This window comes from Amblyomma mixtum, chromosome 6 (assembly GCF_055824585.1).
Source record: "Amblyomma mixtum isolate Tamu chromosome 6, ASM5582458v1, whole genome shotgun sequence".
In the NCBI taxonomy this organism is placed as follows: domain Eukaryota; kingdom Metazoa; phylum Arthropoda; class Arachnida; order Ixodida; family Ixodidae; genus Amblyomma; species Amblyomma mixtum.
Window position 1 is genome coordinate 19,229,757 of NC_143017.1, and position 71,812 is coordinate 19,301,568.

Below are 71,812 nucleotides of genomic sequence, written 5' to 3' on the forward strand. Positions count from 1 at the left end.
CCAGGAGAGGTATGAGGGCTCCCAGGGATCGATTAATGTAGAAACGGACCAATGCTGGATATAAGAGAATTAACCCATTGCGCTATCGCGTCATACCCTGAAGGCGGAGACTAAGTGTCCCGTCCAATTTTTTTTCCATGCTTGCATAGGAGCTGATCGCACTGTATGTCTCAGCAAGGAGGGCGGAGGGAAAAAGTTGGAGGGGACCCTTCAGCTCCGCCTAGTGCATGACGCGATAGCGTGGTGGGTTAATTCCCATGTATACAGAAGGTCATCGCGGTGGCTCAGTGGTCGTGGTTCTCGGCTGCTGACCCGAAAGGCGTGGTTCTATCCCTGCCGCGGAGGCCGAATTTCGATGGAGGCGAAATTCTAGAGGCCCGTGTGCTGTGCGATGTCAGTGCACGTTAGAGAACCCCAGGTGGTCGAAACTTCCGGAGTCCTCCGCTACGGCGTCTCTCATAGCCTTAGTCGCTTCTGGACGCTAAACCTCATAGACCAAACCAAACCAGAAGGCCATTCTCTAAATTACATTAATAGCCACCTCGTTCCACATACCCCTCCTGGCGCAATGGTGCAGCGCTAAGGGATGCGGCACTGCCATGCGATGACAGAGTCTCCCAGCGGTGGGCCTTGTGCGGCCCAGGTTGCTCTTTCATTAACTGCCACCTGACACGGTGGGCAGTTTGCTCACCATTCGTTGGGCAGTTTCAGATGACGTCGCAAAGTCAGTGACCTCGTGATTTTTTGCTCACAACGCCGGCAACGCCGACACCGGATTTTCTATGTAACTCAGTCTTCAACTCTGTTGCGTTAAAGTGTTACCCCTTGACTGCTTGCTGGTCGTTCCTAAATAGCGTGGCGCTAACGAAAGCATGACGTAGGGAGTTTCAGTACCGCATGTATGATACTCGCCACTGATTCCGCCCAGCCTCGGTCACGACGTCTAGCGAGACCGACTGGGAGACGACCGCAAGTCCTTCTGGGGTGCGACGTGTGGCCAACAAAGCGGCCCCACGTCCGTCCAAACCGCGACTGGCTGCGGCGGCCCCGCCACCAGACGACCGCGAGGAGGAGGGCGATGACCGGCCGGAGCAGACGCTTCAGGTATGGTGCCCCTAAAAGTGCCACTGCAAACTCGGATGAAGAAAATCAATAAGCGGCCAGGGTGGATGAAACACTTGACTAAAGAAGTAAATATTTTCAGTGTCCATATTTCAGCTGCATTGCGGCTACAAATCAAAGCTCTATATGCTTCTCAAAACCTTTGCAGTTGAAAAAAGAAGCAGCTGCGCAGTTTTTCTTTAGCTGTCAAACTTGTAATAACATTGTATAACACCAATGAGTTAATTACTCTTTATTTTAAGTACTTTACATCTTGTAGGCTCCCCTTCAATACCTTTGACTAACCCAATCACTAATGTTCTTCACTAATGTGAGTGACCGGTGAGTGATAATTTATGCGGTAGGCAGAGTTGGGAACATCACGCGGCCATCGCACACCTTCACTCTACTTGAGAGGAGGCGTCGCTCGCGAATTCGCCAAATGTCTTTACCACATCCTGATTTAGGCTCTGTTTTCGGTGCTAGCAGGACAGTCTGGTGACATCCTGGTCGACACCACTGTTACAATCACGCCAATTCCAAATTTAGAGAGTGCACGTTGATAACGTGTCTAGGACACGTCTGCCACTGATAATGTTTTTTTTTTGCTATAAATGGGCTCATATCATTACATCCCTTACATTCCGTAAGACAGAAGTAGCAGTTGGACGACCTTGCTGCACCATCGTCATCAATCTGCCTACTCCCACTGCAAAACAAAGGCATCCTATCCCATGTCCTGCACCGGCTGCAGCCATCTTATGCCGGAAATACTTCAAAATCTCATGAGCCCCCCTTGTGTTCGGTGTGCGTTAACTCGTAATGTATTCTTGGTATTAATCTACTTCGTGATTACTACTGTCCAGCAGCCTTTCTGAAACCGACCCAGCTCCATTGGTTGATTGGAGTTTTAACGTTGCTCAGATTTTTTGGGTGATTGGTGGTATAGCGCTCGTGGTGTTCGTCTCTCGTCTCTTGTGTCCTCGTCTTTTGCTGTGCTACAGTGTACTGGAACTATGTACCAACAAGCCCAAAAAGTCACGCTACTGGATTACCTTAGTAAATACTTTATGCGAAGCGGACAGTAAGCTAATCGGTCTGTCATTTTACAGGTCTTCGCCTTACCTTCCTAATTAGATAATGGTACCGTCCTTTCTAGCTACCAGTAAGCTCCAGATCGCAAGGCACCGCGAACACAGGCTGGCAAGTTTTTCCAGCGTAATGTCGCCACCATGGTTAAAAAGATGTGCCGTTACGTCTTTCGCACTTGCCTGTTTTCTCCTTTGCATTTCTTGCAAAGGCTTTCTTTTGTTATTCCTTAGTTACCGCCGGGATGTTCATTTCCTCGACACTATGTCCTCTGTCATTGATAGATATTTCGCCCCTGCAGAAATCTTCTGGGCCCTCCACAATGTCGCCTGCCTTTCAAACACCCTCACATCTTAGGAAAAAATCCTTGCTTGCCGCGCAAAGCACTCTTTTCTTTGCAAATGCGCATCTGCCCGAGCGAAAAGGATCAAGCTTCCGCTGCCCACTCCTTGGCTTCAATTGCGTGTCCACGGCGTGTCTAAATTTATTACAACGAAAGCTGTTATGTGACTGGTTTAACTATATAGCCCTGAATTATATCGTAAAACCTGTTGCCTCAGCTGTATGATCCTTAATACTGAATGAATTATTTATTTTAACTCAATGATTACACTCTAATTTATTTACAAAACTAAATTTAACTCGCCGAATGCGACTTGCCAACCGGGACGGGCCGGAAATTTAATTCACTTGAAGCTAATTCAAGTTTATGGCCTCTATTTGCCGGCCGTGGCAGGTGGCGAAGTAGAGAAAAAGAGAAATGCCCCTGTGTACATTTAAGAGAAGGAGGGAAAAGAGAGATGGTGAGATTAGCCTAAATTGCTAAACCAAAGCTATTGCAGCTCTCGCTAGTTGAACATGTTCGTCATTCATTCAACTTTAAAGAGACTTAGTTACACAAGGGAGAGAGGAAACATCCATAACATATTACAGTGGTCAATAGTATAAAGCGGCAAACACAAATACAAGAAGAAAGACAAATGAGCTCAAGATATTCAAGAAATGAAAAGAGGAAATGTCAGCATAATGTGCACTGGGCATGGAAAGAACTAACAACAAAAGCGAGAAAAATAAAACGACTCACTCCAGAACAATTTCAGAACAAGTCCAGAACAATTTCGGGGGGGGGGGGGGGAGGTTGCACAGCCCCCCAGCTGCCCTCCCTCCTCCCCCCCCCCCCCAAATAAAAAAAAAGAAATGCGAACACTCACAAACGCGGGGCAACAACTTGGACTAGGGACGGACGGAAACATAGTTTCTAGTTCTTTAAGTGCGCTGTTAGTAACTGCCCGACTTAAGCAGGTGTCCAAGTTACTAAATAATTAGGCGCCTGATTCTGTAATGAAATGGTTCCGGATATAATTAATTCATTAAATGTGTTTGTGAAACTGTGTTGGCGTTGCAGACACAAAGTTAAAAAGCTGGCGTCAAGTGCGAAGCGGCGGATTCAAGAGACAGTTTCTTAGCTGTGGACAGTTATAACATAATTTACGAAGCAATCAAATTTATCAAATTCTGCAACGATGTGCCAGGGGCTAGAGGTCGAGGGATGGGGCAGAAACGTGGAGGCTAACGGAATGAGTTCCGCTTAAATTAAGGACAACGCAGCGAGCTATGGAAACGTAAACGGGCGGAGATCGGAAACAGACGGAGTTGGTGAGAGAACAAACGCGCGTTGATGATATCCTAGTTGAAATCAAAAGGAAGAAATGGGCTTGGGCAGGGAATGTAATGGGAAGGCAAGATAACGCTAGTTCGATTCTCAGCCTCGACACAGTTTTTTTTATGTAGAAACGCTGAAACGGTTGCTATGGCAACGGCGCTCCATCTGTTTGACCTCGCTGCGGCTGAAGGTCAACCGTGGCCACCGCCGGGAGCTACGCGACGGCCCGAAACCTGGCGCAGTATTGCTTACGCAATAAAAAGAAAAGTAGAGATCACTACGGGTACTCGCATTAGAGGAATCCGAAAGCATTGACACCTACTCGGCACTAGTCGCCCCTCTTTGATTTTCTTTGCCTCTGACGTCACTGTGGCCACATCCCATGGAGGAAGGAAATTTTTTTTTCTTCCTCCAAGCCACATCCCAAGAAGGCGTGCATGACATCTTTCGTCTGCATAGCAACTACATTGGCGCGGCGGCTCACCAAGACACCGCAGCGGGCGTACTCCTCTGGCGTCACAGTGACGTCACCAGATGTCATGGTAACCGCGTTGATCAATCATCGACAAATTTATTAATTATAGATGAATTGATTAATTATCAATCAATTAATTATGGACCAGTTGGTTATTTATCAATTCGTTAATTATCGATTTTTTCAACCTTGTCGGTAGATGACTGGTTACCCATTTCGTTGTTCAAATTCGACGCCGTAATTGCTTTTCCGTCCACTTATTATATACCCGTCCAAACCACTCAACCCTCCACTTCTTCGGTTTCTAATTAATGAATTACTACAAATCAATGTAGTGTTTTAATTAGTTACTTTGGATTTCATACACCAAACGAGTTTCAGTCTATTTCGTACATTTATTTTTCACTCATTTTGTACCATTCCCTCGCTATTTCGACATTTTGACTCTAATTATTGGCTGTGATTAACCCCAGGTGGTCGAAATTTCCGGAGCCCTTCACTACGGCGTCTCTCATAGCCTTAGTCGCTTTGGGACGTTAATCCCCATAAACCAAACCAACCAAACCTAATTATCTAATCATCTACATGACAATTTTTTTTGCGCGTCATCCTCGTACCGTCCTCTATCGACCACAACCATTCGTTTGTTGTTACCTCTTCTGAGAACGTCAGAACTGCTGCGGACACGTTTTGCGGACACGTTTTGGTGACACGACCCCGCCGATAAGAACAAAAATGTCATCTACGGAGCTCATCTTCCAGGAGCACGATACGTACTGAGAATGCACACAGAGCATGACACTAACTAAAGTCTGAGTCTAGCTAACTGAGTCTAACTGACTGAGTCTAACTAAATATGGCTGCCAGCGCGGCGCTTCACTTCCCGGGTGGTGGTGGAGGTCAAAAACATTAATCTTCTATTAATTTTAGAGCGCAGCTCATAGGCGCCCGTTTCTGCGTTTCGCAGCGTCGCCGTTGTAGCCAAGAGAGGGTAAAAGCGCAACATCCTACCTTGCTTAAGAAAGAAACAAACAAAAAAAACAGCGCCGCGCGGGTGGCTCTCGCCGGCGCGCGTCGTAAAACGGGGGAGAAGGAACCCCGGAGAGCGACTAGCCTTATTTGTGGCTGCTCCCTCTCCCGCCGCTCGCCGACGCGGCGCGCCGAGGGATTGCCGTCGACTGTTCTAGACTGTCCGAGTCGTTTCTACGCGATGTTGACGGAGAGGGCGTAGCCTTGCGTGGGCTAAGGGATGCCCTCCACCTCTTCACTGGAGCGATAACGGCGGCGCCACGTCTGAAAGTTCCAGGTGCTCCTCGAAGTCACTCCCGGCCTTTGACCAATGAGGACGCGCGCAGAGCGCGAGAAGGAGACTGCACAGCTGACACTGTGTGTATGTGCACGCCTGCCTTGGCGCAAAGAACAGACAGACGACCGCCCAAGCCGCCGTTTAAGCTTCAGTAAAAAAAATTGTGTTTTATTGTTTGTTTGCCTCTCTCTCTTGTGGTAGTGGACTTTAAGGAATATGCCTGAAAAATAAAAAGTTCTGTAATTGTACAGGGTCTGGAATATTTGGGGGCCGAGTTTTAAAAAATTCCTATGCAAAATCTGCTACCCCATTCGAGCTGAAATAACGTTCACAAAGTATCAAAATGTGGTCTACGTTACCTGATAAGTGATTCAACATCGGTACTTGCCTAGATTTTCCGGAATGGGCGGAAAACTGCTCTCGGCGGCGTGCACAATTTTCGCAGAAGCGAGTCGAGAAGCTGCGTTGACATGGTGCGCCATCTGTCGAGCGGCAAGGCAACCGCCATCTCCGGCAAGGCCGTTGGCGCGCTTGCTTCGAAGGTGCAGATCGTCTGCTCGTTGAAAATAATGCCACAAAGAAGAGTCACCGCTTCTCTTACTAAAGACTGTAGTGGAAATGCTACATCAGCAGCATTAGAAACAATAATAAATGTTAACTCGTCGCTTGCTCTTCCGCTATGATTCCGGTACCGTCAATTTCTGGTCCAGTCTGGTTGATCATTTTCTGTGGTTCAGCGTCCGCAAGCTGCTCATGGGCTACGAAAGAGATCGTAGTGGAAACACCCGAGACTGTAACACTCACTTACATCGAACAGTACTCAGGCTTTGATGTCGAAGTGCTTGCTGTGATTTACATCTTTGCAATCTTTCTTCATATTCTTTGAAGACAGATGCCCTCATGCGCTCCGTGATTTCTGCACAAGCAGCCTCGATTCGCTGCTTCAGCTCAGAACAACTGTGAAGTCGGCCTCGGCTGTACACACGACTTTTTGGATAGCCCCATAAAAAAAAAATCGCATGGAGTTAGGTCAGGTGAACGGGGCGGCCATGGCATGTTGGACGAGCCTCGACCCATCCGCGGGAATGTTGCATTCAGCCTGTTGCGGACACTTCTGGCGTAATGAGCAGGAGCTTCGTCCTGCTGAATGAAATATGCAGATCTCCTTCTGCATATGTATTTCTTCCAGCTCTGGCAGAATCTTCTGCTGCAGCATTTCCAAATATGATTCGGCAGCGACGGTGTCCTCAAAATAAAAAGGCCCAACGAGCCCCTCGAGCCACAATCCACACCAAAGCATGATATGTGGGGTGTTGCCGTTCGTGGAAAAGAAACGAGGATTGTTTTTTGCCCAAAACCGTGTGTTCTGTTCGTTGATTTTTCCATCCAGGTGAAAAATGGCTTCATCAGTGAATAATAAAAAGTTCAGATCTCCCCGGTCTTGAGTTATTCTTTGCTGTGCCGAGTGGCAGAATTCGAGCCGACGATCTCTGTCGTCTTCTGAGAGCGCTTGCACAGTTTGCATTTTGTACGGACACTCCCTTAATTGCCTTTCATCGCGCGGCTTACCGTAGACAGGCTCACTCCGACAACAGCGCAGCGCACGTACAGGACATCTGTGGGTCCGACGAAAATGCACCCTCAAGGGCATCTACAATGCTGCGGTGTGTTCCTCCTTTCTTTCTTTTTTTTTTTTTGAGGCAGTCTCTTTCTTCGAACGTTTCTTCCATTTTAGCAGCGACCTTTCAGAGGGAAGGCGATGGCGAAATTTTACCCTGAATTTCGTGCGCACGCAGCGAGCTGACCCGGATTCAACAAGCCACGACACAGCTGCCGCCTTTTCTATCACTGAAAATGAACGCATATCTGCAGTACACAATGAAAAAAGTTCGATCTTCCCTCGGGATGAGAACAGAACAAGAGTCGAAAGCAGACGGCACCGGAATCATAGCGAAAGAGCAAGCGACGAGTTAACATTTATTATTGTTTCTAATGCTGGTGATGTAGCATTTCCCCTACGGTTTTTCCTTGTGGCATTATTTTCAACGACTAGACGATCTGCTAGTGATACAAAACTATCGATAGTACTATCGATAATATATCAATAGTTCATTCACTATCGAACTATCGACGATAAAAAAGACCATCGATAGTACTATCGATAGTGCGCTATCGATAGTACTATCGATAGTTAGTACTTTCGATAGTAGTATTGATAGTATATAGTATCGATAGTACTATCGATAGTACTTTCGATAGTTCTATTGATAGTACAATCGATAGCCGTATCGATACTTGGTATATATAGTTCTATCGATTCTATAAAATCAATTACGCGTACCCACTGCATCCTAAACTTGGTTTCCCGAGTGTGTGGTATGGAGGTGAAGGTATGAGTATCTGCCAGGACTCGCCGGTTTTCGCGGCCTACGCGTCAGCGAGCTCTGCAGACGTTCCCTACGTAAAGTTGCAGGATAAAATGTTAGCCTGCGAATGTCCTAGTTGCGAAGCATGTATGCGAAAAACATTTCTGCATGGGTTACGTCAGCAAGACAACGTCTGCTGTGCACGATGGTGTCGTGTAAGCCAGCACAACTTGTGCTGTTTGTTCTTTCATCGGATGCAGTTCCAGGCATTTTTCCGAACTGTCCCTGTGCATGTTAAAGAACCACAACTGGTCGAAATTTAACTGGAGACCTCCACTACAGCATCCCTCATAGCTTGAGTCTCTTAGGAACGTTCTCATGAGACCGTGAAACCAATCAGGTAGCGCAAATGTTTTGTTTATATCGCTGGCCAACAAATGCATAATATCAATATTGTTACTATAGGTAGTGTTACTAGCGATAGTGCCGCTATCGATAGCAAGACTATCGATAGCGGTAGTACCGCGAGTAATTATCGATAGCAACATTATCGATAGTAATACAATCGATTCTACTATCGATAGTACTATCGATAGTGAGCAAGGGAGCAGCTGCAAGATGCAGACGCATCTAAACTGGCTCATCTTTTTTGTGCAGGCTTTTGCTACATGCGGCGGTCCCTTCTACGAAGATGTTGCTCCACCGGAATCACCGTGTACCTGCCCCCCCAGTTCGCGTGCACCTGTCTTGACCATCATCACACGTCACAGTTCAGCGTTGAATTCGAGCGATGCGAACTTATCGGAACTTTTCCGTGCGCCTCATGGACAAGGCAGAGTGACATCGACATCGTTGGATGCGTCCGGAAACGCCCCTCAGGCGTTCTTCGTCAGTGAGCAAGGGAGCAGCTGCAAGATGCAGACGCATCTAAACTGGCTCATCTTTTTTGTGCAGGCTTTTGCTACATGCGGCGGTCCCTTCTACGAAGATGTTGCTCCACCGGAATCACCGTGTACCTGCCCCCCCAGTTCGCGTGCACCTGTCTTGACCATCATCACACGTCACAGTTCAGCGTTGAATTCGAGCGATGCGAACTTATCGGAACTTTTCCGTGCGCCTCATGGACAAGGCAGAGTGACATCGACATCGTTGGATGCGTCCGGAAACGCCCCTCAGGCGTTCTTCGTCAGTGAGCAAGGGAGCAGCTGCAAGATGCAGACGCATCTAAACTGGCTCATCTTTTTTGTGCAGGTCAGTAACAAGCAACACCCTGAATTTAAAAGTGATTCTTTATGTTTGGTCGTGCTCCCTTGCTCAGAAGTGCTATGTGAGTGTGTTGCGGGTTGCTTTGACTCATTTTGCCTACTGGTGCTCTTGTTGAGTGGCGATGTTGAAACCAATCCAGGCCCCACCTTGTCAATGTCTGATCAGTTGGAAACCATCATTGAAAATCAGAAAGTGTCTGCAACTGAGCTGAAATCTATCAGGGAGAAGTTGGATGGTCATATATCAGAATCAAACCGAAGGCTGGCTTCAATTGAAGGGAAAATAGAATCTATCACGCAGACATTAAAGAAGGTAGAGGAATGCGAGAGTTCAGTTCTGGAGCTACGAGAACAGATTGCTTCACTGAGTAGCAAGGTTGATGACCTAGAGTACCGCTCTCGGCGTAATAACTTGATTATCTTTGGGGTCAAAGAAGATAGCACGGAAACTCCGAGGAGCCTGAGGGATGCTGTGTTAACAGAAGTGTTTGAAAAAAAACTAGGTATTACGGTGGGGAGCGTTGAACGCATACACCGCTTTGGCAGGCAAGTAGAAGAAAAGAATCGACCAGTGATAATGCGGTTCTTCGATTTTAATGAAAAAATGAACCTTCTTAGGAATGCGAAGAAGCTGAAAGGTTCAGGAATGTCATTATCTGAGGACTACCCGCTTAGAATTCAAAGAGTGCGGAAACTGCTGTGGTCCACTGTTAAAGATAATTGCAAACCTGAGGATAAGGTATACCTAAAGTTTGATAAGCTAGTTTTCAACGGTGAAACATACATCTGGGACGAAGAAAGGAATGAAAGACGGAAACTTGTCGTTTTAAATGAGCGCAAAGATGATTCCGAAGGCGAAGATTCTGCCAGTGCGAATGCTGCCACATCACCGACTCGTGTTGTCACACGGAATCAGAAGCGAAAGACTTATAAATGACCAGCTGATAATGTCAGACCGTTGCGACTCGTTTGCTTCAACGCTCAAAGCATCGGAAATAAGACAGCCGAATTCGAAGGACTTCTTTACGACCTGGACCCGCACATTACGTTTCTGACAGAAACATGGCTTCATTCTGAAATCCCTGATAGCTTAATTGTTCCCCCCGCCTACAGAATATTGCGATGCGACAGACCGACACGTGGCGGAGGAGTCGCGATAGTACTTAAGGAAAGTATATCTGCTGTGATGCTACCGGGTATTCCAAGCCATGAAAGTCTTTTCTGTAAGATCGATTTCTGTGGCCACACTATTGTACTAGGTGTAGTATATCGACCTCCTAACGCGGATGTCGCCTTTCTTGAAGAGCTGTGTGACTATGTTCAACGCTTCCGGGGCGACCGAGTGAAGTTGATTTTAGGTGGCGATTTCAACTTGCCTGATATAGATTGGATCCACATGTGTACTATGGGTTCCAATTCTGGTCATTCTGAGCTCCTTTTGGACACTGCCTTCACGTGTAATCTGACCCAGATTGTTGACAGACCAACCAGGATCTGTGCCTCTGCATCCCACATTCTTGACTTAGTGTTCATTAGTTCTGCCGTTAAGTGTATTTCTGTTGATGTTTTGAAGGGTGTATCTGATCATAATCTTGTTTCCTGTGTTTTTTCCTTATCAGTTTACGTTGACAGCAAAAAGCGTCCCATTGTTGTGAAAAATTTTAACAGAGCTGATGATGTAGGAATTTTGGATTTTCTAGAGACCCACCTTGACAGCTTTAGAGCTGAAGAGAATGTGAATGTGTTATGGTGTATGTTTAGAAAGATATGCCTCGACTGCTTGACAATGTATGTCCCTAGTGTTATTAAGAAAAAAAAACATAACCCATGGATTACGCGGGATATTATTCACACTAAACGTCGGCTAAAGCGAATGCGGCGTTCACGTAATCGAAATGAGTCTAATGAGAGCATGCTAGGCAGTCTATTAAGAAACAAGATCAAGCAAGCTAGGGATTCCTTTTTTAATATTACGCTTGGGCGCTTTCTGAGTGAAGCACCGGAGAAGTTCTGGCGATACATTAATGGCGACAAACAACGCAATGTGTCACTAATAGTTGATGGTTCACCTGTCACAGGGTCAAAAGATACTGCTGGTGTGTTTAATGAGTACTTCCAATCAGTGTATACCGATAAAACCTCGAGTTTTCCTTCTAAGCCAGACGACTACATTTCTTTAATGCCAGATGTTACTATCTCCCGCGAAGGTATTTTGAATCTTCTTCTGAAACTTGACGTAAAAAAGTCTAGTGGGCCTGACAACATCCCTCCAGCTTTTCTCCGCCGTTACGCAGAATGGTTATCACATTACTTACATATTATTTTCAACGCTTGTCTGTCTCAGTGCGCAGTCCCATCGGAATGGAAAACAGCACGTGTCGTACCTGTTTTTAAAGGCAGTGACCCATCTCGCGTATCTAATTATCGCCCAATATCTTTGATCTCGACCAGCTGCAAAATGTTCGAGCATGTGATCTGCCGAGCTCTGACGGAATTTTTGGAATCGACCCATTTTTTATGTGATGAGCAGCATGGATTTAGGCGTGGTTTATCTACGGTCTCACAACTGATAACCACTTGCCATGATTTTTTTATTGCAGTTAATAACAAACAACAAATAGACGCTGTTTTTCTTGACTTCGCCAAAGCCTTTGATAAGGTTCCGCACACTAAACTCATTCAAAAGCTTTACACTGCCGGAATCAATCCTAATATTATTGACCTTATTAGAGCCTACTTAGAAGATAGATTTCAATATGTTCGTGTTAACGATGAGTACTCTGATGAACTTCCGGTTTCATCTGGTGTTCCGCAAGGATCAGTTCTGGGGCCTATCCTATTTTTAGTTTACGTAAATGACATAATTAACGTGGTTGATTCCGAAGTTAAAGTTAAACTATTTGCAGATGACTGCGTTTTATATTCCTTAGTTAACTCCACACCGGACCAAATTAAGCTTAACAGTAACCTGCAGAAGATCTCAAACTGGTGTAACCAATGGGGTATGTTTCTTAACGTTAATAAATGTTCCGTACTGAGAATTTGTAAAAAGAAAACTGTTCTGATACATCCATATTGTATAGCTGGCGTACCACTTCCAGAAACCTCGTCTGTGAAATACCTTGGAGTTCAGATAACTAATTGCCTAAACTGGGATGCTCACATCAATATTACATGCGGGAAAGCTCTGAAGACTCTGTGGTGCTTGAGGCGTAAACTGTCAAAGGCCCCAAAACATGTCAAACTGGCAGCGTATAAGGCTTTGGTGCGGCCTCGTCTGGAATATGCTTGTTGCTTATGGGACCCATTTACGGCCAAGAATATCTCCAAATTAGAAAGAGTGCAGAGGACAGCGGCCCGTTTCATTTGCAATCGATACAAACGAACAGATAGTGTATCAGCTATGATCAATTCTATTGGCCTAGAATCTCTTCACACAAGGCGCACTGAAGCAAGATTGAAATTTTTGTTCCTAATATATAATAATCTGATTAGAATAAACACCCATGATTATATTACTCCTGTTTCACGAGCAAGTACGCGTTATAACCATGGAAAAATGCTGCAAGAATTTCGTGCATACTCTAACACAGTAAAACACTCATTTTTTTTCAAATCAATAGCAGAGTGGAATGAATTGCCGAAGTGTGTAGTGAACAGCCCAAATGTGGAAACCTTTGTCGATAATTTCAGAGCCTTTTCTATGTGAAACCCATGTCTTTTTGGTTTCTTTTTTTTTCGCATTATCGTTTGCTCTTGCATGAAGTTTGTGCATATCTTGTGTTTTTTTATTTGTATCTCTGCCCATGCCCGTGCTCATGCCTGCTTGGAGTCGAGCGACTCTGCAGTATGAAATAAATAAATAAATATTACTATCAATAGTAGACTATCGATAATACTGATAGTCTATGGATAGTAGCACTATCGATAGTTTTTTTTACACTATCGATAGATTCAAAAAAACTATCGATAGTCAATTTTACGATAGTTTTGCATCACTACGATCTGCACCTTCGAAGCAAGCGCGCCAACGGCCTTGCCGGAGAGGGCGGTTGCCTCGCCGCTCGACAGATGGCGCGCCATGTCAACGCAGCTTCTCGACTCGCTTCTGCGAAAATTGTGCACGCCGCCGAGAGCAGTTTTCTGCCCATTCCGGAAAATCTAGGCAAGTACCGATGTTGAATCACTTATCAGATAACGTAGACCACATTTTGCTACTTTGTGAATGTTATTTCAGCTCGAATGGGGTAGGCCATTTGCATAGGGATTTTTTAAAACCCGGCCCCCAAATATTCAAGACCCGGTACATACATGTCGCTCGCATTCTTTTCCTCAATCTTTCGAAAAGCTGAAACAGCTGATGAGCTGCGCTCAAATTTCGCATTAGAAAATAACGTAATCGTCGGCATCTTTTTTTTTTTTTTTTTTTTACGGAGAGGTGATTGGGGTAGGGCCCTATTGGCCCCTCACAATACTATGTGGAGCCCCAATTCCGGGGCCTCATTGGCAAGCAACGCAGCCTGCGTCCGTTGAACCAAGGCCTTTTGGGTCTGTAGGTCTTGACAGCCAGCTTGGCCAGCTGTCGTCTGCTGCCTTCCTCGCAGTCCCAAGTAGTGCGCGTGGACTGGCAGAGGCGAAAAACAACGCGTTGCCATGGCGATGCGGGCAGCTTTGTGTCTGGTGGCCGGGGCTTTCGGGCTGCCCGAGAAAATCGTACGCCGGACTAGAGTTCCGGACAGTCCGGGAGTGAAAATCGAATGTGCCCCGTGTGTGCGCGCATACGTGCTGGTTCAGAGAAGAGCCGTCAAATGGTCAGACGACTTTGGCGCGCACGTAGTGCGCAAAAGCCATAGTAGCGAAAACGCAACAGCACACGACGCCAATGAAAGGTTTGTATTTTCCGAAATTCCATTAAAAAAAACCTCTTAAAGTGTTTAAGCAACACAATTTTTTAAACATATTTTTATTTAAAAGTGCGGTTGTTAAGGACGAAATGTGCTAAGAAGAAGAGCGCGCGAAGAGTTTGCGAAACTCGACGTCCACTCGAGATTGGCCGCGGTTGAGCATATTTAGCGACGACTGGCGCACGAAAAGACAAAAAAAAATTCCGGATGGCATAAATTCACTGAGTCCTCGCTTTAAAAGGAGGGTAAATTATTCGTCGAGTTAAGCTGTCATTCCGTCTTGGTTCTATGATAAAACTAATTTCTTTGCCATGAATGAACTAAGCGGCTGCAGTAGCAGACGACGCCCGTCAAGTTGGAGGCATTTGGAACTCTTCTGACCGCAGCGCCACTTTCTGCTTCATAACAGTAGTGAAGCGGAGAATGTCCCTCCTAGAGCCAGCTGGGAGACAACGCTGCCTTGCCGATGCTACGCATGACGCACTAAGCTCTAATTTTAGCCACCGGGGGAAGTAAAGCGTGCTGACATAATGGAGGACCCCTCTTCGTTGTCAGCGACGGGGTCTTCCTTAGCTCAGCAAGGCGGCAGTGATGGCGCCGAAGGCGCGCACGATCAGTGTGGCGTTGTGCACGAAACGTTGTGTGGCGGCGTCGACGAGGACGAACTTTGCTCCAAGCCCAGCTTCCTGGCTGCGACGAGCGGTGATTCTTTCCAAGATGGCGACGAGGACGGGCGCAGCGGCGAGTTTCTGCTGTCCAAGAAGGCCGACGAGTGGGCGCGCAGTAGCGGCGACGCGCTGGCGAACCTCGTGTTCGAACTCCGGGCGGACGACGAGCTGCTTGGCGGTGCCGAGCGTCTGCTGTGCGTTCGTGACCTGTTCGAGGCGAAGGACGAAGCCGGGGCGAAGCCGGACGAGGCGGCAGGTTGGTCATTGCACTCGTCGATCGGCCCGCGGGGCTGCGCACGTTGAAACGATGCTGAAACCGAGTTTTTCTCGATCGTTGTAATAGCAGGTAGACTGACAACAGCGCAGGAGACAGCACCACACGAGCGCTGTTTTTAGTTCAGAAACAGAGCACCATCTGCAGCGCTGTTTTTAGTTCAGAATCAGCTAGCTCGGGCATCCGTCGATTGCTGTCTTGAAGCGACCGGGGTTTCACTGAAGTGTACGGGATTGCACCGTGTGACATTTCGTCTGTAGAGGTTTTGCTGTTTGACCTCTCCCCTTTAGTATCACATTTTTTCATGCATCTGCTTTAATTTCGTGCTTAATTGTACTCATTCGCGCCGCTTACGAGACGTATGACGAGCTGCTCGGGGCGGCTGTAAAGGTGGCACTGTAGCGTCGAGAAGTTGGCAGCAGGGGATGGCTGGTACTCTGTTCAGGGCAGTTCCGCCAGTGGGCATGCGCACCATGCTTGGCACTGTTGCAGCAGAGGTCTACCTGTTAAGGTTACCTGGTGATGCAGTTGATTGCTTCTGAAATCCGTGCTGGATTTCAGTGAAGTGTCATTTTGCATGCAAGTCAAACCCTGTGTGCTGGGGTCCTGGTGCCGCTGCGAATATAAACTGCCACCCCCTCCCGATCGAAACGAAACATTTCGATGAAATCGAATGAAAGCAGGTCGCGATTGGGGCCTGGTTCTCGCAAACGATACTCGGGACCTATGAGGGTATGGTAGTCAAGATCTGTACGGAGGTCAGCAGATTGTAGTGCTTTCTGTAAGCTGCACAGCCAGCGGCACCCCTGTGCCTCTCCTTTCTGTGTCACATCCGCGTTTTGAAGTTTGCCTATAGGTGGTGCGACAATCTGTTACCCTCAGTTTCGGTCCGCTCAGAGTGATGGGTTGGGATACGTAGGCTGTGTAATGAGTTTCGCAAGTAGTATCGTCACAGAGATTTATGTTAGCTATGTTGCTCCCAGGCGGTTTATTGTAGCCTGGTGTTCATGATGTTGTAGCTTCTGTTTGTTTCGTTCATCCATAGTGCCGCTTTGTAACATTGTTTGATAGCCTACATGATGCTGTCATGCTGAATGGGTTTTCATGGCCATTGGGCTATCAGAAAGCCTGCGTTGTACAAATTGGGTGCTGACCTTTTTAATGTGGAAGTATTGGGTGGTTTATGACGCAAAAGCCCAGCGTCGGCCAAAAACTGGGGGTGTCACAAATCTCATGGTTCGTTGAAACGGTGTGGTCATGAGAGGTGGCAAAATTCGAAATGTTAACCAGTAATAGTAGCAACAGTTAATAGTTGGAGCTAGACCTTACTATTCCACCAACTACACAGGAATAGAATAGAATTAGTATAAAATTGAAATAGAATTAGAACGGAATAGAATTGCAGTTCTTTCGCATTACTCGTGCGCCTTAAGTGCCCTTGGTAATTTTGTTTGTCACTCCAGCTGTGGTCTGTGAATGTTGCGATGACATGCTCTGTTGGCAATGGCTACTTGCATGGTCTATGATTGTGCAACATGTTAATGCTGTGTCAGTTGGGGTGCCTTCCAAGGCAATGGTGGTCGTCGTGGACTACTTTCAGTCAGTGGAAGCTCACTGGAGGTCTGTTTTTACATAGATTACATAACCGTCATAGCAGCCCCCATCGTTGGGCCCAAATGCGCTGTGAAAGCCTGGCTGTTTTCCTAATCTTCTTATCGTAACTTTTTATGGCGATGCAGCAGAGGCTGGGCAGGAAAAGGGAGACGGTCATCAATCAGTCCGCATGCCGTGTTTGCACCAGGGCTGGGAGGGCTGAACGGTGGTGAATGGGTGCGAGTGCTGAAGAGGCTACTCTTCACGGCACGGGGACAAAGGACCATTTTCTGTCTAGTCTCTACTCCTACTAAAGACGGTGCCGTGGCATCTTGGGAAAGGCGTCTATAGTCGAGTATTTTAGCCAGGGATTACTTGGTGTGAAAGTGTTCACTTGGAAGTCTGTTGGTAGAGGATTTGTTGTCATGCCATGTGTGTAGTGCAACCACGTAGAAAAATGCCTGTAAGGAATAGCGTGGTACGCCTGTCAGCACCAGGGCAGTCACATCTACTGCAAGGTTTGCCCCTTTATGTTGCCTTTCTCTGTCAGGCAGCGTCTTTTCACGAGTAGAGCTGCTGTTGTCAGCTGATGCAGGGTGTTCATCCTTCATATTGTAGGAGCATCACCTGTCCAGTAGGGTGATTGCAGGTACCCACACTTGATAGCCCAAATGTGCAGTCCAATTGTGTGTGTCCAAACCAGTGTCCAAACCAGTGTCCAAACTTGCAGTCCAAATGTGCGATAGGTTGTTGGTTGCCTGCAGCCTCCGTGTTTCGTACTGACCCAACGTTTATGGCCAGTTTTTTTGTAAATGTGCTTAATTGAGCTGGTTTCAGGCTTTTCTAGAATCTAAAAAGGTTGCTCCTACATAGTAAATAGTTGCATTTGTAGCACTGGTGATTCGTCGCATAATATACCAACTATAGTCGAGTATTTTAGCCAGGGATTACTTGGTGTGAAAGTGTTCACTTGGAAGTCTGTTGGTAGAGGATTTGTTGTCATGCCATGTGTGTAGTGCAACCACGTAGAAAAATGCCTGTAAGGAATAGCGTGGTACGCCTGTCAGCACCAGGGCAGTCACATCTACTGCAAGGTTTGCCCCTTTATGTTGCCTTTCTCTGTCAGGCAGCGTCTTTTCACGAGTAGAGCTGCTGTTGTCAGCTGATGCAGGGTGTTCATCCTTCATATTGTAGGAGCATCACCTGTCCAGTAGGGTGATTGCAGGTACCCACACTTGATAGCCCAAATGTGCAGTCCAATTGTGTGTGTCCAAACCAGTGTCCAAACCAGTGTCCAAACTTGCAGTCCAAATGTGCGATAGGTTGTTGGTTGCCTGCAGCCTCCGTGTTTCGTACTGACCCAACGTTTATGGCCAGTTTTTTTGTAAATGTGCTTAATTGAGCTGGTTTCAGGCTTTTCTAGAATCTAAAAAGGTTGCTCCTACATAGTAAATAGTTGCATTTGTAGCACTGGTGATTCGTCGCATAATATACCAACTACCTGTACTTTCCCCCTGGGCACCACATCTTGAATGGCTCGAAGAAATTTTTCACAGAAAGGGCCTAAGAGCCCATGGAGTTCCTCAGGCAGCAGCAAACAATGCAGTTCTTCGTGAGTCACTATCACAACCTCTTAACCTTGTCGCTTCACAATGGTTAATAATGCAACTTGGCTTCCTTGGAGATGTGGTAGCTGGGCGAGCCCTTCTGCAGCGTCTCCAAAAGAGATCCGAGTTCCAAGCCTGCTTGGCTGTTAATACTCTGTTCCCTAGGCCTTGATGTGCGAAGACAAAGCAAGTGGTTGAAACCACCCTGGTCATTTGCGAGCCTCGACTGTACGGTCACTATTCTTCGCATGCGCGCTAAATGCAGTTCTCCTTTAGCGGTATCATACTCGCTCATACTTGAAGATTTACAAAGAGGGTATGCCCGCTATCTTCAAATTTTCACTGATGGCTCTGTGGATAAGGTCACAGGAGCTAGTCCAGCGGCTCTTCAAATTTCTTTTTTAAATACTGCCTCGGTTGTACTCTTTATTGCCCTCCACAACGGTCGAAAGCATCACCGTTGAGACGGCTTTACGGAAGCTAGTCTTTTGTCTGGCTCAACCTGTTGTGGCCCTGACGGGTTTCAAATCCGGCCTTCAAAGGTTAGAGTGCAGGTTCTCTACTGATACCTTGTCTCCGTGTATGGTGCATAATCTGCACAACGGAAACTCCTCTATTCATTTCCAATGGGTGTCCTCATACGTAGGGGACATAGGCATCATTTCAGTGTCCTCTGGAGTTCATCCAGTTAGCCATGTGGGACCGAAAGACTAAAAAAGATGACGCAGGCTCTGCTTTTACCCTGCATGAACGTGTTAAGACGGGCCTGACTTCGTCCCTGATGTGTTCCTCGTGTGGCGCGTGTGTGGATATAGAACATTATATTACGTGCTGTCCAGTGTACAACGCGGGTGTGTTATTTGGTTCCCTCAGGAATGCAGAAACCTCCTGCAGTTCCCTTCAGGACGTTGTCTAACTGCGCGGGAAACAGATGTGTAGAAAGGAGGCGTTACACCTTCTTCTAAAGTTATAAAGGCTTTGTCTTTTTTGCAGCTTGTACCTAACCATTTTTTTTCAATAATTATTTACTATGATCCTTACTGTATGTATAAGAACTCATGCCTTATGTATTGTTCCTACGGGGAACTTTTACGATAATAAACTGAACTGAACTAAATGAATCAGCGATTAAAACACTTAGTTGTACTCCGACCCGCCGCGGTGGCTCAGTGGTTACGGCGCTCGGCTGCTGACCCGAAGGACATGGGTTCGATCCCGGCCACGGCGGTCGAATTTCGATGAAGGCGAAATCCTAGAGGCCCGTGTACTGCGCGATGCCAGTGCACGTTAAAGAACCCCAGGTGGTCGAAATTTCCGGAGCCCTTCACTACGGCGCCCCTCATAGCCTGAGTTGCTTTGGGACGTTAAACCCGAATAAACCAAGCCACACCACTATCCCTCATGGGAAACCCTTCAATAACCGCTATATTAGGCGAAAGCCTTTAATGCCTCATACTGTCGTTAAGCAACTCATAGCCTGAGTTGCTTTGGGACGTTAAACCCCAATAAAACCAAGCCACACCACTATCCCTCATGGGAAACCCTTCAATAACCGCTATATTAAGGCGAAAGCCTTTAATGCCTCATACTGTCGTTAAGCAACTCATAGCCTGAGTTGCTTTGGGACGTTAAACCCCAATAAAACCAAACCACACCACTATCCCTCATGGGAAACCCTTCAATAACCGCTATATTAAGGCGAAAGCCTTTAATGCCTCATACTGTCGTTAAGCAACTCATAGCCTGAGTTGCTTTGAGGCGTTAAACCCCAATAAAACCAAACCACACCACTATCCCTCATGGGAAACCCTTCAATAACCGCTTTATTAAGGCGAGAGCCTTTAATGCCTCATACTGTCGTTAAGCAACTCATAGCCTGAGTTGCTTTGGGACGTTAAACCCCAATAAAACCAAACTTAGCTGTGCTCCCCCCCCCCCCCCCCCCACCACCTCCCTCAAAAAAAAAAAAAAGGAAAGCTAGAAGGACCTGAATGTTTTCAAAAATAGTTCAATACTCTTCAGATATTTGAAGGGCAATTGTTGTGTCCCTGTAGCTTTTAGAGTGCTGCACGTAACTAGCGAGGAGGAGTGTAGTTCTCTCTTGGGTGTGCAGAGGGGGCAGCTGCTCTTTTTCTCCCACAGGTGGCGCAGTGGTGCATGGTGTGAGTGAGCCAAGTCGGGTGCGGCGCTTTCCCTGCACCCTGGAAGGATGCGACAGCGTGTTTGAGCGAGGCCGCCAGCTGCGGGTGCATCTGCTCAGCCACGCCACCAGCCGACCGTTCAGGGTGAGCGCTGCATCTCTAGAGCTGGGCTCTGGAGCGTGCACAACTGTGACTGGTGGCAGAGTGCTGAACAAAATGCAGTTGTAGATTGTGGTATACAGTGAAACCTCGTTATAGCGAATAGGCAAAAAATCGTGAAGTAGTTCAATACCACCGAAATTCGTAACGTGAAATTTTGCCAAAAACCCATGCTGGAGAAGCAAAGTTTATTCACCGAAAGAACGGCAACTGGGAGAGACATTTTTCGCAGCTTGACCACTGTTTCGAAGCTGACCCTGGTGACTGTAGAAGCCACAAAAATAAAATGATAGCAAATGCCAGTTGTGTTGGCTTCCCCACAAAGCCCCGCAGCATGTGACGGTGGCAGTGCAAACACCAGCAGGGCGGCTTCTTTGCATTACAGCAGTGTCGTGTAAAAAGTCATATGCCAGGACGAAAGCTATTGCCATTGTCACCATCTCCACTCCATGATGGTCGACATGTGCAGAGGATGGCTTCTAGAAAGCTACAACAAGTGCTGGTTTCGGGGCACTATCCACAGGTTCGAGAAGCGCAAATGGGTGCTGGCCGCCTAGTTACCAGCTGTTCTCGCCGCTGTATCTTTTGTGGCACAGTTGGCAAGGGCGAGGTAAAGCGTGAACTGTGGTGCTGACGCTTTCTGCACCACCACTAGTCACTCGTGTAGCGAGGCAAAGCCTGCCGCCTGTGGTGTGTGTTTCTGTTCCTTGTCCTTCCTTCGTCTTGGTTTCGCACTACCTCTCGTGCAGTTAATCGCAGCTTGATGCTTGGCAGTTTGATATATCTATTTTACAACAAACCATGTTCAATATATAAAGTGAGAAATTCATGTGTCATCAAAAATATTGAGCAACAGTTAGATTGTGGAGACTTTGCCGTTTGTCTACCCCTTTGGTTGGCTTCCCCGCGATCCAACCTACCTAGCGTAGTTACCTTAACTAACAAGGGAGGGCGCCGGTGTCGCAGCGCCACGGATGGCGTGATTTCTGTGCGTGCGGCGAGAGGGCCCTCTTCGATTTGGGAATTTGGCGCGCATGGACTGTTCGGCACGAGGCAGTCCGCTCTTCGCCGGTGGGCGAAGCCTCGTGGGGAGGAGTGTTTCCCCGCGTCTCGTCCCGTCTGGCCGCGGAGAATCCTGTACCCTAGCGTAGGCGAACATTCGCTCGTAACCGTGCTGGTGAGTCAGACGTCTACGATTCCTCAGCGTCTTTTGTTGCTAGCTGGCGTTGTTGTTGTGTTAGCAATAAATGCCTTCTTTGTGTTAGCCAGTATGTTGTTCCTTTGTTCCCTCAGCGCAAAGCTCACCGTGGTCAGCGTGCGCTCGGTAGCGTACACGATCATTGGGTGGGGTCCGGCAGTTTTGAGCTGTCTCAGCAGTGATAAACCCAGGGAAAACATATTACCCCCCATCCCCCCATTAAAACCATACATGATGTACCCAGTAATTAATACTATCAGAATTCATTATAACGAGGTTTGACTGTATTGTAATAGTTATAGATGATTTAGTAAAAAGTTATAGCACTAGCATAGACAACCACTGGTCGACGGCACACATCACAAGTGCAGTGATTGTCTATGTTTGCACTGTAACTTTTTACTAAATTCTTATGCACTAGCTCACCCAAAAAAAAGTTTTAATTAAGTTGTAGATGTTCCTGGTGGAAGGAAGTATGCAAACTGTGACTATGAGAACCTTTATTTCTTTTGGTTGCAACGTGGTGTCTGGTACATGTTGTAGTCTTACTAGCCGAATGCAAGGCAATGTGAAGTTAACTGTGCTGTGCAGCTGTTTCATTGTGATGTGGTTCTGGCATTTTATTGGCATATTAGCTCATAATGTGCTGAAGAGCGTTGTCACACAGTCCAGCAGTTTGCTGTAAAACAAGCTCTGCAAATAGAGTTTAGATAGATTGGTGCGGCAGATCCACAGGATGTGCAATGTGCAACTGTTCGCTGGGGGCTACAGAAGCATGGAAAACATTAAGGGGAGATGCGGGTCAAAAAACGCGTTTTTTTTTTTTTTTCAAAAATAATCGATTTGTTGTTTTGGCTTGTTTTATCAAGTTTAGTGTCTCTACTTTTATGAAAATAAAAATTAAAGCCTAATTAGAACTGGAAATGGGTGAAAATTGCATTTAAAGAGCACAGGGTGGCTGCTAAAAGTCCGAAAGTGCGCCGCCGTCTAGTGTCTCGCGACCGACAACTTGCGGCAGCTCGCCATTGTGGATCGGGCGCGGAGCTCAGCCAAGCCTCATTCTTCCAGTAACCATGGTTGCCCGGGCTGCTAGAGCGCAAGAAATAATAGAAAAACGCATGTGTTTGCCATGTTTTCAAGAGCTGCGACTGGTTTTTAAATCACGTGGTGCGGATTGGGGATCGCCATTGGCCGCTGCCAATTACGTGTGGCGAAGCCTACTTGCTGGGTCCATGCCTCATCAAGCTGCGTAGCTAAACAACGTTCATTTTTCATTTTTATCTTTGTTGTGGATGAAGAAGGCAGTAGCAGGCGTAGTCACTGGCCAGTGAAGTATCGGTCCGCACACAAATTTAGAGGACGCCGACGCAAATCGACGGTGAAGACTCGCCGAACGGCAAGTGCATCCGCGGTCGCGAGGCCTAGCGACAGCAATGCCGATTCCTCCTGCGAGTTAGATGCGGCGTTGGAGTACGTCAGTGCCTCTCCAAAGAATGTCGGAACTTTTTGACGATGGAGAAAGTGCGCGAGATGGGGAGTCGTCTGCGATCACGGACCTGACAGCACTGAACAATATTCTTGTGCGCGGTGCGGTTTGTCCAGCGTGTCGACATTCGAAAATGTGCGTCCACGAACCGGCCGAGAAATGCAAAGGACGACTCTGCTTGGACGTGCCGTGAGGGAGAAACTTATGGTGCTGGCTCATTTTAGTGGCAGTGGCTGGTGAAAGGGCAGTTTGACTCTTTTTTTGTGCAGTTTTAGTCACATTTCAGGCCTTCTTTTGTAAATAAACTTTAACTCTAACTTTCAAATTTGTTTTTCTCAAAATGCAATTTCTGATACGTTTTTGACTTTGCCCACCTGGTTTTTGGTACTTCTAGTGCTCAGATCTGGATGAAATTTTACCCACGTTTTCTCAAAGGCGTGAGGAATGTCTTTATCTCATTTAAATGTCAATATTATTCATGTATATGTGACAAACTTCAAATAAACACCTACTGGTGGCATGAGTATTGAAAACTTCCCAAGTACTGATTTTTCATGTGCATATGATATTTTATGCACTCTTCTTACTTAGTTTTTGGCATTCTACAGTTCAAAAAGAATAATATGAACCATGAATGGTTCATAATTATGGAAGTTTAATGAGGGGAAAAAAGGGGGTAAAAAAGCCTATATTTTGCACTTTAGTACAGAACAAAAGTTATGCAACTTGCAATAGAACTACCTTAAAAACCCGCGTATAATACGAACCCGAATATAATACAAGGGAAAGTTTTAGAGACGCGAAATGGGGAAAAAAGTTTTACCCGCATATAATACGAGTGACGCAAGCTTGTAGAAGACATTTATTCAAATCGCATCCCGCACTCCACTTCAATCACTTTCTTCTTCAGTAGCGCTTTCTTCGGACATTTCTTTGTCCGACAAATCATCCCAAATGTACTCATCTTCCGTGCCATTGAGGGCATTCGAGATGCCGTGCTTCTTAAGCCCGCTTCGGCCGCCCGGTTGGCTTCACTGCAGGCTCACCTGAGCGCATCCACTCTGCGTAGCACCGCTGGACTGCGTCCTTGAACTGTTTGTTTACACAGCCATCAAGCGGCCGCGAAAGCTTCGTTGCGTTCCGCAGCACGCTAAAGGGGCTTCTTTCTGTCGTGGCCATCCATGAATGCTTCCTTCGATGACAGAAAACTGCCTCCCGGCCACACCGTTGCCGATGTTCTCCGCAGCTAAAATCACTTTTCGCTTGAAAGCAGCGGAGTACGGTTTTCGAGACCCTGACATCGTGCTCCCCAAAACAGTATCCACTTCGCGAAGCGTGCCTTACATGCGAGCACGTGCGTTGTCAACAGGCACACGGTGCACCGCGACCCCGCCGCCGCACCCAACGGATCAACAAAGGAACGACGTCATGACGTCGTTTGTCGAGAGTAACGAAGCCAAGCCATAGCCACGCGCCAATAGCAAAGCCAAGCCGTAGCCACGCCGCAAAAACGAAACCAAAACTTCAAGCAACTTCGAAAATTTTAGTTCGGACCCGAAACAGTACGAGGGGGAAGTTTAGGACGCTAATTATGGAAGAAAAAACCTCTTATTATACGCGGGTTTTTACGGTAAATGTATATTTGAAACCAGCATAAAAAAACTATGTAAGGAGCCAGAATTTCATTGTTCTAGGGTATGTATTTAAGAAAAAGTGTCTTCGAGTAGAGTCTTCCCTTAATATCTGAGCACATGAATAGGTATGAGTTTCATCGTCATCATCTGGATTACCATGTTTATTTGCATAACAAACCCACCCCTCACTTTTCTCATTGAGCTTTGCTCCCCGGAACAGTGAAACCGGAGGGTGAAGTAGCACAATAGATGTTATATGTTTCCGTTTATATTAAGTCGTTTTTTTTCTTTTAACCTTGCATAAGGAAAGTGCACCGTACCTTCAGAGCCGCTTTTTCAACGTGTTCGCTTTATCTTGGCGTGATTGGCTGTCGGCTCTTGTTGTCTGTATTGGTCGAGTGACCACACCACTGAGTGTGGTCTAATGTGGGTGCAGTGTCCAGTGGACGGCTGTGTCTGGGCCTTTGCGACTGAATACAAGCTCAAGCGCCACCTGGAGACGCATGAGGGCAAGAAGGACTTCGTGGTGAGGGCACTCTCTCCTTCTGCCGGGGTACTTTGGCCCCTGTAGGCTTGATTCCTGGCCCCGTGGTAACTGGAAGGGACTTCACAGTCAAGTCTGTCTCGATTGCGAGGCTAATGTGTTCCCAGAAAAACAAAATGCTACAAAAGTTCTTTCATTTTGTGAGCGTTGATTCGGAAGTCCAGATAATTCAGACTGTTGGCGGGGTCCTGGCCAAATGCCCTTATATGTTTATGGTGTCAAACGCTCGTTAAGGGTAGGTACACACAAAAGCCATATTTGGCCCCAAAAAGGTATTGATGAAAGCACAGTTGAAGGTTACAAAAGTTGCTTACTGCTGTTGTAGCAGAACTATGAGCACGAAAATTGGTACCCTGGTACAGCATACAGCTTTAGAACTCACTCGCACTACAGCAAAAGCTTGTTAATTCGACCCCTGTTAATTTGGAAAGGCAGATAATTGAACCTGTGGGCCCAGTCGTTACAAAAATATACAGGAGTCTATGGGGCAAAACTCGTTAATTCTGCCAAATTTTAGCGCGCATCGTTTAATTCGACGTAGTTCCGTAAAAAAAATGCAGCGTAAGCCATCCATAAAGTCATTCTCATCAGCAGTGCGAAGGAGGGCTAGGGTAGAGAAGGTGGTGGTGAGGCAAGCTAAAACAAAACTACTACGGACAGCGGCCCATCTGGCCTTGAAGAAGCCATACTGCGATGGATTGCAAACCACATGGGGCCTTTCTCCCTGTGAGAGGGCCACTGATATGTGCCCAGGCGGAAAATTTCAAAAATTTCGTCGTGAAAATGGACAACGAAGATTTCAAAGCTTCCTACGGTTGACTGGCTCATTCCAGAAGCTGGCTTAGTCAGACTTTTAGGAGTGTTTTCAGCGAAAGGGCCTCTGTGAACGAAGAAGTGATTGAGGAGTGGTGTACTCACCTGTGGGGCAGGAACGTGGAGGCTAACAAAGAGGGTTCAGCTTAAGGTCGATGCAGCGAGCTATGGAAAGAAAAATGATAGGTGTAATGTTAAGAGATCGGAAGCGGGCGGAGTGGGTGAGAAAACAAACGCAAGTTGATGACATGCTAGTCGAAATCAAGAGGAAGAAATGGGCTTGGGCAGGGCATGTAATGCGAAGGCAAGACAACCGCTGGTCCTCAAGGGTAGCGGAGTGGATTCCGAGAGAAGGCAAACGTAGCAGGGGGCGGCAGAAAGTTAGGTTGGCGGATGAGATTAAGAAATTTGCGTGAATACTGTGGCGGCAACTGGCGAAGGACAGGGTTAATTGGAGAGACATGGGAGGGGCCTTTGCCCTGCAGTGGGTGTAGTCAGGCTGATGATGGTGATGAACCACTGGGCTTTATGAACACCTGGCTGTGTGTGACGCTAGGAATGTATTCAACACCAACAAAACAGTGCAGTTTTTCAAAGCACTTCCAGACAAAATGATCGCATTCGAAGGTGACCCTTGCTCAGCAGGAAAATGCAGCAAGGAAGGAGTTAACGTGCCAGCAACATGACGGGAAGAGAGCGTTTGCAACTCTTGGTGATTGGGAACTGCTTCTGAAGTGGTTTCCTCTGATGGATGCATGAGCAGCATGTAATCCAGGGTTTGACGGAAACCCGTCTCGTCGGGAAAATTCAAGGCGGGAAATAACAAGCGCCGACCAATCGTTAAACACAAACAAAACAAAAAGAGGCAATTCGGCTCCGCTACGGGAGCCTTGTTCACAATGAAAGGGAGAATGAAGTGAGCGTTCATGAATACCGTATTTACTCGCATAATAGGCGCACTTTTTTTCCAGAAAATCCGGCTCAAAGTTCGGGGTGCGCCTATTACGCGGGGTAAAATTTCCGGAAATTTTTCGACTCTCAAAATTGAACACACCGCGTAAACGCACTCGTGTACGGGCCGCACCCCGTTTTCGCGAAGAAAATGTAAAAAAAAAAAAAAGATCCGTGTAAGGGTTGCACCGAAACTTTCCACGACACACGCGGGAATAGCCTTAGGAATGCACGCGCCGAGGCCTCCGTGATCGGCTCCGGCTGCGCGCAACGGGCGCTTGATCGCGGAGGCCACACGCGCGCAGGAGCTTCCAGACGCCGCCCAGGAGGGTGCCCAAGGCCAAGCTTATCATCATCATCATCGTGTTCCTCCGCCGCCGCGAGCTTTCGCTATCTATATCGCCATCAGCATCTCCAGCTCGTTTTTTTTTTTGTTGCTTTCAAGTGCCGGGATTTGCGGTAGCGCGATAGTTATCGTGGTTTATGGCTTTGCCGCGGAGCGTTGATGTTTTAGCTCGACGGGCAAGCACCTTAACAGCTACACGGCTGGGAGTTTGCTCTTGAACGCGGCAAGCGTGCGGCAGGTCGGAAAATACGACGTGGCCGAGAGAAGTGCGGCAGTTGCGACTGCGGCGTCCCTAAATTTTCGTACGCGACTCCAAGCGCCGAGGTTTTCGTGGGCCTAAGTCGGGAACGTTTCCGGCTGGAGATGAAGCTTTCCAAACAGACGTTTAAAGTGATCATCCCTGAAAACTGTGTGCGGCTGTTCTACGCGATGTCGTTGTACGTGCTGTGGGCCCGCAGCAGCTGCGACGGCAGCAGCACTAGTAGGGACTAGTAGTCAGTTCAGAAAAAACTTTGTTAAAATAAAGATTGGGAAGCGGGAGGTGGCGAGGCGTCGGCTTGCAATCGTGTAAATACAGTACTGATCACAGTGCCAAGTTCGGGGTGCGCCTATTTTGCGCGGAAATAAAAAAATCAGATTTTTCGCGCCCTAACTAGGGGTGCGCCTATTATGCGAGTGCGCCTATTACGCGAGTAAATACGGTACTCACTTCAGTGATCAATGAACGCTCACTTCATTCTCCCTTTCATTGTGAACAAGGCTCCCGTAGCGGAGCCGAATTGTCTCTTTTTGTTTTTGTTTGTGTTTAATGATTGGTCGGCGCTTGTTATTTCCCGCCATGAGCAGCATGTGTTTGCCCTAGAAGTGCATTCTTGAGCAGAGAGAACAGCCTGAGGAAAACGTCTGGCTTTGTGTAGTGGGAGACAGGATGATTGATGGGCCCCCCCTCTATTGCTGAATCAGTTTGTTGGGGCACATCTCACAGTGGCTGCTACAGAGAGGGGTGGCCACTGTCTCTCCTGGACCAGTTAGTGTTGTTGGGGCTGAAATCAAGAAGAAGAAATGTGCCTGGGCAGGGCTTGTAATGCGAGGGCAAGATAACCGCTGGTCCTTAAGGGTAATGGAGTGGATTCCAGGAGAAGGCAAGTGTGGCAGGGGTCGGCAGAAAGTCAGGAGGGCGGATGAGGTAAAGAGGGCAGCCAAAAGCTATGCGAGCGGATGAGATAAAGGAGAGGCCTTTGCCCTGATGATGTGTCGGTATGTGTGTGCAGTGTGATGCTGAGGGCTGTGGGCAGAGCTTCACCACGGTGTACAACCTGCGCGCCCACCTGAAGCTGCATGGGCGTCCCACCTTTGGGTGCCTCTCCCCGGGCTGCCCACGGTTGTTTGGCACCCGGCGCAAGATGGAGCTACACCTGCGTGAACACCAGGAGCTGGATGCACCCTACAGGTGCGCACTGCCTCTTTGCTTGCTCAAGCATGGTGGCTGCTTGCCTTGCTTGGCACTCATGGCATGCTTGGGAATCCGCATGGGAATACAGGGCCTGGCCAGGTTGTGTACCTGCTCTGGCAGTGGCCTTGCTTGCATCCATGCCAGCATGTCTTAGCTAGGGTGTTCTGGAAGTCGGAAGAGCACCTTTTTCAGCATAGCATTGTACCCTCGGTGCTGTGGCTCAACACACTCTGTCTACATCGCACCAGAATACCTGCATTTCAAGAAGCTTGCAGGCAGAGCAACACCTCCAGTGCACATGGCTTGTCGAAATAACCAAAATTTGTTGGACCGCAGCGCCGAGGATTACTGCGTTTTGTAAACTCTAAAAAGTGATATGGATATCACTCACGATGGGCTACACACCTCACAGGACTAACGATGACAGTTACAAAGTTACCGTATTTACCCAATTCCAACGCGCACCCAATTTAGGCACCAAAAAAAAAAAAAATCAAGCCCCGATTCTAACGCGCGCCCGATATTGGTAATGAAAAAGAAACTACAAGCCCCGCTTCTAACGTGCATGCGACTTCCACGAATGAAAATAATTTGCAACCGTTTTTATATTTTAAGGAGAGATGCGGGTGAAAAAACCGCGATTTTTTTTCAATAAAGTTGATTTTGTATTCCTCCAAGCCTTTTCTTTTATGTATAAAAATATCAAAGCCGATAATCAATGGGAAGTTAGTAAAAAATGCAATTAAAGCACTCGCGGTGGCTCGCGAAAGTGTGAATTTGACCGAATTTTGGGAACGCGGCATTTCGCTCCACGGCGTCGCCCGCTCTTGAATTTTCGCGGGGAAGTAGGCCTACCCATCTACTACCAGAAGCCACTTCGGCAGCGGCACATTCTTGATAAAAATATGAAAAAAAAGATCGTTTCCCGCCCGAGTCGAGCGTTGCGACTGGCCATGACTGGCCCTTCAAATCACGTGGTACGATCGGAGCCCTTCCATTGGCTACGAGCATTCCACCGCACGGTCGGACGCAGACACTCTTTCTTTGTTCTGCCGCCACCGAGACGTGAACCAACGCTTCTGCCCGGGTTTTTCTTCTTTCTCCGCTATGGATGTGACTGAGAAACGAGATTTTCGTTCACGCAAGTTCCTGACAAAGCATCAGTATAAAGGAAGACGTCCCAAGCGCAAGCGGAGAGCTCCGGTGACGGGAGGTTCGTCTGCTGCTAGGCATAACTGCGGCAACGGCGATGCACCATTTGGATCCTTCAAGCTTCTTGCGGAGCATCCATGACTTCGACAGTGCATCTGAGCGAAAGATAAAGATGTTCGACGGCCAAAACAAGCGTAAAAACGAGCGCGGAAGCGCTGTTATCTGCGAGATCGGCATGATGCACGACCTCGCCAGCGGCACTGCATGCCCCGCCTGCGGACGATGTAATCTCTGTCAGAGAATCGGCCGCAAAACAGAAAGGACTCTCATCGTTTTTGGAACTTTACCGCCAAAATGACGCTTTTCCGACAGCCGTTGTTTCATCAATATATTCTTTGAGCCACGTAATTCGATCGTGCAAAGGCAGTGATGAGGCATCCGCCCGCGGCAGTGCACGGGATACCGTCGCCGTGAACGTGGTCCGTGGTCGCTGAGCACGCGGCCAATGACAAGCGCCACACCGGTTGAAAACGGCTCCTGCGACGGAGAAAACGACGAGCAAACGTGCTCCCGTGTTTGCCAGCAGTTAGTGAGCTCCCACATCGTATAATGGCGATGACGATGGGCAGCTATGGGGCAGTTTCGATTTGCACTCGAATCCAACGCGCATGCGATTTTGAGACGTATTTTACCTGAAAAAAAGGTGCGCGTTGGAATTGGGTAAATAAGATAACCATTCAACATTAGTTAACCAGCAGACCAGTTAGCATGTCTTAGCTGTATTCTGATGGGCTACATCACTGACAGTGTTGTGCGGAAGAAAGCGCTCTTCTAGCTCAAAAAGTAGACATTTAGAAATTGTAGGACATGTCGGGTGAAGCACCCGGTACAAGTACATGCACATATCCCGTGTTGTAGCCCCTCCAGTGACTCCATGTTGGAGGGTTCCGTTTGCAGTGCCCTCTGTACTCCGTTTTGCACACAGCAGTCAGTGCTGCGGAGGCTGCGGAAGGAGTTCAATACACAGAACCGTGCTACACCACCACGCATCGCTCATTCTTCGCGTGCAGGGGCATCTGCAGCATGCAGATGATAGTGAGCAGTGCATCACCACGGGGTATCCTGAGCATCCGCAGGGGCATCCCCGCAGGGGGATGATGGTGAGCAGTGCGCCACCACGGACCCGAGCACCCGCGCTTAGCCGTGCGTGGCATCGCCGTATCCGGGGAAAAGGGGATCCTGGTGGTTGAGCCAATGTCGAGCGTTTGGACCTTTAAGGCCTCTTTCATATTCCTGTTCCTAGTGTTGAAGTGCTTGATAGATGCCTTAGGCTTTGGCTACAAGGTATCGAAATGGCCAGCGGAGACTTATTGCTGAAGCTGTGTGACATTGTGCAGTATTCGAAACCTTCAAACATAGTTTCCATAGGGGACATCTCTGTCTCTGTCACTTCACACCGGTCTCTAAACACTGTCCGAGGCGTAATCTGAGAAACTGATTTCGTCCACCTCTCCAAAAAAGAAATCCTCCAAGGTCTTCCTCGCCAAGATGTCGTAGGCATTCACTGAATCGAGATTCGGAAGGATAGCAGGGAAGTGGACACAAGACACCCGATCCTCGCATTCAACACGAGCACATTGCCTGAAACCACTGGCGTGAGCTACCTGGAGATCAATGCAAGGCCATATATGCCCGACCCACGCAGTTGTTTCAGTTTCGAGAGGAACCCGCGGTGGCGGCGCAGTGGTTACGGCGCTCGGCTGCTGGCCCGAAAGACGCGCGTTCGATCCCGGCCGTGGCGGCTGAATTTCTATGGAGGCGAAATTCTAGAGGCCCGTGTACTGTGCGACGTCAGTGCACATTAAAGAACCCCAGGTTGTCGAAATTTCCGCAGCCCTTCACTGCGGCGTCCCTCATAGCCTGGGTCGCTTAGGGACGTTGAACCCCAATAAACCAAACCAAGCTTTGAGGTGCTATGTCCACATATGTGGGCGCGAATAAAGTGTGTTCAAATGTGTAACTTCTTACAAATTTTTTAATTCTTTTTTTTACACTTCACTTCCACTCTGTCTACTGGTCGTGATTTATACAGAAAAAGATTTTTCCTTTCAGCAGCTTTAATTGGCTCCTGAAGGGGTTATATTTGGAGTCAACTTTTTGTTGGCCAGGAAGGGGTGTGAGTGCAGATTCGACGTGTACCCGGCAATGTACTGTGTGCATTGTGCATTATGACCTTTTGTAGAACTTTTTAGCATCTTCCTGAAATCTCTGCATAATTTGCACAGTCCGTTTTCAAGCCTTAATTTTAGGAAACAAGTGTGCAAATCACGCGAGTGAATACGGTGTATTCAGTTTTTAGAGTAGCAGCATTTAGGTTGTCGCCTCACAAAAAATTTCTAGCTTCTCTGTCACAAAATTCTGATTTGTCAGTGGGTTGTGACATCATCAACGCCATGTGACCGCCAGCGTACCAGTCAAGAGGGCGCCGCCAAATTTGGAAATCAGAGGACCTCCGAAATTTGGGAGTTGGCCCACCTCCAAAATTTTTGAAGTAGACCTACCCCAAAGAATGGATTGAAGTGTATTAGTGATGTAAAAATAGCGCACAGGGAACACAAGGGACGGAAAGGAAACGACGCAGACAAGCGCTAACTCGCAACTGAGGTTTATTGCTGACGCGCGCAATATAAGGTAGTCACTTTAAAAAAACACATAAAACAAAAACAACCACACACAGTCCCTCCTTCAACTTGCCCAACTTTCCGCTTTGCTTGGTGTATTAGTGGGCTGGATTAGTGCAGTGTCGTATGATAATACAATGGAAGGTGCTTGAACATTCTGGAAGGTGATGACTCATGCATTTCAAATAAGGGCAATGGAACTGGTCCCAACCATAGTTTTGGTGGGAAAATCTCGAGAACAATATGAGGCGCTCTGTGTCATCACCATAGCAGGCAGCCAAATGCCTTCCTTAAAAGGAAACTGCATAGGTTTTGGAAATCAACAAGCTTAAGAGGGTGGAATGCTTGAGACTTGCAGGTAAAGCATGCGAAGTCTTCTTGGGCGAGCACTTGAAATAGTGAAGTAATCGGCGATTAAAATCCGGACGCCCTTCAAGCTTCTCCGCAGTGCACAACGCCCAGTGGGGGCGCATGATGATGTCGTCGAAGGTATTGGTACAACATTTCCAATGCACAAATGTCTGCTTTGAAGGAAAAAAACCAACGCCACCGAAGGCAAACCCTGCCGAAAGTTGTTTGGCAGCGTCTAACGAGTCAGGGCAGGGTGTAGCTGACGACAGTGATAATTTGAAATCATACCTTCCGTGACGTCACGCTGAGTTTCCCTGCACTCCTCCGGTGCATTGAGGAGAAGTCCAAAATTCAATCGTCGATTACATCACTATTCTAAACGCTAGTGCAAAAACACTTGGCATGCTTTACCTGCAGCCTGCAAAGATTTGAATCCTTGAATATCGCTAAATTCTCGAAAAAGTGTTGCAGTTGCCCCTGAAGACTGTAGTTTCGGGATGGCCCCCCTGTGCTGCAGGTGTCCCTGGTCGGGCTGTGGCAAGTCGTACTACTCGGCCAACACGCTGGCCTCGCACGTGCGCGTCCACCAGCACCGGCCCGAGGAGCTGTGCTGCCCGTTTCCCGGTTGCGGCCGCTCCTTTGCCCGGGCCTGCAAGCTGCGGCTGCACGTGCGCCAGCACACGGGCGAGCGTCCCTACGCCTGCCCCGTGAGTGGCCGTGCACACTCACCGATTTGTCTGGTTCTGCGGGACACGCGAGGCTGCCCGGGTAATCCAGCAGTCCAAAAAATCTCTTTGCCGAGGAAAGCAACCTGTGGAATTGCAAATAGAAAAAAAGAAAATGGTTTTAAGGAAGCAAAAGGGCACAGTAACTGTCTCACTTCTCTGTGGACATCTCAGGTGTGCCCTGAGGTTCAGGATGAAGGAGGTGGGTGAAAGAAGAAAAAGAGAAAGTGGTGCTGTAGTAAAGGGCTCTGGCATAATCTCGACCTCTGGGGATCTTTAAATGTGCACTGACATCGCATAGCACATGGGCGCCGTTTGTGTTTCAGCTTCTTCAAATCGGGGCTGCCACAGCTGGGATGGAACCTGGGCCATCCAGCTCAATGGCCAAGCACCTTAATTACTGAGCTGTTTCCCACAATCATGGTCATGTCCAGACCCCGATGTGAGCGATGCACCCACAGATCATGCTGCAAACCTTGCCAAGAACGAGTTCAGTGCGGATTGTATATAAAAGCTCTCTCTTACCGGTGCTCACCTATGGGGCAGAAAAGTGGAGGCGAACGAAAGAGGGTTCAGCTTAAGTTAAGGACAATGCAGCGAGCTATGGGAAAAGAATAATGATAGGTGTAACGTCAAGAGATCGGAAGCGGGCGGAGTGGGTGAGGGAACAAACGCGGGTTAATGACATCCTAGTTGAAATCAAGAGGAAGAAGTGGGCTTGGGCAGGGCATGTAATTTGCAAAGGCAAGGTAACCGCTGGTCCTTTATCGTAAGAGATGAGAAGAGAAGGCAAGCATAGTAGGGGGCGGCAGAAAGTTAGGAGGGCGGATGAGATGGAGAAGTCTGTGGGGATACGGTGGCCGCAGCTGACACAAAACAGGGCTAATTGGGGAGACTTGGGAGGCGTAATGAGGCTGATGACGACTGGTGGTTGCAGGCATGCTCGTGGACGTTTGCCAGTGCCAGCAAGCTGACGCGGCACATGCGGAAGCACACTGGTGACCGGCGCTACGCGTGTCCGGAGCCCGGCTGTGGCAAGGCTTTCATGCGGCCGGAGCACCTGCGCGGCCACCTGGTGGTCCACTCGGGGGGACGCCCCTTTGCCTGCACCCAGCCAGGTGAGGATGATAGCCTTCCGAGGGGGACTGCTGTGCCCAGCAACATCTGCCTCGGTATCAGGGTCTGCCCATTGTCCCTGAGGCCAACTTCACTTTGGCAGTGCGATCAACTTCTGGTGGCAGGACAGGAAGCTAACTGAACCTAACTTAACCTAGCTTAGCCAGCTAAGCCTCGCCTAGCTGCTTTCAATTAACTCTAAATTCCTCATTTTGTTGTAGCACTTTGGTTCGGCCGTTGCAACCTGTGAAAGCAAAGCTCTCATTTTGGTACCACGTGCAATCGAATCCACCTGCGCTGGGCCATGAACAAGTATGCAGTGAGATTTTTTGTGATGAGACAGGTGACCTTTTCATGTGCCACTTGGCACTGAATGACGAGGTTTGTGGCACACGCTGGGTATGTGACACTGGAAGGGAAGAAGACCACAACTGCGAGCTATACTTCCAAGGACTTCATGTCCCTCCTACACCAGAGTCGTGGCTGTGTGGCATAGGCTACCAACTCCTAGTGACCACCTTGTGACCATCATCATCATCCTGACTACGCCCACTGCAGGGCAAAGGCCTCTCCCATGTCTAACCAATTAACCCTGTCCTTCGCCAGCCGCGGCCACCGTACTCCCGCAAACTTCTTAATCTCATGTGCCCACCTAACTTTCTGCCGCCCCCTGCTATGCTTGCCTTCTCTTGGAATCGACTCCTTACCCTTAAAGGTGCACTCAAGAGAAATCTGAACTCGTCTTTTTGCCGCGGGAACTCAATCTACACGTTCTGAGTATTCTTAGAAACCTCGATTTATTGCCCTGTGTGGCTGATTTTCCTAATTAAATCGAATTAACGTCCGGCTCCCGCCTTTTTTTTTTAATTCTCCCTCGTATGGTGGGCGGAGTCGACCAACGTGTGGAGTGCCTTGCAGCCAGCTCCGTGGAGGCTTTGCTTTCGCTTTATTTTGTTTTTTAGGTTTCCGTGAATAAATAGTTTCATTCGCAGATAATATAACCGCCAAATAAGCCCGCAGAAATAAAAATACGCGCGGACTATTTGCTTCTACGGACTACTACGTACAGTCGAACCCGGATATATCGAATTTGAAGGGGATCGGAAAATAGTTCGATATAGCGAAAATTCGATATACAGATATAGGCTAAAACTGCACTCCCGATCATAACAAATTGTGGCTTACCGTTTGGAACAGCCGCAAATTACTTAGTATGGGCACGCAATGTGAAAGCGCTTTATTTCGCGGGAAAAAAAAAACTAATTTTGGGCTGCTTTTTCCCCTGGGAAACGAAGTTCAAAACACTGGCCTCGATCTTCTCGAGACTGTCCAGGTGCGAGAGCACAGTGCCTTCCATTTCGCCGCAACAGCGCCAAATCAGGCTAACGCTGACGCCAGTTCAGTGGCTGCGCACGGACGCGTTTCTTCGACAACACTGTTGCCCTCGTCGTCGCTGGAGTCGGCGTCTTGAACGCCAGCTGCCGCTTGAACCTCGCTGTCAGCGTTAAAGTCCTCGACAGTCACTTCGAACGGAACGGCGCCGAGAAAATTGGACAAGTCGCGAAAAGCGTTGTCCAAGCACTCATCATCATCTAAATCTTCCGGACATTCATCTCCGGCCACTTCAAGGCCTGCCTTGCCAAAACAGTTGGCTACTGGGGCCTGCTTCACGTCGCGCATTGAAACACAGGCACACACAAAAAAAAAACACACGAGGCGCAGATGGAGCGATAAGAGCGAAGCATATGCGATCGGCAGTCAACGTGGCTGCGAAGGAACGACAGAGGGAAAAGAAAGAGCAGGGAGAAAGATCGGCGCTCTGGGCTTCGTTTTTTTTTTTTTTTTTTTTCTGAGCTCTCTCTTTTCCCCGGACCCATGATCCCCGGACCCGCGGCACGGCGTGGCGTTCGATATATCCAATGTCCGGCGAAAATGGAATTCGATATACAACGCAACTGTCCTATACTTTTACATAGTATTTTCAAGGGGGTAATCTGTGTGTTCGATATAGCCAATAATTCGAAATATGCGGGTTCGATATATCCGGGTTCGACTGTATTACTCCGCCGATGGCAGAGCGGCAAGCCGCCGCGGGACTGGCTGAAAGGCACTCCGCGCGTTGGTCGACTCCGCCCACCGTACGAGGGAGAATTAAAAAAAAAAAGGCGGGAGCCGGACGTTAACTCTTTCGGGACCGCGGTCCGGATATCGTGCAAAAATGCACGATCAAATTCCGCGCGCTTTGCAGCTCAAAATGCTCGCGCTGGAACACGTGTCGCCATCTAGTGAGGTTGTCGAACACCTCTAGTTTTCGTCTCGGCGTAGTTTGCCTCTCTCACAGCAGGCGGCGACCTAGGAGAGATTTTAATCTTAGGCGCGGCGGCGGCCGAGATTGGGAAGCATGGCGTCGACGTCGCGTCAGGCCGCGCGAAAAAAGAAGCGTGTGTCGCGCTATTCAGCTGCTTCGACTGCGGATTTTTCTGATCCGACGAGCAGCGAAGAGTCTGAAGAGGAGTTTTCGAGCTCCGACTTCAGTTCAGAGAGTGATGCAGCATTGCCATCACCAGGACCGTCAACTAGTGTCCGAAGGTGAGTACATAGTTTCAGTTTCCGCTCGCTCTTGTGTATTTACGCGGGATCACTATATGTTCTCGTTATTTTTTTCTGTTTGGTAGGGTTTCCACAACCTACGGGAACGACTTCCTGCCCCCGCGGCAGAAGCGTATCCAGTTTTCTCCCAGGCGGGAGCCTGGTGTACATCTCACAGAAGATGTGGGTGTGGCGCTCAGAAGCACCACAAAGAGATTTCTGACCGCCCTGGACTTTTTTTTTCTTTTTTTCACGGCCGAAGTAATCGAAACGATTTGCCAAAACACCAATAAATATGCTTGGATGAAGATTTTGGAGAAGCCAACTCATGCCCGTCCAGATGGGTCTTGGGAAGAGGTCACTCCAAGTGAAATGATAAAGTTCATTGGCCTTGTAATTTATATGGGCATCTTGAAAGCGCCACGAATCAAACTCTACTGGAATGTGGGAAGCATTTACAGTGGTCTGCTGCCACCACGAATTATGCCGCGGCGTCGCTTCATTGCGCTCCTTGCGATGCTACACGTCGCTGACCTGGACGATGCAACGCAGCTATCGAAAGGAAAGCTTCGCTTTGTGTGGTGGCTTCTGGAGCACATGAACAAAGTGTCGGCAAAGCTCTTTCAGCCTCACCGAGACCTCTCTGTGGATGAGCGGATGGTGAAATCCAAAGGCAGATCAGGGATACGCCAATACATCAAGGACAAAGTGACCAAGTGGGGCTACAAGTTGTGGGTGCTTGCCGACCCTGACACCGGGTATACAGTGCAGTTTGCTGTATACACAGGCAAGCGCGAGCAGCCAGGCCCCCACGGGTTGGCTTTTGATGTAGTTTGCCAGTTGTGTGCAGAATACTTTGATCAGGGGTATAGAATATTTATGGACAACTTTTACACCTCAACGCACCTGTTCAGTCACCTCCTCGACCGGAACACATTGGCTTGTGGAACTACACGAAAAGACCGCCGGGGATTCCCTGCTGAATTGAAGGATGCGCGCTGGGAAAAAAAAGCTAAAAGAGGTGAAATTAGATGGTTGCGCGACCAAGAAATTCTCTATTTACAATGGAAAGACCGACGACTGGTAAATATGATGAGCACAATCCACACAGCCAACGAGACAGTCACCGCAAAAAGAAGACAAAAAAGTGGAAGTACCTGGACCCAAATTTCTATCCCAAAGCCTTTGCTAATTCATGATTATAATTCTGGAATGCTTGGAGTAGATAAATCAGACCAGATGATTGGCTATTACAATGTACTGATGCGTAGCGTCCGCTGGTGGAAGACCCTCTTCTTCCACTGCATCGACATTGCATGCGTGAACAGTTTCATACTGTTCCAGGAATACCGAAAGTTACACCCCGAAGTCCCTGAGCTGGCCAGAAATGCTTCCTTCGACCATTTGGCTTTCCGAGAGGAACTGATCCAACAGCTTCTTCAACTTGAAGGATCCAAGCAAGCTCGTGCTCCTCCACCACCACCCGCAAAGCCCCCCCTTCACAAGCCCGAAAAAGTGGAGAGACGCAAAAATTGCAAGCTGTGCTATCAGCAAACAAAAAGTGAAGTGAAAACCACGGTTTTCTGCAGTGACTGTAATGCACATTTGTGCTTCAATGCTTCGCGCAACTGCTTCGTCGCGTGGCACAGCGAGCGGGCACAGAAGTGAGTCGTGAACAGTGGTGTGAGAAATCACACACACAAAAAAAATGTACACAAGTGTGCAATGTTTTTTTGCCTCAGAGTTATTATAGAGGTATTGTAGCACATTTTGTATATTCTGGAATTTTTTTAGTGCTGTTTTTTACTTTCATATGTAAAAATTTCCAACTTTTTTTTCTTTCCTTGAAGTAAAAATTTGTATTTTCAGATTTTTTTTTATATCATATAATTTGTTCAGTTATTTCAATTTTTGTACAATAAAAGCCCAATCATTTACCTTCATTATGATATATGTTTCAACAAGATAGTGCAAAAATTTTGTTGAATAAAAAATATTTTCAAACATGTATCAGAATTGCCTTCTTTTGGGCGGTCCTGAAAGAGTTAATTCGATTTAATTAGGAAAATCAGCCACACAGGGCAATAAATCGAAGTTTGTAAGAATGCTCGGAACGTGCAGATTGAGTTCCCGCGGCAAAAAGACGAGTTCAGATTCCTCTTCAGTGCACCCTTAAGGATCAGCGGTTATCTTGCCTTCGCATTACATGCCCTGCCCAAGCCCACTTCTTTCTCTTGATTTCGGCTAGGATGTCATTAACCCGCGTCTGTTCCCTCACCCACTCCGTGCACTTACGATCCCTTAACACTACACCTATCATTTTTCTTTCCATGGCCCACTGTGTTCTCCTTAAAGGACCATAGACACTAATTTTGGCTGCCTGTTTTCTTATTTCACTTGATGCATTAGCCATTAAAATATGTGGTTCACCGCATAGTATTCGACTACAACTGCTAAACACAATTAAAACTTGACCTAACGAAGCCCCATTTTATGAAGTTTCCAATCTGACAACGAAATTTTGATTTCCCTGCAAGTTTGGTTTGGTTTATTTGGGTTTAACGTTCAAAAGTGACTCAGGTTATGAGTTATGCCGTAGTGGAGGTCTCTGGAATAATTTCGACCACCTGGGGTTCTTTAACGTGCACTGACATCGCACAGTACACGGGCCTCTAGAATTTCAAACTTGACCAAGCTCAGCTGCCGCGGTTGAATTTCGATTCGATGGAAGCAGCTCATGAAGATCGGCCTGGCGTGATTTCATTTTGATGCCACATTCGAGTCCGTATGGTGCTGTGACCTCGGTCAACTATGCTCAACAGGCCTCGCTAAGCCGCCTTGTTATGTTGATGAATACAGAAGCCTCTGATTGGCTGCTTAAGATGACGTTTGCTGTAGAATTGAGGGGGATGCACACTGGGAAACTGAAATTTAGTTTTTTTCGCTATTCAGTCAACCCCAGACAAACATCATCATCATCGTCAGTCTGACTACGCCCACTGCAGGGCAAAGGCCTCTCCCATGTCTCTCCAATTAACCCTGTCCTTCGCCAGCCACGGCCACCATATTCCCGCAAACTTCTTAATCTCATCTGCCCACCTAATTTTCTGCCGTCCCCTGCTACGTTTGCTTTCTCTTGGAATCCACTTTGTTACCCTTAAGGACCAGCGGTTATCTTGCGTTCGCATTACATGCCCTGCCCAAGCCCACTTATTCCTCTTGATTCCAACTAGGATGTCATTAACCCGTGTTTGTTCCCTCACCCACTCCGCCCTCTTCCGATCTCTTAACGTTACACCTATCATTTTCCTCTCCACAGCTCGCTGCGTTGTCCTTAACTTAAGCTGAACCCTCTTGATGAAAGTATGCTATAGAATGAAGGGACAGAATTGCAAACGCACATGTCGTTCAGAATTTTCGGAAAACATTTCACGGCCCCTTTTAGGGTCGTAGTGTGAGCTGGTGTGCTAGACAAGCCCCAATGTGCAGGGTGCCAGTCGCGGTTTGCGGCCAAGTCCAGCCTGTACGTGCACCTGAAGAAGCACGGGCCGGCAGGTGAGCAGCAGCAGCAGCGACTGGTGTACGGCTGCCCCATGGGGAACTGTGCGAGCCGCTTCCAGAGCCGCCTTGCCCTGCGAGAGCACATTGGGCACGCGCACGCCGTTGTGGTCCTGGGTGAGTGTGTTCCCATCCTCATTGCTCCTTAGGATGTCTAGCAACCAGGAATTTGCAGAGCATTTGCATAGTCTGGAAAACTCTGGGAATTTGTGGGCATGTGCTGCTTTGGTTCGAAGCAAATTGTAATTTTCTTCAAACAATTTCGAAGCGAATACAGTTGAAACTGGATGTAACGAAGTTGAGGGGAGCCGTGAATTATTTCGCTAAATCGAGAACTTCGTTGAATTGAGTGAGGCATTTCTTGCGCACATAATTCGGTACATTCGATTATATGGTATGACGGCATCCAGAAAGCTACTGCGGCATCATATTTGTGAAGTAATTCGATTACATGGTATGACGGCATCCAAAAAGCTACCGCGGCATCATATTTGTGAAGTGTAAATGCTCCCAAAATGGCTGCGGACCGCGGAAACGACTGGCACGGCTAGCGCGTATGAAAAGAAACAAAAGTTGTTACTCGACGAGAAAGGCCCGAGGGGACTACAAATTTATTTTCCAGCAAAGATGTCAGTGATCTTTGCCTGCGTGCGCATTGTGAGCAACGGCCGCACCGATTTCTCGTAGGTCTGAAGTGCGTCCAGCGCGTCTTCCGTCCCCTCGTGTGCTCCGGCAAAATGCCACAGCAGATCGAGAGCATCCATCACCTGACCTGGTGTCGGCACGGGAGTTTTGGCACCTGCAGGGTCGTCGTCAGCGTCTTCAGCCGCCACTCCCTCCACGCTTCCTACAAGCCGCAACATATCGGCATCAGTCAAAACTTCCGTTGTGACTGCGTTTTCGTCGGCGTAGTCGGAGATATTTATGCCTGTGGGCACTTCATCCACTCAGCGAAGGTGTTCCCAGGCATCTTCATCCTCGTGCACAGCGCTTGCGCAGTCCGGACCAGCTTCGGCAGTTTCAGGGCCTAGTGTACTGAAACCGGCAGTCCTGAAGCAGTTGACAATTATCGACGGCCTCAATGCTCTCCAAGCCGCCGCCACCATCTCAACCGCCATAAAGATATCTATTTTCATCTCGCGCTTCAGCTCCAGGTTGAGTAGAACTGTCGACGACTCGACGCTTGTATGCGCACCTAACGCTATTAATTATTCCTTGATCGAAGAGCTGAAGCACGGACGCTGTGTTTGGGGGGAAGTAGCGAAGCTCCACGCTGGGTCAGCTCGACCTCTGCCACGTAGAGGGCCGTGCAGTTATATAGTAACAGGCACACTTTCCTTTTCTGGCGACACATGTCACTGTCAAATTCCTTCAGCCATGTAGCGAAAATGGCACACGACATCTAAGCCTTTGAGTTGGCAATGTACTTCACAGGAAGCTTTTTGGTGCCTTTAAAACATCGCGGCCTCGCACTCTTTCCGATGACAAGCAGGTCTCGTTTGTCGGTACTGTCCATATTGACGCACAGCAAAAGAGTCAGCCTTTGTTTGCTGTGTTTGCCGCCGTGGCACGCCTGCCCCTTCAGGGCGAGTGTTTTTTTAGGCAGCATTTGGTAGAAGAGACCACTCTCATTGGCGTTGTGGACGTCGCTGGGGGCATATTTTCCGAGAATGTCGGGCACGTTTTCAGACTGCCAGTCGCCGACTACAGCCGTGCTTACGCTGCTCGCTTCACCGCTGAGCACTTTCCCGACGATGCCGTGTCGTTATTTGAAGCGCGACAGCCAGCCGGGACTTGCCTTGAATTTGTTTTGGCTCAGTAAGCACGCGAAAGAGTGAGCTTTTTGTTGGAGCAGGTCTCCACTCACGGAAATATTCTTCGCCCTCAAATCCATAAACTATGCGAAGAGGGCCTCTTCCATTTTGCCTTGGAGAGCAGTCTTCAGCGTTTTTTTGCGCAAGAGATTCCCAGACGAAGTGGCGCGGAGGATGTCATCTTTCCCTTTCAATATTGTGGAGAGAGTACTCGCTGGAATGCCATGTGCTGCAGCCACGTCACATTTCATCTGTCCACTTGTCAAAGCATGAATTATGTCCGCTTTCTCGTCCAGGATAAGCCTTTTTTGTTTCTTGCAGGGCTCCATCTGCTAGTCAGGAGGGTTAGCGGCGTGCTTGCTCGCACACACCACGTCCGCATTCACGATAGCAAGGCTAGACTGACTGGAGGCCTAGCAAGCTGAGCTTGACAAAGACATGCGCTCAAAGGCATGGAAAAATATCCGCACGACGACGACGGCGAGCAAACACAGAGCACAACACAAAAAAAAAACACGCTGAACTGCAACAGCGCCATCTATGAAATGTGGCACGAAACTTTTTTATCGCTGGTGCCATCTGGTGAACTCGACTCAACATTACAACTCTCGTTTTGCGCCGCGCAGTTTGGAAAAAGCGGGATGAAGCTACTTTGCACTGTTACCGCTGACTCACAGTCAATAAATTTTGGGGTGCTCTCTACAAAATAGACCAAAAATTAACAAAATTAACACTTTTTCACCTTTATTTCTCAAAGAAAGGTTTGTTAAGTTGGGACAGATCACAGAATCGGTTTCGTTCTTTCGGATTAGTCAAAGCATTGAACCCTATAGTCTCTGAGGGGAAATTGGGATATGTTCGTTAAATCGGGTTTTGCTTGAATCGAGTTTTGACTGTAGTTGGTTCCGTGTATGTATTAAAACGAGTTGGAAGTTGCCGCTTCGTTTGGCGTGTACCTCTGTGTTTCGTCTGCTTTTTTGTGGCGTTAAATACTTAAATATCAACCTGTTTCTTGAGCAGACTTCCTTTGGCACCGTGTCGGACAACTCTTACATCAGTAGACTCGCGATAATTCAAACTCTGATAATTCGTACTTTCGGTTAATTCAAACAAAATTCAAAATTTTGGTTGGCCCGCTATGCTTTCAATGTATTTAAGAGCCGCTTAATTCAAACTCCGCCATTCGGTTTATTCGTACTTTTTGCGTGTTCATACTGAAAAATATCTGCTGCTTCGCTGCAACTAGCTGAAAATTTGCGGTTTTATATCGTAACAGTAACAAATCTAACAATAAGCGCACCTCACCGCACGATCATTCGTCAACATGCCGCGGAAAAAAAAAAAAAAAAGCCGACGGGTACGAAAGTGACTCTTGTCGGCCGACTCTGTAGCACGTGACCTGCTTTTCGAAAAAAAAAAAAAAAAGAGCCGACGGGTACGAAAGTGACTCTTGTCGGCGACTCTGTAGCACGTGACCTGCTTTTCGGACTGACTACGCCAGCCGTGCACGCTCGTTCCCCGATCGACCATGTCGCCGCGGGGAAAGTATCGGACGCTTTCCGTCAAAGAGAAATTGGCGGCCATCGAAGAGGTCGATGCTGGAGTTAAGAAGACTGCAGTGGCAGCAAAATATGGAATCACTAAAAGCACGCTGACAACAATCCTTAAAGTTAAAGACAAGCTGCGGAGCAACGCAAGCCGCTTCGCGCCCGACAGAAAAAGGCTTAGGGAAGCGGCGCACCCAGAACTCGAAAAAGCTGTTCTCCTTTGGCTGAAGCGCGCACGGAGCTCCAATCTGCCAGTGAATGGACCAATCCTGCGGGAAAAAGCTGAACAGCTGTCGCTGCGCTTCGGAATTGAAGGCTTTAAGTGCAGCGATGGCTGGATTTCTCGCTTCAAGGAGCGACACGGGCTCGCCTTCAAAACAGTAAGTGGTGAAGCGGCAGCAGTCGATGAAGCCGTAACTACCGACTGGCAGCACACGCGACTGAAGAACCTGCTGCATGAATACTCCCCAGCTGACACTTACAACGCCGACGAAATGGGGCTGTTTTTCAAGTGCCTTCCTAATCAGACGTTGTGTCGAAAGGGCGAGCGGTGCACTGGCGGAAAACTTAGCAAAGAGAGGCTGACAGTCATGGTTTGTGCTAACATGGACGGAAGCCACAAGCCTGAACTTTTTGTTGTCGGAAAGTCAAAGCGCCCCAGGTGCTTCAAAGGTGTCCGAACACTGCCAGTTGATTACGCGGGAAACACACGCGCATGGATGACGCAATCCTTATTTGAGGATTGGCTCCGGAAACTGGACGGGCAGTTCAAGCGGGCGAAGAGGAAAGTCTTGCTCATCGTCGACAATTGCCCTGCACATGGCGAAGTGGAGGGGCTGGAAGCAATTCGCCTCGAATTTTTGCCTCCCAATACGACAGCTGTCCTCCAGCCCCTGGATCAAGGGGTGATAAAATGCCTGAAAGTCAATTACAGGAAGCTGCTACTGAAGAGAATGTTGGTGTGTATGGACAATTCAATGCCATACACCATAACACTGCTGTCATCGTTGGGGATGCTTGCTGCTGCATGGAATGCTGTGACGCCAACAACAATACAAAATTGTTTTCAGCACGCCTTCCGCATCCCTGGCTGCAGCAGTGACTTGCCTGACTGCCAGCAAAGTGAAGAAGGTTGCCTGCAAAGCGATGACGCAAACGAAGTGCTTTCTGCTTTGCAACTGCACAACGTAGCTGCCGACCTCGGCGATTATGCAGCTGCTGATGACGACCTGTGTGTGTGCAGGGAGGACACCCTTGATGACCTGGCAGCGGAGGTGTTGCCACCAGAAGGCAGTAGTGAAAGTGAGGAGGAGTTGCGAGAAGAGGAATCCACTGTGACATCTGCACAAGCATTCCATCACATTGCTCAAGTCCGCCAATTTCTGATGGCAGCAGAAAACTCCCAAAATGAACTGGCTGCTCTCACTGGCATAGAGAGCTTTGTGTTGAAAGCGCATGTAGCACGAAAGCAGTCGACCATTCATGATTTTTTTAAAAGGTCTGGTCAGCAGTAGATGATGACTAATAAATTTGTGCTGTACCTTCTACCTCTGCAGTTTGTTTATTTCGTGTAGTTGAGGTATGGAAGTGCTTAAAAATGATCCAAATAGATGCCTGATCACAGTGTGCTCTGTCATCTGGCCCAGAGTTGTATACACAAAAACTTCTGATAATTCAAACTTCCTGATAATTCAAACAAAATCCTGGGGTCTCTTCGAGTTTGAATTAATGAGAGTCTACTGTAATTATGCATGCGTGTGGTGCGATATTGATATGTGATGGCAAGCCACTGAAAACAGACGACATCGCGGGGCGTGATTTATTTATTTATTATTCCTCAGAGGTCCAAAAGGGACATCCATGGGGCAGGATTTAATGGCTGCAGGCCTAGCATGAGCGCTCCTTCCCGTGCCACTGCCTTTTTCGTCTTTTTCTAGTCCGTGTCAGTATACCGTATTTACTTGCATAATAGGCGCACCCAGTTTGGTCGCGAAAAATTATTTTTTTTTTTATTTCCTCCATAATAGGCGCATCCCGAACTTGGCCCTGAGATCAACACTGTATTTACATGCTTGCAAGCCGATGCCTCCCCCCACCCCCCAATCTGTATTTTAACAAAGTTTTTGCTCAACTGACTACCAGTCCTCACTAGTGATGCTGCCGTCGCAGCTGCTGCGGACCCACAGCACGTACAGCGACATCGCATGGAATCGCCGTACAGTTTTCAGGGATGCTCACTTGAAACGTCTGTTGGGAAAGCTTCATCTCCAGCCGGAAACGTTCCCGACTTAGGCCCGCGAAAACCTCGGCGGTTGGAGTCACGTACGAAAATTTATGTACGCCGCAGTCGCAACTGCCGCATGCTTGCCGTGCTCGAGAACAAACTCCCAGCCGTGTAGCTGTTAAGGTGCTTGCCCGCCATGCTAAAACAGCAACGCTCGGCGGCAAAGCCACAACTACAATGAGCTGGCACGCTACCACAGATCTCGACACTTAGGCCGCCACAAAAAAAAAAAACTGGAGCTGGTGATGCTCATACCGATATAGATAGCGAAAGCTCGCGGCGGAAGAAAAAGTTTATGATGGTGATGAGCTTGGCCTCTGTGAACAAGTGTCCGTTGTGTGCAGCCAGAGCTGATCGCGGAGGCCGCGGCGCGTGCATTTCGAAGGCTATTCCCGCGTGGGTCGTGAAAAGCTTCGGTACGGCCCTTACACAGACCTTTTTTTTTTTAATATTTCCTTCGGGAAAACAGGGTGCGGCCCATACACAGGTGCGCTTATGCGGTATGTTCAATTTTGCGAGTCGAAAAAATTTCCGGAAATTTTGCCCCGCGTAATAGGCGCACCCTGAACTTTGAGCCGGATTTTCTGGAAAAAGAGAGTGCCTGTTATGCGAGTAAATGCGGTATTATCCACGGCTTGGTTGAAACTACTTTTGACCCCGCACAGTAGGTTGACTTACGAGTTCATGTATAGGTTGACTCCAGTTATAAGTGGACCCCCCACCTTTCGAAGGTCATTTTTCAGAAAAAGAATGTTGACCTGTAGTTGGCAATATACACCAGCTTCACACCTTGCCGCAAAACTTAAGAGTGTAGAAGAGGCTTAATAATGGAAAGAAGTTTGGGTGGCAGACTGTTCGTTTTGCGGGCTGTCTGCGGAAAAAAAGAGTAACGAAACGGGTTACCGGCAAAAAAGTATCCTTTCATTTTTTGGTCATGATCGCCTTGTGAAGTATGGGAAGCAGGTCTCGCGTATATTTTCACAGTCTATGCCTGTGTGTGAGCAATAGGTACTGTGGAAAAGTTAAAGGCAAGGCAGGGTGTGTTGCTGGGCAAGTTGGTTTGACATCCTGAACATGCAGCAGTGCTGAGAGACGAGGGACGAAGGAGAGACGAGACACACAGCGCCCTGTGTGTCTCGTCTCTCCTTCGTCCCTCGTCTGCCAGCGCTGCAATGTTCAGGTTGAGGCAGAGGTTTTCCCAGTGGTCTCATCTGGCCTTATGTGCGCATGCTGTGTTGGCAATGGACCGCGAGTGATTGGGTGATGATTGGTGGGTGCAGACGATGAGCAGCAGCAGGGCAGTGGAGCAGGAGCAGGGGAGGAGGAGGAGGAGGAGGGGGCCAGCCCTGAGGCGGTGCCACCGCGGCTGGTGCAGGAGAACCAGAGTGGCTCAGCACGCACCGATTTTGCCAGCCACCATCGCAAGCGGAGCCTCCTGCCAGGTGGGTGTCTATTGTCATGCCTCGAGGGTAAGCAGAGATGGCAGGTCTGGAAATGGTAAGAAAAAAATTGCCTGTGGTGTAGCTCTGGTTAACCCGAGTTGAATTGCGAAAGCAGTTGAGCGCGTTGTCTCTTCCTCGCTTCGTTCTTTCGTTGTTGCCTCTCTTTCGCGCTCTCCATAACGACTGGAATCCACTGAGGCGAAGGGCATACAATTTCTGCAGTTTGTGTTCCTCAGTGCATCCTTTTGGGATGCACCATCATTGGACCCACTTCTCAGCCACCTCGAATTTCCTGCCTGCCACAGGCTTGCTGTGGCCAAGAGCGAACTCCCAGCCACATAGCTATTGAGGTGCTTGCCCATTGTGCTACAATCCCAACATTCGGTGACAGCACACGAAAGCCACAACTCCCCGTGCCTTTGACAGCCACAAAAAGTTGGAGCTGGTGATGCTGATGCCGATATGGAAAGCGGGAACTCTCGGCAGAGGAAAAAGTCGATTATGATGAGACGCGGCCTCCTCCATACTTCTATTCCAAGAGAGGGCAAGTATATCAGGGGGCGGCGGAAAGTTAGGTGGGCGGATGAGATTTAGAGGTTTGCGGGGATACGGTTGCCGCAGCTGGCTAAGGAGAGGGTTAATTGGAGAGACATGGGAGGGGCCTTTGCCCTGCAGTGGGCGTATAGTCAGGCCGATGATGATGATATCACAAGGAAATTACAGATGTCCGTGTCTTGTGCGAGGTAGCATTATCGTGCTTTCCTAGAGGCTAAAAGGAAGCAGGAAGTGCAAAGCAGCAGCTGAATGAATGTGTGCTGTTGGCAAAGAAGATCGAGGGAAAAAAAAAAAAGAAGTTGGAAGCAGCTGTTGGCGCATTGAATGCTTCAGCAGACACTTATGCTGAGAGAAAGCAGAGGAAGGTGCCAATGACATGATATGGGTCTTCAGTAAAACGGAGAGTTGAGCTAGTTGGTGCATACTGCTGGGAAAAAAGCAGCGCTGAGACAAGGGACAAAGAAAGAAGAAGACAACAGGACCAGCGCTGACTGTCAACTGAAAGTTTATTCGAAACAACACGCAATATATACTCCGTCGACAACCAAGAGCGCATGGCAACACCAAAAGCTATTAGTGATACATCAATCACCTGGATCAAGATACTTTAGTTCACAGTCATGAACTGTTACAGAGGGGGTGCTCACGCACGAGTCACTGTTTTTGTGGATGTGAAATGCTTCACTGATTTCCCTTGTTAGTTTATCTTTGTGTTTGTACAGGATCCTAGTTTCATTAAAAAATGGGAATGCATGATTTTTCAGAAGAATCAGGTTGGTTATTCTGGAATAACCAACCTATTAATGCGCTGCGGTTACACCTTGCTGCCAGCGGCTGACGGGGTGGGAACTTGTTTGTGCAGGTGCAGTGGACATGGTGCTGACATCATCAGCGGCTGCACTTTTGCAACAGGTGAGCTGAGCTGCCGTTTCATATAGGGCAGAGTACTGCGTAAGCAAAAACGAGGTGCTTTTTTATAGTTGGCGAGTGGATGTCTAGCATGAGTTGGCATTTTTAGGGGAAATGTGTGTGCCTTGAGATCTTGTTGCTACGATCCCGCTTAACACGTTCCTTTTTTTTTTGGCATACTAGGTTTTTTTAAGGCAAAAAGCTTTGCTGCTGCCGTTCTTCAAGGTCATTGTCGATATGCGAAACGACTTTTTAGGCAGCGGAGCGCAGAATGTAAATAATAAAATAAAAATGAAAACAATGATAAAATAAAAGCAAGGCAAGCAAGAGAGAGTAGCGAAATAAAAAGCAAGAAGAAAAGGTAGAAAATAAAAACAAAAATGAAATAAAAACTATGTGAATAGAAGTAAAAAAATTGCAGGAAAGCAGCTTTCGCTCTCTGCATTAAGGTTTGGCAGAAATGCGACGAACCTGCATCAGTTTTTGCAGCTGACCTCCACTTTTATAGTGAGAGCTCTACTCTTTGAGTTACAATTTTCAATTTCGATGCAGATGAGACGGTGACCTTCAGTGCCTCACAAGGTCACACCAAACTTAAAGGTGCACTGAAGAGGAATCTGAACTTGTCTTTTTGCCGCGGGAACTCGATCTACACGTTCCTAGCATTCTTAGAAACTGCGACTTATTGCCCTGTGTGGCCAATTTCCCTAATTAAATCGAATTAACGTCCGGCTCCTGCACTTTTTTTTTAATTCTGCCTCGTACGGTGGGCGGAGTCGACCAACGCGTGGAGTGCCTTTCACCCAGTCCCGTGGCGGCTTGCCGCTCTGCCATCGGCGGAGTAATACGTAGTAGTCCGTAGTAGCAAATAGTCCGCGCGTATTTTTATTACTGCGGGCTTATTTTGCGGCTTATTATCTGCGAATGAAACTATTCATGGAAACCTAAAAAACAAAATAAAGCGAAAGCAAAGCCTCCATGGAGCTGGCTGAAAGGAACTTCACGCGTTGGTCGACTCCGCCCATCGTACGAGGCAGAATTAAAAAAAAAGGGCGGGAGCCGGACGTTAATTCGATTTAATTAGGGAAATCGGCCATACAGGGCAATAAGTTGCAGTTTCTAAGAATGCTAGGAACGTGTAGATCGAGTTCCCGCGGCAAAAAGACAAGTTCAGAATCCTCTTCAGTGCACCTTTAACTGTTTTGTGGTGTGTCTCAAGATATGGTAGTATGACTATGTGATCATATGACTATGACCATCTTGTACCTTACCTTGACATTTGATTTGAGACAGTGGGCACATCAGCGATGACCTTCAATGTGAACAGAACAACTGCATGGTGGCATGGCCCAAGCTATGGTGGTATGACCACATGATCATATGACTATGACGATTGAGTGTAACTAGGTTCAAGCCATGACGAGCCCCAGCCATTTTTTGTTTTTTAGAAGCAGCTAGCTGCTGACCAAATGAAATGAAAGAGAAAATCTGGCTTGCCTGCACCTGTATTCTGCTGCCTTAACACTTGTTATCCAGCTTTGCCATCTTTCTTGTGGTCCCCCCCCCCCCTTATTGAATGTTTTGAGCTGATAGCCACTTTACCTTAGAATCCCCTCTCTCCAACACAAAAAAATCATCTTTCAGAGTGATGATTAAAAGCATTTTAATACTGCAAAACCAGGGAGCGGAAACCAAAATCAGGTTTTGGCCTATGGCGTATCACGCCTCAGCAGTGACAGAACCGCACCACTCCCAAACACACGGGCGCCACGCCAACAACAACCTTTATTGCCTTCTCCTATCTCCCATCTCCCCGTCTCCCGCCGCCGCCGCTCTCCCTCCCGATGATGATCACCAGGCGGTCCGCTAGCACCCTCTCGTTGCATCCCCCGGAACTAGTCCCTCCGCCACCACACTGTCCTAACAGGCGTCACAATAAACCAGCCTAGGGCATGACTGACACTGTCACAAGGCCTGTTGTGTGCTCGTTGGTTGGCTAGAACAGTGACTGGAAGCCACAGCTCGGGTCATTATTTGTCGGAAGTGACCAAAAACAAGTTCGAATTTTTGTCCTTCGGCAAATGCAGTGAGTATGAAAGAGCGCGCCAACTGTGACATCACACATGCTGGTTGCCCCTAAAAATCACCCCGAATGGGGCCAGGAACTGGGAAATTTTAGAATTCATTTGCGCTACATCAAAACACCGCCTGACTGTGAAATTCAGCACAAAAGACCTGACATAACTGCAGTTAACGTGCCGCGTAATTTTTAATACAATTTGTGCCGGTAGAAAAAATGCCAGAGCTGCCCTCAAATCCACCCCTGTGTTAGTCATGTTGGTGTCATCGCCCTTGTGTTCCCAGTTGGTCGAAGCCTTGTCGTCTTTGTCAGCCTGTAACAATGTCTACTTCAGGACAAAGGCCTCTGCTGCAGCCTCATTAGCCCTTTCAGCCGCTTTGTACACAATTGCGTAAGCGGCAAACTTACAGCTTTTTCTGGGAAACTGGTGCACCTAGCAGTGATTTCATTAATCCAGTCAAATTGAGCACCCTTCTTGCTGCAAATAAGTTGCTTTTTTGTACCATGTAGCGAATGCACTAAGTAATATTTCATATAAGAGTGAGCTAGGTAGCACTTTCACCGCCGTTTTTGTGCAAACAGATTTTGCCGCTATTGAAAACATTGAATGTTTTTGCTCAGTTTCGAGCATAATGTGCATCTTCGAAACACAAAGTGATTCCACGATCCCTAGGGTGTTTACCTGACACACGAGAGCATTTCGATGTTACTATTTCTAACAAATCTGACACTTTGTACGGAATTCTCCACATCGTTATAAAAACTTACCTGCTGGTCTTTCACGTTCGAAAACTAATTCCCTTTCTTGAGGCCTGAATATACTACTAAGGTGAAAAAAATAATTGATTTCAGTCAAAACAAAAAATGGCACCTGGAACGGTTAAGACCGCGAGGTGGTTATTCATGTGGGTCAAGAATATACACTATATTTCCTAATCTCACCTGCCCCTTCGAATCCACTCTTTTTATCCCTAGGGACCCCATTTCTTGTTGATTCCACACACTTGTGCGATGCTGAAGGGGGTTCATATGTTTTTCAGGAGGAGAACTTGTACTCGGAGCTGTCGGTGCTGGCGGAGCACACGGCCACTTCGGACATTGGAGCCACCATCAGGCTGCAGGACTTGGACTGAGAACCATTTTGCTCAAAACGGAGGCTACAAATAAAACAACCTCTGGTTTGCCCTCTCTGGTTATTATTAAACAGCAGCGGACCGGGAACACGTTGGTTTCCTGGACGCCCCTACGAACGCGAGCTGCATAGTGACTGCAACAGGTAGAGCAGCTGAGCGTACGAAAACAGTTTCCTCCGCTACTTGCTGAAGAAAGCTGGCCAGTGAGGCTGCCTTAAAAATACCAAGGCTTTTCACAGAATACCGTATTTACTCTCATAATGATCGCACTTTTTATTTCAAAAGATTGACGCAAATTTAGGGGTGGGATCATTACGCGGGGTAAATTAAAAAAAAAATTTGAGCACGGATAACGCACACAAGTCGCAGGCAGACAACCCTTATCACATGGGCGCGCTACCCGCGGTTATCGCGAATCGATCTCGGCGATATCGGCTTACGTCGTTAACCGATAAGGTAGAGTGCGAAAAGCGCAAGAGCTGGCCCACTTCAAGAGCGTGCTTTCTTCGCACTAGATCGCATTACAAGATCACGTTCAAAATGCGGCCTTCGATCTCGTCCGATTGCGCGGCAACAGCGCGCTCGAGCTACGCATTTTACCGCCGTTACGCCGAAAAATGTCCGGTCCCTGCCGCATCGTGGATGTACTTGGGTCTGCCACGTTCGCAACGCTCGGGGCACTGGATTCCGCGCGCTTACCGCAATGGTGCCGCCCGCGAGCGCGGCGGACGACGGCGCTCTGTATTCCCTAGTCGTCGCTAGGCCTAACTTGTTTCGTAACGAAGCCATAGTGGACGGCGCTTTTGAATTGGCCAACGCTATAATGAATGTTCTACTTATGGCGCTGCCTTACTCACAACCTCATTGTTTCATATTAAAAGAAATATATACGATCGATTTCAGCGATGTCTTCGCAGCGGAACTGGCCAAGCAGCTGCAACGGCGGCAGCTGCTGCGCGGCTGAGAACGTAAAACTAGCTAGTATCGCAGTTATTACTCCTTCCAGCAACTCGGTACAGGCCCGCGATCCTCAAGGATCATTCATTTTTGACGTTCCCGTATCCCAGGGCTTATTATTTACGAAAAAAATAAAGTTTAGCCGGATCACCGCGTCACTTCGTTCGTTGCACCGCAACCCAGAACGGTGGCGAGACTTGCGACAACGGCGAACCGTGATTCGAGATAACCGCAGTTAAGTTTGGTATCCGCGGTTAAGCATAACCGCATTTAGACTGCCCGTGTGACCGCGGGTCAACGAACGGGCGGCTGCCGCTGCAATGCTGACAGAGCAAGATCGTAATCTGCACGTGCCATCTGTCAGACAAATAAGCAAGTACGATCATCGTCGGCTAGACTCGACATCGTCACCAAATTGCCGCGGCAAGTTCGGGTACGATCATTACGCGGGGAATAAAAAAAAACTGAATTTTGCCAACAAAATTCGGGGGCGCGATCATTATGCGAGTAAATACGGTACTTGCATAAGCTGTTTTAGCACAGTAGCGCATAATTTTGGCCCACAGGTTTCAACAGCCTCACTTAGGTTGCAAGCAAAGAAGCCAGAATTTAGTTTCTGTAAGATAAAAATGAATTTTGCAGTGAAGGGTACTATAATGAAAGAATTAAATCGCCAAATGCATAGGCGCTGTGTATTGTTTGGTTCAAAGTAATGTCTCTGTGCTTAAAGGTGCACTTAAGAGGAATCTGAACTCGCGTTTTTGCCGCGGGAACTCAATCTACACGTTGCGAGCATTCTTAGAAACTTCGAATGATTGCCCTGTGAAGCCAGTTTTTCTAGTTTAAATCGGATTAATGTCCGGCACCCGTCATTTTTTTTTAATTCCCCGCAGACTGCGGGAATTTTTTAATTCCCTGCAGTGCCTTTCAGGCAGTCGCATGGCGGCCTAGCTTCGCTTTTATTTTGTCTTAGATTTCCGTGAATAAATAGATCTCGTCAGAGACTACATAGCTGCAAATTAGGCCCACAGAAATAAAAAAAATACGCATGGACTCTGTTTTCGCGGATAACTGCGTATCACTCCGCCGTTGGCAGAGCGGCAGGCCGTCACGGGACTGGGTGAACGGTTGGCCGACTCCTCCCATCGTCTGCCATTTCTGTCGACAACTTCTGCTTACAACGATGAGGCATTAAAGGCTTCCGCCTTAAAATACAAGTTGGAATTCTTCTTCGGTGCACCTGTAATAACACGTTCTCCGGGCTCGGGGAAGACCCATGAAGGAAATATTGTTACGGTGCATAGTTGCTAGGCGAAGACGACGTTGTTTTGGGACGTTCGGCAGTGGACGAGGACGTGGCAGTTTGTGCTGTAGTGATTTAGCTCGGTGTGCCTTCTGACTGTGGCCTGTCCCGTCTGCTACTGGGCTAACCCCCCGTAATATTTGGTGGAGGTGCTGGGAGGTGAGTTCCCCACTCCCCGTTCTTCGAGCGATGTGCGCAGTTTCCTCAGGCTCTGCTCGTATTTTCGTCGCTTTATCCCGAACTTCGCCGACACGGCCCGTCCCCTTACCACCCTCCTGAAAAAGGATGTCCCTTTCTCCTGGGGCCTTGACCATGCTCGCTCCTTCACGGCACTTGTTGCGGCCCTCACTGCTCCACCTGCGCTGGCCCATTTCGACCCATCTGCGCATACGGAACTTCGCACAGACGACAGTGGCCATGGTATTGGCGCCATTCTTGCGCAGCGCCAACACGAGCACTTTCGTGTGATTGCTTACGCCAGCCGCCTGCTCTCTCCTTCCGAACGTAACTACTCCATTACGGAACGGGAGTGCCTTGCTCTTGTTTGGGCGTTAACAAAATTCCGCCCTTATTTGTTTGGAAGGCCCTTCTGCGTAGTTACGGATCACCATGCTTTACGTTGGCTGTCCTCTCTTAAAGACATTACAGGCCGTCTGGGTCACTGGGCCTTGCGTTTGCAAGAATACACATTTAGTGTTGTCTACAAGTCCGGCCAGCTGCACCAAGACGCTGACTGTCTGTCCCGCCATCCTGTTGATCCCCCTGATTCCCACACCCGTGATACCGACGATTATGTTCTGTCCGTATCGGACTTTCTAAACATTGGTGACGAGCAGCGCCGTGATCCATCTCTGCGTCTCATAGTCGACCGCCTCCGCAGCGACGCTTCCGATCCTGCTCTACGAATGTTCGTGCTGCATCACGATACTTTGTACCGACGCAATATGCGCCCAGATGGCGCCGACCTCTTGCTCGTCGTCCTGACCCATCTCCGCTCCACAGTACTTGCCCAACTTCATGACGCTCCTACTGCAGGGCACCTCGGCGTGTCACGCATGTACGACAGCGTGCGAAGGCGGTTCTTCTGGCCTGGCCTTTACCGCTCTGTCCGCGGTTATGTTGCTGCTTGTGATCAATGCCAGCGCCGGAAAACGCCTCCACTTCCACCCAGTGGCCTGCTTCGGCCCATCGACATCCCGACTGACCCATTTTTTCATGTTGGTCTCGACCTGCTTGGTCATTTTCCCCCATCAACATCCGGGAACAAGTGGATTGCCATTGCGACCGATTACACTACCCGGTACGCTATCACGCGCGCTATCCCTGCCAGCTGTGCCTCCGATGTCGCCAACTTTCTTCTCCATGACGTCGTCCTACTTCATGGCGCTCCTCGTCAACTGCTTACGATCGCGGTCCCTGCTTTCTTTCTAAAGTGGTCCACGACCTTCTGCGCTCCTGCTCTACGCGCCACAAGTTCACGACGGCCTACCATCCTCAGACCAACGGCCATACTGAGCGTCTTAACCGCACCCTGACGGACATGCTGTTTATGTATGCCTCGGACCACCATCGTGACTGGGACGTCAGTTTACTTTTCGTGACGTTCGCCTACAATTTCACACGCCATGATACCACCGGCTACTCCCCCTTCTACCTGCTCTTTGGCCGCGACCCGTTGCTACCCTTCGACAGCCTCCTGCCTCACGACCCTTGTACCAGCAGTTACGCTTGTGACGCCATTGCCCGAGCTGACGCCGCCCGCCAAATCGCTCGAGATCGCCTCGACGCTTCACAACTCGCTCAAAAACGACAGTACGACCTTCATCACCGTGACGCCCATTACCCTCCCGACTCCCTCGTACTCCTCTGGCTCCCTGCGCGTCGTGTGGGCCTGTGTGAGAAGTTGCTGCCTCGTTACGTGGGTCCTTACCGCGTCTTGCGGCAACTGAGCAGTGTGACCTACGAGATTGCGCCCCTGCAACCCCACACTCCTCGTGCGGCCCCCTCCACACAGCTCGTACACGTCGCCCGTCTTAAGCCCTACCATCCAAACCCACCACCTTAGGACGCCCAGGGACTGTGCTTCCTTCCGCCCGGCGGAGGAGGGGGGGGGGGGTAGTGTTACGGTGCATAGTTGCTAGGCGAAGACATTTTGGGACGTTTGGCAGTGGACGAGGACGTGGCAGTTTGTACTGGAGTGATTTAGCTCGGTGTGCCTTCTGACTCGGCCTGTCCCGTCTGCTGCTGGGCTAATCCCCGTAATAATATTTAGCATGCACTCATAAAATCTTAGCACCACAGCTTCCAAAACAAGCTTTTTGTGCTGTCGTATACTCTAGATATCATTTGAACACTACATTACACTTTTAAAGTTCATGAGGGTTATTTTGCTGACAGGAAATCCTCATTTCTCATACGTCATTCAACTTGGGTTTGGTTCTTTAGCCAGGTTGGAGCAAATTCCCCAAAGAGCGTTTTCTTGCTCTTTACGAGCAAGTCTACACGCACATGGAATGTGGAAGTAAATAGGGGGAATAAGCATGTAGGGATCAATGAAAATGTAATGATCATTAAAGAGATCCTGAAAGTTCATTTTAATTAGAATTCTTTTTTTTTGGTGAGTTGCTTCATCTCTCCCCTCACACATGTAGTATGTGTTTCTTCATTTTGGCCCCGTTTATTTCGCATTATTATTCCAATAGCTGCTCACATTCCAACGCTCTTAGAGGCACATTTTGATTTCGCTTTGAGCTTTTATCGGAGTGAAATGTCCTGCAAAAAAAGAACTCAGTTAACCAGTATATTGGCTAGCGGAGGTATTCAATTTTGCACCAGTGCGAAGAACCTGGTAACTCAGGCAAGTATTAAATTTTTTGACCACAGGGCCACGTACCTTGCTGCACACACAAATTAATTCTGAACATCTGCACAGCCAACACAAAACAGTCACATATGCTACAGTCAATGACTACCTGGAATTTTTGCGGATCGTGGCTCTACAGCAATCGGATGGTATATGTAGTCACCACATCTCTAATGAGGACTAGCCACTGACCACATCGCTAATCAAGCCGGAAGTGCTACCGTATTTACTGGCTTAATTTGCGCACTCCCAACCTTTTACCTGGATTTCTGGGATGGATGGATGGATGGATGGATGGATGTATGGATGGATGGATGGATAGGAGCGCCCCCTTTGAAACGGAGTGGTGGCAATTGCCACCATGCTCAGCTTTTTTTATTACTTTTTTGTTTACTGTGCTGGCAATTCTCATTACGATTCGCCATCATCTTTACCTACGGTTTCCTACAATTCTAACCTTATGCCACATCTCTGCTTTTCAGCCACCAATCCTCCAATCGCTTTTTGCTAACTTCCACTGCAGATTTATTACATGACCATTGTTATCTTTAAACCCTAGGGCCTCAGAAAGAGTGACTGTGCCTGCATCGACATCCGGATGGATACCAACACATTTGATTATGAGGTGTTCAATTTTTTCCACAGATCTACCACACACTGAACATGTGTCATCTTCTTCGTTAAATTTCTTTTTGTAGCTACGCGTTCTAAGACACCCTGACCTAGCTTCAAAAAGTAGGGCACTGCCTCTTGAGTTATCATAGCAAAATTCTTTCCTGATCTGCCTTTTCCAGTATCCATATAGTTCTACACTATGTTTCTTTTCCATTGAATTCATCCAATTTTTAACTTCCGCGTTTTTAACCTGTCGTTCAATGCTCTTTCTTTCTCAGTCCTCATGACCGGCATACTTACTGGTTAGTTTTCTAGTTCTTTTCCGCCACTGTGAGTCGACGCTCTTTCTGTATAAATATTTAAATACCTTAGCTGCCCACCTGTTACCGTCAATATCCACAGGCGTTCTGCATACAGGGTGTTTCACCTAAGACTTTCTGCAATTTTTAAAAATAGGCAAATTAAAATTTTATGCCGGTCTTTTTGGGAAATGTTTTATTCTGTGTAAAGGAAAATCAGGAGCTCTAAAATGTACTAATTAACTCAATAATTAACAAAGATTAAATAATTAACTTTTTAAATATGGCAGATTGGAGGTACATTGAAATTTCAACTTTGAGATGCCGGTCAGGCAAAGCCATATCGTATTTTAAACGAAAAAAAAAATCACATTTTTTTCGCACTGCAGCGCTCGCAATTCTGGCAGTTTTCGACGCGCGAAAACGAAACCGAGCAGACGAAGCGCACCACGAGGCACGCCCACGTGTGACGCAGTCAGGATGTTACCGGGCGAACCGCGCTGCCGGAGGTGGCCCCTCCCGTTCGCGAAATGGGCGTCTGGCGCAGAGTCATCGTTTGAGCGCCGGCTCTTATCGGCTGTCTGACTCTGTCCTTAACCCAGGGCTGTCTTCGTGGTATTTCATGGGACGCCGCAACATTTTTCTTTCTTTTAGTTTGCACTGCGTGAACGTTTGCTTTCAACTGACCGATAAGCTTGTTGCGCAGGGGTTCAAGCAGGATCTGAATTCTTTCTTAAAATACGTTCAAGAGCAAGACAAGGTTTCCTCCAGGTTTTAAGAAGCTGTTATGGTTTTTCTCTTCGCAATGAAATTAGTTGATGTGCATGCTTTTCTCCAACAAGATTTAGCGGGAAACCTTTAGATCACTGCACACAAAATTACTGTTAATATGCCACTCTGCTTCGACGACAAATGAAAATAAACATCGGAACGGTAAGCTGAGAGCACTTTAGAAGAGTAGTTTATTAAAATGTTGTGCATCTTAAAGCCGACTATGCAGAAACAGTCATTGCAAATCAGTCTCCTTAACGTATGTGCTCGAAGTGACCTCTTTGCATTGCAATGCACATCATCAAGCGATCTTTCACTGAGTTTACCGCTCGCACGATCACTTCTTGAGGGACATGTTCAAGTGACGTTTTGATTCTTTGTTTTAGGTCGTCGAGGCTCGCCGGTTCGGATTCGTACACTTTGCTCTTTATGTAACCCCACAAAAAAAAATCGAGGGGAGACAAGTCTGGTGAACGCGGTGGCCAGGCAATTGGTCCGCCGCGCCCAATCCACTGTTCGGGGAAGGAGCTGTTAAGAAATTGCACAGCCCGGGAAGCAGAATGTGGAGGTGCTCCATCATGCTGAAACCACATTGACCTCATGGCGTTCAGCGGCAACTCCGAAACGAAATCGGACACACAATTCTTTAAAATGTAGTCGGTATAACTCTTGCCGGTGAGATTCCCATCAATAAAATAAGGGCCAATAATCTGACCTCGAAAAATTCCGCACCACACATTTGCCGACCAGCGAACCTGATGGTGGTGTGGGCGAAGCCAATATGGGTTTGTCTGGGACCAGTAGTGTGCGTTGTGCACATTGATAATTGCGTTCCTGTTGAACTGGGCCTCGTCAGTCCACAAGATACGGTGCAAGAAGTCAGGGCACTCATCGCATTGGATCAAGCACCAATTACTGAAGTCCAGCCTTTTGTCATAGTCACTGGCCGTCAATTCCTGATGCAGACACAAATGGTAAGGATGGTATCTGTGCACTGAGAGCAGCCGCCAAACAGTGGAAGAACTGGCACCGGTCGCTCGGGCGATTTCTCGCACGCTAGCTTCTGGCTTCACAGCGACGTACCTTATTACAGCTGACTCATGTGATTCGGCTGCTGGTGCTTTTCGCTTTCTCCTTTGAGGCTCCACAGATCCAGTTGTACGGAATCTATTGAAGATGCTCCTGAAAGTTGGGAGTGCGGGAACACGAGAAGCAGGATTCTTCGCCTTGAATAAACTTGCTGCCAGAGGTGCGTTTTCATTTGCATTAACATAGGCAATAACAATGTCCACCTTTTCAGCAGTCGAAAAGTTACGCGGCGCTGTCGGAGCCATGCTGAAGGCACGTCCAGAGATGTGGCAGAAAGAGCACAAGCCAAGCCTCAAAACAAGAACTCGTTACCGAAAAAAAAAAAAATCTAGACACCGATTTGCCCGATGTCTATGCTTGCAACTGTTTTCTTTTTCTTGCACCTCTTTCGCAGCCAAAAACTGAAGCCTAGGCGAGCTGATATGCCCAAACTGTCAGCGCTACGCCCGGACCGTGACGAGGCGCGCGCGCATTGCGTTGGCAATATCTCAGATGCCTACGAGTCGATGACGCTGCGCTAGACGAGCATTTCGCGAGCGGCAGCGGCCAAGCCGTCCAGCCAGTGACGTCATGACTGCGTCACTCGTGGGCGTCCCTAAAAGCGCGCTTCGTCTGCTAGGTTTCGGTTTCGTGCGTCGAAAACCGCCAGAATTTCTAGCGCTGCAGTGCCGAAGAAATGAGCTTTTTTTCTCGTTTAAAATTCGATATGGCTTTGCCTGACCGGCATCTCAAAGTTGCAATTTCAATGTACCTCCAATCTGCCATATCTAAAAAGTTAATTATTTAATCTTTGTTAATTATTGAGTTAATTAGTACCTTTTAGAGCTCCTGATTTTCCTTTACACAGAATACAACATTTCCCAAAAAGACCGGCACAAAATTTTAATTTGCCTATTTTTAAAAATTGCAGAAAGTCTTAGGTGAAACACCCTGTATAGTATTTTACTCTTAGCTTCCCGTGCTTCGAACGATGCCCAGCCCATATCCCCTTGTACTGCCTCGTTTGTGGTTTTGCCGTGGGCACCTAGTGCTTATCTTTCAACAGCCCTCTGATTTACGTCTAATCTCGACTGAACTTCTGCCCTTAAGCACAGAACCGCATTGCCGAAAGTAAGTCCCGGCACCATTATTCCTTTCCAAATACCTCTTAGTACTTCATATTTGTTGTACCCCCATAATGCCCTATGTTCCATTATCCCGGTGTCTCTTCGTCCTTTTGCCCTAAGAGCCTGTTCATGCTTTTCCGTGTATATCTGCCCTTCGTTTAGTCATATCCCGAGGTATTTGTATTCGGCCAATTTGGGTATTTCGTGGCCTTGTATTGTAAGCACCTGGTCAGTTGTATCGTTAAAAATCATCACACCTGATTTAGTTGCGCTAAAACTGAATCCTAGAGCGTCTCCTGGTCTCCACAGCAATTAACCAAAGTTTGTAAATCTTTCTGGCTATCTGCTAACAGTACAATATCGTCCGCATACATCAAACCCGGGAGTTGCTGTTCAACTACATTTCCGCCTAATCTGTACTACAGATTATAGCCCAGATTACTTTCTTCTTGCCTTCTTTCCATATTTATCACATAAAGCATGAACAGCAGCGGTGATAGAGGACAACCGTGCCTTAATCCTGTGTGCACCCTCACAGTTGTACTTTTTTCCCCTTCCCATGTAATTTCAACTTCATTATCTCGGTAGATTTCCTGCAGAAAATCAATTACCTCATCACCGATACTATCTTTCAATATGCTCCACAGGAGTTCCCTGTTCACGTTATCGTATGCACCGCTTATGTCCAGAAAGGCTAAAAACAGAGGTCTGTTTTCCGCCTTAGCTATTTCTATGCATTGGGTAAGCACGAACAGGCTATCATCTAAGCGCCTACCCCTTCTGAACCCATTCTGAAGTTCTCCGAGTATCCTATTACCTTCTACCCATGACTGCATTTTTAATTTCACCGCCTGCATTGCCAGCCTGTACATAAGAGATGTTTTCGTAATCGGACGGAAGGATTTTATGTTCATTTTATCTCCTTTCCCTTTATAAATCAAATTCATTTTACTCTGTCTCCAGCTGTGCGGAATTTGCTGATTTGTTATGACTGTTTCCAATGCGCGCTTCCTCAATCAGCGCTTCCTTGCTTCTTGGGCCAAGTTCATTAATCAGCTTAATTGGAATTTCGTCTATCCCTGCGGATGTGGTTTTAGGAATATTCGCTTCCTCCTTTTCCCAGTTAAGACTAGTCAGTTCTAAGCTGTTCTCTACTGTGCTGTCCTGTGTTGCCGCCTCACTTGGGGAGATTACCCCATTGTCGTTGCTAAAAGACGCAGCTATAAATGACGTAATGTAGTTCACAGCATCGTCTCCCTCTAAACATTTTCCCTCAGCATCCATAATCTGTTCCAGCGTTTTTTGATTTGTTTTTCCCAACCAGCTTAAATGGTACCGGAATTTTCTCGGCCCCCTTTTATTTGCCTTGCGAACTTCAGCCAGCCATTTATCAGAGGACTGCTTCATTTTAGCCTGGACTAGGACCTGAACTTGCTGTTTCTTTTGTGGATAAGATTCCCATTTTTTGCCTATTTCCTCTTCAAATAACTGCGCCCTCTTTGCTTCTCTGTGTTCCCTTGAAGCCACCCGTCGTTGTTCGATGGCCTCCTTAATTTCCATATTCCACCAGCTTCGTGGCTTCCTCTTTCCTCTCCAGCGGTTTACTCCTTTCACTTGTTTCATTGTTGTAGCGATGAGCAGTTCTAACTGATTATAATCCCACTTTTCCATGTGGCGTTTCTCAATTACTTCTTCTATATCGGCTTATATTAGCGCTATTTGTTCACCGTTTAATTTTGAGTTGTATTTTTGACTTCGCTGCATTTCTCTTTTGACTAGGGCTCCCAACTGTAGACTAATACGTTTATGATCACTTCCTAGGCTGTACTTCCCCTCTTCGTCTATTTCCATTATTGCGAGCTTGCTATAGATGCCCTGCGACATTAGACAGTAGTCAATGGTTGTTTGCCTGTTACGGGATTCCCACGTGATTTGTCCCTCACATTTAGTTTCTCTATTGACAATAACTAGGATGTGTCGTTCACACAAGTCTAGCATTAACTTCCCGTTACAATCTGTGTATCCATCCAGATCCTCGATGTGGCTGTTCATGTCTCCAAGTAAAATAATATCGACACCGTCTCCAATCTGCTTTATATCGTCATTGATGCACTCAACTAGATCCTTGTTTTCTTGCCTGCATTTGCCCCGGTCCCTAAACAAACTACCCCTAGCCATGTCCTTTTGCCAGCAGTTGTACCTGATACCGAGACATGTTCTTTGGAAGTTCATTTTATTCTTTGCCAATTTGTTCCTTGATGTATCAGCATACCTACTCCTCCTCCCTTCTTCTCCGTTGTTGTTCTGTTGCACCCTTCCCAGACATAGCCATCGATGAAAGGTGGATCTTCTAGATCCCTCAGATGTGTCTCGCATAGAGCGTACACACCTACTGCTTCGTCCTTTAACTGCTGTTCTATTTCTAGCCATTTCGCTCTCTTTCTACCCCCTTGCATGTTTATGTAACTGATCCTGGCGTTAAATTTCTTTTTCGTAGTTTTCTTTCTGGGCCTCCTAGTGGCCATTTTGTTGGGCTCAGCCGCCATTGTTACATTTACATCGCTTCTACCTACCCCTACGGCCTGAGCCACCGTGGACCCCCTAAAAAAAGCTACCGCTCGGCCTCCCAGGCTCCAGTCTATCTCTTGTCCTACCTTTTCACTGAAATGAATGCCATCTAGTCCAAAGTCTTTGCCCGAACCTGCTCTGTGCACTTCCTTGTTTATGTCTACCACCTCAAAGCCTTTCTCGAGGCCTAGCTGCCTTATCTCTCGATTAAGATTCACAACGTCTTTAGCAACCGGCTCTACATTCCTTCCTTGTACCTCCGGCACTGTACACACCACGATCTGCGCTTGCGACGCCACCTGGCGGAACTCGGCTGGAACGGTTACCAGGCAACGGCTGCTCAAGGCCATACGCGACTATCTGCTACGGGACGAGGCGAAAACCTGGCGTAGTATAACTAACGCAACAAGAACGTGCTCGAATATATTGCGCTCTTCGCTGCGCCAGACCACGAGCATATACACGGATGCCCGCAAAGCAGACTTGGGAAGGTCGGCGCTGCCACGTCGCCGTATGCTGTTGCGAAAGGTGTGAGGCCCGAGTTGTGCACCGTTTAAAAAGCTCTCTCGCTCTGGCGTCGCTTTCCCGGACGAACGGTTGCACGCGCGTGCGAATCCGAAACTACCGAACTGTTTGCTGTCTTGTCAGCCGGGCCGTACGCGAGGGCCCCGTTTTATCGCCCGTTCTCCCCTTTGCCACCTACTGCTGACTTCCCGATTGTATCGTTGCCTGATCATTGCTTTCAGCTGCGCGCACGCACCGTCATGCGGTGCCGTGGGGAACTACATAGCATGGGGCGGTGGTAGGTACGCGAATTTTTGGGGTATACTTTTTTGTTGGCCGTGAGGGGTGGAGTCTCAGGCGGCAATATACCGTATACATGATTTTAGTCAAACGTTGGATTTTAGTTTCGATACCTGGGCGCCGCCATGTTTGTTTTACTCGAGCGCCGCCTACCGCCGACGCCATCTTGGACTGATAATTTGCAGCCGGTGGGCTGCAGCGGCTGCAGCCGAAGCAGCGTGCGATCTCTGAGAGTGTCATTCGCCCGTTTTATTCCTGCCAAGCCTAGAAATTTTGGGTGGGCGTTCGCCTCGTGTCCATCCTCGTGTGTGCTATGCCATTAGCTCCTGCAATAACCAACTGGAAGCAAGCGACCATTCCTCGACGCAGCGAACGATCATCACGGTGAGTGCCAAGCTCGCAGTTCACGCGTGCTTTATTGTCGCCGGTTGCCTGTAGGGCAAACGTGGCACGGTGTTGCATGTTAGAAAAACGGAAGCAAAATGTGTTGAAACACAAGATCGCGGAGGGCAATGATTATCTAGTTTTTCGTGGAGCGCAGTTTTTCATGAACGCTTTCGCCACCTGCTTGGACATGGCGAGTGTGACAGTTTAGATGCTAGGCTTGCGACAGAGTACCCTGTTTACAAACTGAACATTTTGGAAACAGCGCGTACATGACCGAAACGAATCCACTTCTGATGATTAGAATGTTTGTTTGCGGAGATACGCGCTATGAAATTGAAATTCGGCCCCTCCTGCCGCTTGCTGTTCGTACTACGAGCGATACAAGCCAGTTGACTGAAAGCGATTCGCATTCTCGCCTTCTCCGCTCCCGCCAGTACTTACTGGTGCACAAATACCAGAAAATGTGCAATTACACGATCTAATAGGTTGGTACGCTAATGGAACGCTATTACCGCTTACTGACAGGCAGAATCGCCGACCTGTGTTGAGAATTCCAATCTCAATCGGGTCGGGGCACTGCTCAAGTCGCTGCGTTTGTTGTATCTCTGGCACGGTTATGCATAGTGTGGATTTTTTTTTACAGTGCATTCGATGCGATTTCAGTCGAATAATTTATTACAATGCATGGCAGAGTTTACCGTCCTGTGAATGCCGTGTATTTTTTCATCTTACGTTGCCATAGCTGCATTTTTTCTCACTTTGCAGTTCGGTAAAAGTTCATGTCGCCGCTTCTATTCATGCCATGCTGTGCAAATTACATAAGTATGTTTGCACTAACGACATATTTATTTTTTTCAGGTGGTGATACCCACACCCTCCCGATATTGACGATCATGCGGGGCGGCGAAAAGAAGTTGTGGCCAAATTTGTGAAGTCCTCAGATAGTGTACTGCTGAATTAAAAAAGAGCTCTGCCAAGGCCGTCCAAATAGTTGATCTCTTAAAATTATGCACAGATTATAGTTTGGTAACCCAGGCGCTGCGCTTCGTTCCGCGCCCGATATTAGGCACAGGCAGTGGGTTTGTTTCTGTCTGCATTTCGTTCACAAACTGCGCTAACGTTTAGCTTTTTGTTGGCGCAAGTATTTTTTGTTCACCAACTACGTCCACTGCCAATGCAACTCGGGACCGGCGGAAAAGCGGTGAAGAAATGGACACCGCAGACGTGATGAGACCTTCGCATAACATGGTGCGCGTACATACTGGCGGCGTTTGTTTTTTTTTCTACTTTCGTCTACTATTTCCGCAACCGACAATAAAACAATGATGTCTAGAAGACGTTGGTGTTCCGTACAACATTGCTGCTTTTGTTGTACAGACGCAAACACGCGCTTGACCGGTAGCTAAGCAGCCGCGGACGTTGCTCCGAGCGCCGGATTATCAGCCCAGGGGAGGACGGCAACAGTGGGGTGTCGCGGAGCGCACGTGTTTGAGAGTATTTTTCCCTCTCCTGCCCGCTCCTCGTAAAATGGTGTATATATTCCGTGTTATGACCTTTGTTGAGATTTTAAGGGCATGTTGAGAAAATTTTCGCTCGTTTTGCGCACCTCATTGTGAAGCCCTAATTATATAAAAAAGTGTGCAAATTACGCGTGGAAATACGGTTCGTCGCTTTCACGCATAGAAATGTCGCAACATAATCGGATGTCTAAGAGAACAGTCGTTTATTTTTCTGTACGTAGACGATCGGGCGAGATTCCGCCTACAGTATGGTATGCAACTATAACTAAGGTGCACTGATTGAAAACAAACTTGGAAAGCATTGTGTGGCCAGCGGCCGGTAGGTAAACAGACGAGACCTTAAAAAAATTGGCTGTGGTTTGACCAATGGCCATCCCGAGTAGAATTGCGGAAGCAACGGCGCGGCAATCGCAGCGGCGGCGGCACCTCAGGGGGTGGCGAAAGGTTTTCCGCACCACTTTGACTGCCTCTGTGGCACTGGTGACGTCACCACTGGATCACGTCACACATAATTAACGACTAACTATTAAGTAATAGAAATGCACTAATTAATGACTAATTGCTGATTAATGGCTAAATACTAATTAACTCCTAATTAACGACGCTTAAAGGCACACTGAGGAGAGCACTATTAATATTTTTTTTATAGTAAAATCCGATAGTTCGGCATGTCATGGCTTTGTTGCCACTTGGCCGGCTGCGAAAGATGCATTTAATTCTAAGAAATTTGGATTCGAAGTTGAAAAAGTTTTTCCCGCCGCTCTGATTCAAACTTGGGATTCGTCTATGACGACAGAGGACTAAGAGACGTGAAACATGACGTGCACATGACGTAACGCCGACTCCATGATTTCTGGCTGCCAGCAGTGCGGCCTAGCAGCAGCCGAAAAGAAAGCTACCGCTGGCCGCACGTTGAAGGCATCTATCGGCTATTGCGGCCGTCGCTACAGTCGCTTCGATTACGTTTGCACTGGCGTTTTGCCAGCGTTACGATGGATCTCGTTCTCGAAGTCGTCAACGAAGTTCTCGCAAATAGACACCTTTAGCATACCGTGTACCTTGTTACCGCTAGCGGAATACCGGGAGCCCGCCTACCGCCGGAAAACAGGCGCTGATTTGTCCCGATGCTTCAGGAGCGCGCGTAGCAGCCGGGCACGTGGCGCCATCTGGCGACGTCAAGGAGATTTGCGCATGCATTGGCTGCGCCTCAGTGATTTGTGCTTCTCGTGTCCTAGCGTTGCTAGAACCATTGGTTCTAGCAACACTGTTTTGTTATATGACGTCATGACGCTTGTACTTGCGAGTTTGGCCTGTGGCGGCGATACCTGTATTTTGGTTCTTGCTCTTTTCTACGTTACAAGAGCTTTGTTGTCAGTATGAGTGGCGTTTTTGTAATCAGGAGCTGGTATTCTGTCGATACAAGCCAACTTCAATTTCTCCTCAGTGTCCCTTTAAGCTTCGCCTGTAGGATTGGAACGCGACTGCGTGTTGTTGCGCTGCCAGTGAGTCCACGGAATCCCATTGATTGATTGATTACAAACATCTTTATTTCTTCAATATTCTCAGAACATGTGGGTGGGCCGCCTAGTCCGGTAGTCCACTGGCTGCTGCTGCTGCGCTGGCCCTCCCCACCAGCCAGTGCTGACGGTCAGGATCATCGCTGAGCAGAATAGCCTCCCACTGCTCCTCCGAGGGGTTGGGAATGGGGTCAACTAAGGGATTATATTGGAATGCCCACACCATATGGTAGAGGTTAGCTACCTCTCCACAATGTGGACACTGCGGAGAGTATAGTGTAGGGTACCACAGGTGTAATATAGCTGGTGTTGGGTATGTGTTGGTTTGTAGTCTCCTAAGGGTGTTCTCGTATTGAGGGATTTGTGTGGTGTTGGGTACTCCTTTCTGGCTGTTTTGTATGGCGCGAGGTTGTCAGCATACACTGCTAAACCTATTAGGTCGCGGCACCCTTCATGGTCATCAGGGGGAGACGCCCGGTATAGAAGAGCTCGGGCATGCCTGTGGGCGGCTTCGTTTCCTCCTGGTAGTTCCACATGGTGTGGGCATGTACTTAAAATCCCCACCTCCCCCCTTCTCCTACCCCTTCCAGAGAGGCATGGTAGACTTCCCTCCTCAACTGCTCCTTGCTCGAGTCCGAAAGGGCTCTAGTGAAACGGGCGAGAGACGGGGTATTGTCATGCGGTGTCCCGGACTAGGGACGCCGACCATGTCGCGGGGCCACTCGGGCCACGGGGCCACAGTATATCCCGCCGGGGCGACAGAACACCACCACTATGAAGAAGCTTACAACATCCACCGAGCAAACCCTCCGGATGATACATCGTATCCGAAATAAACACCATGGCATAAAGGAAAGGGACACCATCCGCTTAGTGCAAGCTTTCGTGATCTCTCGGACAATGTACGGGACGGCATTCCTTAACCTCTCCAGGTCGGAAATTGAAAAGTTGGAGGTACTCATCAGGAAAGCCTACAAGACGGCACTGGGGCTACCGAACTCCACGCCAACGGCAAAGCTCATGGCTCTAGGAGTACATAATACCCTCAAAGAGATGTGGGAAGCACAATGGCTCTCACAACTCAATAGGCTCGCACTTACAAAACCCGGCAGAGAACTGCTCGAAAAAATCCATGTTAATCAGCCCTATACAATTGACCAAAGGGAAGAGGTCCCACGCGATGTGAGAAGACGCATCAACGTGCACGCCATTCCGCGGAATATGCATCCCGCATATAACATCGAGAGAAGGAAAGCAAGAGGTGAAGCACTGCAGAAGAAATGGGACAATCAAATTAACACCCTTTACGTGGACGCAGCAGGACCAAAGAATGGAGTCATGACTATTGTGGTCTCAACGCCTTCAGGGTCGATGGTGAACTGCGCCTCGGTGAAAACATCTAACCACACTCACGCAGGTGGTGGTGAAAAACATTTATGGGAAATTAAGTTTTTTACAGAAAGGTGATTGGGGTAGGACCCTATTGGCCCTTTCCTTTTACAATACTGGGTGGAGCCCCTATTCCGGTGCCCCATTGGCAAGCAAGGCCGCCCGCGTCAGGAGGCAGCTATTGCATTATCTGTGGCATCTAACCTCAACGCCGTTGTGCTCACTGATTCCGAGAACGCCTGTCGCAACTTCAATAACGGAATCCCACCACCCGTTCGGGGCGATGCCTTGCCCTTTGAACGCAACGCTTTTTGAGGAAAGGAAATGCCGCAGTAATTCTCTGTCATTTCGGTGGACACCTGAACGGCACCGTACAGGAAGGGAGGAAGTGGGAGTGAAAGAAGAAGGAGAAAGAGGGGCCGTAATGAAGCAAACGAAAATTGTATTTGAGGAAAGGAAATTACGCAGTAACTGTCTCACATATCTCAGTGGACACCCGTCATTCGTTTGTAGAGGAAGGGAAGAAGTGGGAGTGAAAGAAGAAAGAGGGGCGTAATGAAGAAAATGAAAATTGTATTTGAGGAAAGGAAATTACGCAGTAACTGTTTCACACTCGCGCATGCGCAGTTGGGGCTTTCCGGGCTTTTCGAAACCGCTCGCTCACACCTAGCGTAACAGGAATTCAGGAGGAAGGAGGAATAAGAAGCTCGAGCTGAGACGTGTTTGTTCTGAGCTCTGTGTTTAATTCTTGTTTCTCCTGTTCACGGTCATCTTCTGGAGGCTACGAACTGCCTTCTGTGCAACCGGAGCCCAAGGACACCCTTCTGGACAGATTTCGGGCAAGGTGGGAGAAATCTCAAGTACGAAAACCTAACCGACAACCCCGGGTGCAAGCAAGGATTAGCTCGGCGCTGCTGAGCGAGGCTGCGCTGCGCGCCTGTGGCATGGGTTCGACTTCACCGGTGGCAACCACACGGCCGCCTGCTGCCTCCACGTCAGTACAAGCTTCGGCAGCTACAGACTTGCCTGCTAGCGTCTTCCGATTCTGTGAGTTGTGACATGGACTGCACCACTGCCCCTGTGCCTCTCGCACTGCCTCAAGGAACTGTGCTCGTGGCTCCAGTTGTGTCTCCCCTTCCAAGGTCAACGCCGCCGCGGTGGCTCAGTGGTTATGGTGCTCGGCTGCTGACCCGAAAGGCGGGGGTTCGATCCCGGCCGCAGCGGTTGAATTTCTTTGGAGGAGAAATTCTAGAGGCCCATGTACTGTGCGATGTCAGTGCACGTTAAAGAACCCCAGGTGGTCGAAATTTCCGGAGCCCTCCACTACGGCGTCTCTCATAGCCTTAGTCGCTTTGGGGCGTTAAACCCCATAAACCAAACCAAACCTTCCAAGGTCAACAGTACTGGTTGAGCCCCTAACACCTCGTCAGCTGCCGCAAGGAACTGCGCCTGTGGAACCAGCTGTGCCTTCGTTACCGAGGCCACCCGTACCGACTGAACCGACTGAGCTCCTGCCACCTCAACAGAACCCCCCCCCCCCCCCCCTCCCCGTGAGTAGCGCCTCAGTTGCGCTTCTACCGACCCCAAAACTGTTCCGCGTCACCATCAAGCCTACATTGCGGTTTGACATAACTGCCATCCCTCCCCGTTAT

The 71,812-nt window shown here is 48.1% G+C and overlaps 1 protein-coding gene across 2 annotated transcripts; it reads left to right on the forward strand.

Moving 5' to 3' along the window:
* The first annotated feature begins 14,608 nt into the window (after nt 1-14,608).
* Nucleotides 14,609-53,024, forward strand: LOC149338344 (uncharacterized). Of its 2 annotated transcripts, XM_089547620.1 has the most exons (10): nt 14,624-15,093; nt 20,454-20,596; nt 25,366-25,455; nt 28,855-29,033; nt 33,738-33,927; nt 34,883-35,063; nt 41,140-41,325; nt 48,134-48,295; nt 49,713-49,762; nt 52,880-53,024. In XM_089547620.1, exons 1-10 carry the CDS (start codon nt 14,700-14,702, stop codon nt 52,970-52,972), a joined length of 1,668 nt encoding a protein of 555 aa, XP_089403746.1. In that variant the 5' UTR covers nt 14,624-14,699; the 3' UTR covers nt 52,973-53,024. The 2 variants fall into 2 exon arrangements, with proteins under 2 accessions (XP_089403747.1, XP_089403746.1); XM_089547621.1 differs by lacking the exon at nt 25,366-25,455 and having other exon boundaries at nt 14,609-15,093.
* The last annotated feature ends 18,788 nt before the right edge of the window (nt 53,025-71,812 follow it).

Bases quoted from the DNA above. Each gene is read 5' to 3' on its own strand.
- LOC149338344 (XM_089547620.1), top strand. From the start codon at position 14,700: ATGGAGGACCCCTCTTCGTTGTCAGCGACGGGGTCTTCCTTAGCTCAG. The intron at 20,597-25,365 runs GTGAGCGCTGCA...ATGTGGGTGCAG, and splicing joins CCACCAGCCGACCGTTCAGG to TGTCCAGTGGACGGCTGTGT. The intron at 41,326-48,133 runs GTGAGTGTGTTC...TGGTGGGTGCAG, and splicing joins GCACGCCGTTGTGGTCCTGG to ACGATGAGCAGCAGCAGGGC.